The following is a 50,709-nucleotide window of genomic DNA, read 5'->3' on the forward strand; positions in this document are numbered from 1 at the left end:
GGGAAACTAACGAGCTACACGGCAGCGGATTTCATATCTTTATACTTTAATACCCGAGGGGGAAAAATGAAAACTAGAATAATAATCAGTCTTCCCGCTTCTTGTTTATCTACCCTATAACTAAAGTTCGTCGGTCACGGTAGCCGAGCGGTCTAAGGCATGCACTGTCTTCGCTCGCTCGGAAGGCGGGATCGTGGGTTCGAATCCCACTCAGGGCATGGATATTTGTGTGCGTTTTTCTGTGTTTGTGTACAGGTTGAGGCCTTGCGACGAGCTGATCACTCCCCCAAGGACTTCTACCGAATGTGTAAGATCTAGAAAAACTGAAGTGAATGGAGTTCATGGAGGTAGGCCTACGCCCACTGGGGCTGTAGGGTCAAGGAAAAAAAACCTAAAGTTCAGATAGAGATAACAATACAATAGTCCTAATTATAATCTTTTCTTCCGTTGCTTTTGACAACTTCAGAACACAACATGGGAGAAACAGCACTTGGAAACACATTCCAACTGACTTTCCTGAAAATGTTTTAAGATACCTAATATAAAGTTAAGATAAAGTAAAGTAAAATTTGTCCCTGTGTTCAATTAATTAAGCATCGAGCCAAGAAGACGTATGAGGGAGTGGAGATTATAGCTCCATAATTCTTGACCTCGATATTGGATAGGAGTGGTCAGCTTCACGCCCCGAGCCGCTTCACCCACGGAGAAAGAGTCCCCGGTACCCACTCTACAGGAGGCTGGGTGGGCCCCAGAACCGGTCTGGACTCTGCATAAATTTATGATACTAAAATATATATACACAGAGTAAATTAACCGCAGTGGTAACGTTTCTGGATTGTATTCGGGAGATGTCTGGTTCGAACCTTGGTCGGAGCACCAATTATCCTGACACAGTTTTCGTAAATCTATGGAAACAAATTACTTACTTATGGATCTGAGCCCTTCTTGAGGAGAAGCCAAATCTGCAGCTACTCAAGGATTTCCCAGCATTTTATGGAACCCGAAGAGTTATTATCGTGTTCACAAGAGCCCTACAGTGGTCCCTATCCTGAGCCAGATAAATCCAATCCATACCATCCCATCCTATCTCTCTAAGATCAATTTTTAATATTGTCTACCCACCTACGTCTTGGTTTTCCCAGTGGTTTCTTTCCTTCTAGCTTTCCCACCAATATCCTATATGCATTCCTCTTCTCTATCATTCGTACTACATGCCCTGCCCAGCTCATCCTACTTGATTTGATCATTCCTATTATGCTTGGAGAAGAGTACAAGTTATGAAGTTATGAAAACAAACACCGTGATAATATGTCAGTAGGACATGACGGCTTCCTTACACGTTCTTTCAAATTCACTATTTACCAACTGCCGTCACAGAGCCTCAGTTATTGGCTGTATCGCTACATAAACCGTGAAATGTAAGGTGTGCATTTAGCATCAGAGAGCTCTGGTTCCTCTAACGTTTCGAATTGTCACTCAGCTCAATACAGCGACAAGACTAAAGCAATTGGGTAAGATGCCTCCAGTTATCTTGTTCACGTGCTGAAGCCATTTCATACTGTAATGTCGCTTTGCCTTACACTGGGTATACTCTCAATCCATTAGCGATACAAGAATGAAATTAAAGTAAAGTTGTAAGATTCGAGGTTTTCAGGGCAGTGACTATTAAGAATGCCTTCTTGTGGGGTGTGGCGCCGTGTAGATCCTGTGTGTGGCCGTACACTCCAGCAACCTGCCCACGTTGGTTCCTTGCTCGCGGATTTTTATATCTTGAAGATTGAGGCAATACGTTCCTCCGAAACGTCGGTTCACACAAGATCTAAACTACGCCACATCCCAAAAGGCGACATTATTTAAAGTAAAGATGTTCTTGTTCTTAATTATTAAGCACTATACCATGAAGACGTATGAGGGAGTGGATGTATAGATCCACATTTTCTTGACCTCGGCACTAGCTGCAGGTGAGTGGTCAGCTTAACGCCCTTGCCGATCTACTCCCGGGGAAATAGCCTCCATATCATTTATTTAAGATCCATTTCTAATTATCCTTCCATACATGCAAAATATAACGAATCCAAACGCGCAGAATTTGGTGGCCATTCTGTTGATTTGACGAATTCAATTGTAGTGTCATCTGTTACTTATCAAAAACATCTAATATGAAAGCAAAATTGACATTTTTAACATTCAAAATGGAGCAGTTCATTTTTACATTTCCTAGACATCAGTTTTTTTGGCCACCGGGTATATTTAAATCAAGTTATTATCCTATTTGAGACAGCTTAATATTCCGAGTCTCTTGACCCCACCTTGTAGTTCGTGTTTTAGCCAAATGAACCGTTTTTTATTACGAAGAACTCGAACAATTCTTCAGAGACTTTCATTCTTGTCTCTTGGTACTGCTGAGGAAAACCTTATGCTTGTGCATGGAAAGACTTGTTTAGCCTTGGGCAGTTCTAGGTCTTTTTTATATGTATCTGTCCCCTCCCTTGCCACCTCACCGCCAGTACCCCCCACAGATCTTTGGCCACCTTTGAAGAACAACCTGTTGATGACGTCACGACAAACGACGCTGGAAGATTGTTCGAGCGAAGTGGCAGACAGACCGAGTTGGCTACTAAAGTGTGAAGGTGTGTATGTAGCTTCCATTTCAGAGCTGGCGTTTCAATTGATTAGATTAATGTAATTAGTTGTTTGAAGTGTACCGTGGGTGTGGCTATGAGCGCGAAGTGATGGGAACACGAAGTTGGACAGGTGACGGACGGCTCTTCTTCTTCTTCCTCCTTCTTCCCTGCTGAGAAAGGAACATCCCATCCATCTGACCAGCTCCATGGATGAGGTAAGGTTAACCTCACGCAAACTGGTCCATTTAAGAGTAAACGCTTGTTTAAGTAATTTATTTGCTTTAGTTACGTGACGGATGGGTGCAGTAGGATAGCTACATGGGGAAAATTGGAGGCAATTACTTCGCCTCGTCAATATGATATGCCGTTCTTAATCATTTACATAGCTGGAGGGCTAAGAAGAACGGCTATTACGTCGATCCTTCGACGGAAGGGAGATGCTACCTGAATCTCGCTTAAAAATGTAAATTAGTACACATTTACTACTGCATAATGAGGAACTTCATCATTTACACTTTCACTAAATACAATATTAATAGAATGATAATATGAAAGGGGGAAGATGGGTAGGACATAAAGAACGTATGGATGAAATTATAAATACTTTACAATGCTTTGGACAGGCAACTTGAAAGGAAGAAACAACTTGGGAAACTTGGACATAGAGGTAGACAGGAGGGAATATTATTAAAATGTGTCTTAAAGAAGTAGGTTGTGAGATTATAGGCAAGATTCTTCTACCTCGGGCTGGAGCCCACTGGCTGGCTATCTATCTAGGGTTCTACAGCCCTTGTGGGTCTTGGCAGCTTTTTCACTTACTTAAACCCATACATATTCGGTAGGGCTCCTTGGGCGGGGAATCAGTCAATCGCACGGCCGCAATCTATACACAGAACAGCACATACACAGAATAAACGCAGACAGACATCCATGCCTCTAGAGGGATTCGAACCCACAATCTTAGCGGGCGAAGACAGTTCATGTTTTATACCGCGCGGCCGCCAGGATCAGCGGTTCTTGTAGACGTGGGAATGAAATTTTGAGTTCCATAAAAAGTGAGGAATAACTTGTAAAATGAGAGACATACATCTCACAGTGGTTACTATATGTACCACCAGCTTTAATGTAAAAATCTGTAATTTACCCAAAGAGTGTCTTTATGTTTTCGTATGATTCTTATAACACACAGCAAATACTTTCTTAGGCAGCATTTTAATCGACTGGTCTTTATAATGGAAGGCAGTGTGTGTTCTGGGAGGAAAGATTTGGATTAGCGAATGTAATTTAGAATAATATTTGTCTTCTAAGGATGATGAGATGGGAAGGGCATGTAGCAAGAATGGGGGAGAGGAGGAATGCATATAGGATATTGGTGGGAAAGCCGAAAGGAAGGAGACCACTAGGAAGATCAAGACGTAAGTGGGTGGACAATATTAAAATGGATCTTAGAGAGATGGGATGGTATGGATTGGATTAATCTGGTTCAAGATAGGGACCAGAGTAAGGCTCTTGTGAACATGGTGATGAACCTTCGGGTTCCATAAAATACTGGGAAGTTCTTGAGTAGCTGCACAACTGGCGGCTTCTCAGGAAGGGCTCAGCTCCATGAGTGATTATGCTACAAACGGTTGTCGTAACTGGGCGATGTTTTGACGCCCGTAGAACAGACAGGGAAACCAGCTCCATGTAAAGAATTTAGAAACAGGCAGTTACATCGTAAGTCTGATCCTCCATACTAGTTGTTGTTGAAGGTGGCGATCATGATAGAGTACTGTAAGAAGATATGTCCTCTTCATTGCAGTTATCACCAAAACGAATCATTCCGAAGTATTACAATTTCAAAACCATCATTGTGGATATAATATTTTGGTGTCAGAGGCACGTGAAGCAAATATCCGTCCACTTGCAACGTTTTTATCCTTAACTCAATTTGCTTCCAGAATTGTTCCTTTATATGTTCTTTAAACATTCGTCTTTATCACTTAACTATCTTCACTAGTAAAAAAGTAAAAAAATAAAAATAATAAAACAATCCCTGTAACAGGCCGTGGAGGTCTATAGGGATGTGAGACGTCGAGGCTCCCACATTTTCTAGACAATCACCTTACAGATGGTGGTAAGGTTGTCAGCCTTACGCACCGGTCGCCCTTTACTCCGAGAGAAATTCCTGGTACTCATTTCTGTTAGAGGCTCAGTCGACCCCAGGGCCATAGTGCGGCTGGAAGGATTAGGTAAATTGAAAAAAATCCATCTCATCGGGATTCGAACCCGTGACCTTGCGGCTTGTAGCATAGTGCCTCAACCAACTATGCTAAATTCAACAAATTGATAACAGTAAGGGCTGTAAGTACGCACAGACATGAAAATCGTATTTAGTTCCAAATCCCTTTTTCGATGACGTCTGAAGACTTAGAAATTGTCGATTCCAACAACGAAACATGTACGAATTACAGTTTTCTTAATAGCTCGTATTAAGCTCATTCCCCGGGGCTTGTATATCAATAGAAAGAAACTACCCGTGAGTTGTTCCGAAAAAAAAACTCTACCCTTTATTGGAACCAACGAAAGTAACGAATTAGAAGGTTCGATTTATTAATTAATTTAAATAAATTTAAGCACAACAACAAATTTGTTTACCAAGCTATTTCTTAGCAATTGACGTCGCCTCTAAAATTAAAAAATTCGCTTAGTGGGGGGTGGAGACCAACTGGGTCCAGTCGGCACGGCGGCCACTGATTGGCCTATTGTAGCCTGCCCTGGGTGATTATGATGATGGAGAATTTGGTGGAATGAAGATTGGCAGGGGAAACCGAAGTACTCGGAGAAAACCCGCCCCAGCGCCACTTCGTCCACCACAAATCCCACTTGACCAGACCCCTGGGATCGAACCCCGGCCGCCGCGGTGGGAAGCCAGCGACTAACCGCTTGAGCTATCGCGCGGCCCGACGTCTCCTTTAAATCCATTATTCCGGCTTTCATACGTCATGTCACAGTACGAAGTGTACAATTAAGAAACGCGTTCGGCAAAGGAAATACACGTATATCTGAAATAATCAAGTCTATGATGAAGTCTTCCCTTATAACAAACAATAACAAAATTCAAATGCAGTTATTCATTGTTGGATTGTGATACTCTAAGTGTCGAGAATTCAGTACTACAGTGCGGTCGCGCTTAAGGCGAATTTGAAATAATGCCAATCCCAAAAATCCCTTTTACTTTACATATATTCCTATGAGAAATCTTGTCTTGAATTATGCGAGGTCTTCAGGAAAATAACATCGCATAAAACAGGACCGCGCTATGTACAGTCATACAGGATTAATAAACAATTAATATTAAATGTTCAGTGTCTGCAATTATTACCGCATACAACATAAAGAAAATTAAATATATTTTATTTAATATTTGCTACAACCTCCAACTTTAATAGAGCACTACATAAAATGATTGACGTTCTCTAGTTTTTCACTTTCTCCTATATGAGAAAATATGAGTATTTTGAGTGTAATAAAGTTGATATCGATGTTTTGACGGATTTAAGCATGTTAAGCCCCCCAGATTCCATAAATGTCTTTTGGTATGGCGTAAGTATGTGTCCATTTATGTATGTAGCCTAGGTACGAACGTGCGACTCGCGAGTGACTAAAATATTTCATAAATAAATATTTCAAATATATTCTAAACATATTTGGAGAAGAGTACAAGTTATGAAGCTCCTCATTAAGCAGTTTTCTGCACGTCCTGTCACTTCATCCCTCTTCAGTCCAGATATTCTCCTCAGCACCCTGTTCTCAAACACCCTCAACCACGAAGTTGCTATTGCAGACACAAACTTATTGTCGAAGAATGACTGTACAGCAGATGCTGCACTACAGAGTGAGAGACTGCTGTCGCTCTATCTCGTTAAATAAGCATACTCAACGCATCGAAAAACGTTTACAATAAAAGTGAGCTATATGAATATTTACGTCATTTTTAGAAAATTTATAAATTTTGATTTGAGATTCGCGAAAAATAGGAGTTATATTGGTCTGATAAAGACGGAAATTAAATTCATCCAACCAAATATCATTGAACTCTAGTTTGTAGTTTTGGAACACGCAGAAGCTTAGACAAATTATGCGCCTCTTGATAATAACTCATGAGAACTGGATTTGAATCAGTATTTGATTTCTCATCCCCTGTTCAGAAGAACATCTTCGATTTGATAACCATTATTATATTTGGTGAACACTTCCAAAGTCCATATTACATATTTCTTTCATCCTCCTATTTGCACATTCCGGCGCTAAGAGAGACTGTTAAGCTTATAAAGATGATTTTTTTCTCCTTTCGCTCCCACTGTGGAGCATAGGGCTGATTTCTCAGTTTCATGATCATTTTTACAGACGGTAGGACTCCTAGACGGGTGATCAGCTCGTCGCAAGGCCTCTACTTAAACACAGAACACAAACACAGAATAAACGCGTACATACACCAAACATCCATGTCTTGTGTGGGATTCGAACCCATGATCCCGGCTTCCGAGCGAGCGAAGACAATTCATGCCTTAGACTGCTCGGGTACCGTGACCGGTTATAAAGATGATTAGTGTTTGTAAAATGTCCTTCTGTTTCAACAATTTGCTCTTTGAACTTTGTAAGAATTTAAAATAGCATGGATTTCCAGTGTTGACACACATCCAAGCTCTAACAGAAAATAATATTTTGAGGTTATGAAGCTAATCTAGAATTCTTTTTAACTGAAGTTTAAGTGGTATTCGAAGGAACATTTCACAAAAATGTGAGACGCTACCGACTTAAAGGCTGTGTGGAATACAAGGTGTACCATAACTAATGATGCTAAAAGTCGAGACGCTAGGGTATTCAGAAAATAATTTACGTGATAATGGAACGCTTCACTGGAACCAAGATTCTGCCTGTCATACCGGAATGTAAGGTCACTTCAGCCAGCTCCAGAAGATGGCCGACCTGTTCCACTAGACGAATCTCCAGTTCGAATTATCTGAACAATAGAATCTGTCGGGACAGCACATTCTTATCTAAACCGCTGTTTAATATGAGAATGACGCTGAATGGACATATTGTCGAGGTCTAGAGCTACAACAGTAACGATATAGGCCGTATTGTTGCTTCTTAAGTTGCTTTAAAATTATTCTATTGTCTTCAAATGTAATTTTAAATTTTATTGTTACACAAAACGCTTACAAGAATGAATATTACATGTCTGTGTTATTGTAAACTGTAGATAAGTATTCATTCTTCTTCTTCATGGATGTAGGCCATTGGCCTGTTTCCGTCTTTAAGATAATACGTCGACAGATAATACTTTTATACAAAAACTCTTAATTGAAATAGGAAACGATAAAACTTGTAATTCAATTGCATATTCCCCATTAAAACGATGACTAAAGCTAAAGGTAAAGTTGTCCCTGTTGTTAATTAATCAACCACCACGTCATGAAGATGTATGGGGAAGTGGAAGCATAGCGCCACCATTCTTGACCACAGCGCTAGATGGAGGTAAGTGGTCAGCTTCACGCCCCGGCCTTTTTACCCCGGGGAAAGAACCCCGGTACCGTTGTATAGCAGGTTGTGTGGACCCCTGAACCAGTGTGGACCCCTGAACCAATCTGGACGCTGTGGAGTAGAGAAAAATCTCTTGCCCCAGCCGGGAATTGAAACCTGGCCGTCCAGCTCTTGGCTCGTCGTTATACCAACTGAGCTATCCTGACTCCGTACCGATGGTTGTGTGTTTTTAAAACAGAGAAATCTAATTAAACTTGTCAGAATCTACTCTTCAATGTAAGCACAAAAAAAAAGATGTTGGATATGAAGTTTGTACCATATCGACCCATTAAACAATCTACACGTTACTTCGAGCTGCGATCGTTTTTATCAGTTTACACAAATACAAAAAAGTCTCAACTAAAGAAGCACCGACACATGACACAAGACCTATATTTTAATAAGATTCGAAACATACACTTACAGCATTCTTCGGTATCAAGAATATTTAACAAAACACATGTAAAATATTGGGACCAATATCGGGCTCTTGTGAACAAGGTAATGAACCTTCGGGTTCCATAAAATGTACGCAATCTCTTGACTAGCTTCACAAGAATGACTCTGACTGAACGAGGTGGCTTAAACGTTATCAACTAGACTTCAATTCGGGACATGCTCGGTTCGAATCTAGGCTGGGGGGGCCCAGACTATCCCGAATGAGGCTTATCATGGTTTTTCTCAGTCCATTCAGGAAAAAACGGTGTAGTATCTTATAATGCCATGAGCATTTCCTTCCTCATCTTTCCATTTCATTATTCACTGTCATCAAGTCATTCTGTGCTATACGGTCTCAGTTAACTTACAGCAACGTTAAATAAACTACAAAGAAGGTCTCTCCTCCATGGAGTTAGTTAGTCAGTTAGTTACACACGGGAGGGCCGATCACGGTAGACGTGCGGTCTAAGGAATAAACTGTCTTCGTTCGCTCGGACGCTGCGATCGTGGTTCGAATCCCAGTCAAGTCACGGATGTCTGTGTGGGTTTATTCTGTGTTTATGTTGTTCTATAGCGGTCCTGCGACGGGCTGATCCCCCGTTCAAGGAGTTCTACAGACTGTGTATAGGATTAAGAAACTGGAAAACGGCCAAGGTCCAGCAAAGGACTGTAAGTAAGTAACTGTAAGGACAGTTTGTGGCCTTGTATTTGAGCCATAATAGTTCGATCGGGCACAAACTAGACAACAGTGGCTTTGGAGTTCTTTTCCCAGCACTAGCAAAGATTTGTCTCTTCTTCATAACGTCCAGACTGACTCTGGGGCCCGACCAGCCTCCTATACAATTGGAACCGGGAGCTACTTCTCCGGGGGCAAATGGCCAGGTGCGTGAACTGACACTCACCTCATCTAGTGTTGAGGTTAAGAATGGTTGAGATTTACCTAACCTTTCCCATACGCATTCATGGCGTGGTGTTTACTCAATTATGCCCAGGGATAAATTTACTTATATACAGTATCGTACAAGCCGGGATATTAGCCCACCTCCCAGTCTACCAACGAGAACATAGAAAGAAGAAAGAAGTTTCATAAAATTGAATGTGACATTTATTTCTGAGGGTTTTAAGTGAAAAGAAGTAAAAACACATAACATTAAGAAATAATACATTCAGAATTTAACGCCTTAAATATAATTCTAGGTATTTTCACAAATATCATTAGAAGCAGCAATTAGAACTCCTCATAATCATCTTGTTATTTTTTTTCCCCCCTTGGCACTACAGCCCCAGTGGGCCTAGGCCTACCTCCATGAACTCCGTTTCACTTCGGTTTACTAGATCTTACACATACGGTAGGACTCCTTGGGCGAGTGATCAGCTCGTCGCAAGGCCCCTACCTGTAGACAAACACAGAAAAACGCACACACCAAACATCCATACCCTGAGTGGGATTCTAACCCACGATCCCGGCTTCCGAGCGAGCGAAGACAGTGCGTGCCTTAGACCGCTCGGCTACCGTGACCGGCCTTGTTATTTTTAAGAACCCGAAAATAAGGATACTCCTCTTTCCTGAGAAACTGAATTTGAAGAAAAGAAATTCGGCTTTTATTCGGGCTAATATGGTATAACTGTGCGATTAGCTTTGCAAGAATTAATTTTAATTTCCATTATATGAACATCCAATGCAGTTCAGGTATATAAAATCTGTCGCTCCGTGAAGCATCGTAGGGGCTACTGGTAAAATACGCGTATTGCTCTGCAAAACACTCATCCACTTTCGTCATTAATCCAACGCTGAAATTTACAACTTCCAAACACAGGCTTTCAGAAAAACATTTACCGTGAATATTATCTATAAGCTCGCTAACGGGCCCGGTGAAAATGGTACACAGTTCCCGAAGCTCTGCTTCGCAGCATCCAGCAACAGAGGTCGTTAAACGTATAATGAACTGAAAGTAGCTGATGAGGAAGGAGGCAACCCCCTTTCCTTGTTACCTGAGCCAGTGAAATGGCAATTTAGACGTACCGCCGCGGTATTCCCCTCCCATTCTGTGTGTTCCTTCCCCCTCCCTCCCAACTCATAGTCGATGAAGATGTCTGCGGTGTTGGCAGCTCAAGGACGGTAACATTTGGCCCCGCCCCCATTTCTTCCTCGACCAGCTAAAATAATGGGCATAGCTATGGTACAATAAACTTTAGTTACTGCTGAGTCTTCCTTCCAAACTCCAAAGCACGTTTTGTAACACCTCGGTTCTGCCAAGTCGCCTGGAACCAGCAGCCATGTGCATTGTTGCTATTTGGTCCCGGTGCTGCCACGTAGCGTGGAAGAGTCGCTTTAAAGCTAAGCGAATGAGATGTATGCGCGATGTGTATGCACTTACGCTACATGTGGCAAGTTGAAATAGGATGCAGAAGAGAAAAACATGCTTTTGTTCTACCCTGTTTTGTATGAGAGCCGGGAAAGCGACTGGCTACGGGTTGGACGACCAAGGGGTCGGATTTCGAGTCCCGGTGGGGGTAAGAATTTTCACTTCTCCAGGTCGTCCAGACCGGCTCTGAGGGTACCGGGGCTCTTTCCCCGGGGGTAAAAAGGCTAGGGCGTGAAGCTAGTGACAAGGTCAAGAAAACGTAGGTCTCCACATCCATTCCCCCAGCCTTCATGGCGTAGTGTTTCGTTAGTTAAGTACAGGGACAATTTTACCTTTACCTTTACCGTGTTTTGTAAGGTCCAGCTATAAATGTCATGGCAAAGCGAGTTACTTCAAGTCAAAGTGACTGATTAATGGAAGATTTTATCGTTCTTTCACAAAGAGAATGCAGAAATAAATTATTACCTTACATTTGCAGCAGAAGCAAGCAATTCAGTGGCATTTATGGAATCCAAAAGTTCATTACCATGTATATAAAAGTCCGCCACTGGGCCATATCCTGAAACAGTTGAATTTGACCCATCTTTATGAAGCACTTCTTNCAAACATCCATACCCTGAGTGGGATTCTAACCCACGATCCCGGCTTCCGAGCGAGCGAAGACAGTGCGTGCCTTAGACCGCTCGGCTACCGTGACCGGCCTTGTTATTTTTAAGAACCCGAAAATAAGGATACTCCTCTTTCCTGAGAAACTGAATTTGAAGAAAAGAAATTCGGCTTTTATTCGGGCTAATATGGTATAACTGTGCGATTAGCTTTGCAAGAATTAATTTTAATTTCCATTATATGAACATCCAATGCAGTTCAGGTATATAAAATCTGTCGCTCCGTGAAGCATCGTAGGGGCTACTGGTAAAATACGCGTATTGCTCTGCAAAACACTCATCCACTTTCGTCATTAATCCAACGCTGAAATTTACAACTTCCAAACACAGGCTTTCAGAAAAACATTTACCGTGAATATTATCTATAAGCTCGCTAACGGGCCCGGTGAAAATGGTACACAGTTCCCGAAGCTCTGCTTCGCAGCATCCAGCAACAGAGGTCGTTAAACGTATAATGAACTGAAAGTAGCTGATGAGGAAGGAGGCAACCCCCTTTCCTTGTTACCTGAGCCAGTGAAATGGCAATTTAGACGTACCGCCGCGGTATTCCCCTCCCATTCTGTGTGTTCCTTCCCCCTCCCTCCCAACTCATAGTCGATGAAGATGTCTGCGGTGTTGGCAGCTCAAGGACGGTAACATTTGGCCCCGCCCCCATTTCTTCCTCGACCAGCTAAAATAATGGGCATAGCTATGGTACAATAAACTTTAGTTACTGCTGAGTCTTCCTTCCAAACTCCAAAGCACGTTTTGTAACACCTCGGTTCTGCCAAGTCGCCTGGAACCAGCAGCCATGTGCATTGTTGCTATTTGGTCCCGGTGCTGCCACGTAGCGTGGAAGAGTCGCTTTAAAGCTAAGCGAATGAGATGTATGCGCGATGTTATGTATGCACTTACGCTACATGTGGCAAGTTGAAATAGGATGCAGAAGAGAAAAACATGCTTTTGTTCTACCCTGTTTTGTATGAGAGCCGGGAAAGCGACTGGCTACGGGTTGGACGACCAAGGGGTCGGATTTCGAGTCCCGGTGGGGGTAAGAATTTTCACTTCTCCAGGTCGTCCAGACCGGCTCTGAGGGTACCGGGGCTCTTTCCCCGGGGGTAAAAAGGCTAGGGCGTGAAGCTAGTGACAAGGTCAAGAAAACGTAGGTCTCCACATCCATTCCCCCAGCCTTCATGGCGTAGTGTTTCGTTAGTTAAGTACAGGGACAATTTTACCTTTACCTTTACCGTGTTTTGTAAGGTCCAGCTATAAATGTCATGGCAAAGCGAGTTACTTCAAGTCAAAGTGACTGATTAATGGAAGATTTTATCGTTCTTTCACAAAGAGAATGCAGAAATAAATTATTACCTTACATTTGCAGCAGAAGCAAGCAATTCAGTGGCATTTATGGAATCCAAAAGTTCATTACCATGTATATAAAAGTCCGCCACTGGGCCATATCCTGAAACAGTTGAATTTGACCCATCTTTATGAAGCACTTCTTTAATAAAAACTCCGTGGTCCGCAAGCGAACTGTAGCGACCGAGCGACTTCATCGACAAGCCGCCGCTTGTCGATGAAGTTAGTGCAAACTTTAGAGGATAGAGGGTGTCGAATGGTCAGCGCAACGAATCCCTACGGCCGTTAATTTCGGTTTTCTCGACCGGAGCCGCTATTTCCTTGAAATAGCTCCTCAGTTATCCTCAAGAGGCTGAGTGAACCCCGTTCCAGACCCACTACTTCTCAGAAAATCTGGTAGCGCCGGGAATCGAACTCGGACCTCTGGATCTGTAGCCAGGAACTCTGATCACTAGATCACAGAGGTGGTCCGCACTTTCTTAGTATCAATTTTAATTTTATTGTCCCTTCTACACTAGGTTTTCCAACGCGATCTCTGCTTGTTGCTTGCAACATGCTGGTTTCTTGCTTGGGTTTCTCTTGTACCTTGAAGGTGAAGGCGATATTTTCCTCCGTTGGTGACTTTCACTGGACTACATGACGTCATATCCAAAAAGATAGAAATCTACCTCTCTAGAAATTTCCCGACTAACAATTATTCTCGCACCATTCAACTTCCTGCGCGTGCAATATGTGTAGCCCATAGTATCCTATTTCACTGAAAACACCAAAACAACACTTGGCAAAAAATACAAATTATGAAGCTTCTCTTTGTGTAATTATTGACTTTCTTCTGATAATAAAACAGTAACGAACGAGTAAGTGTTGTAAACCGAGAGAACTCAGTAAACCGACTGCACGCTGGCCGATGGCGATTTCCTCCTCCTTCACAGCTTTCATATCGGGTGTTTTCCACCCAAACCCCTAACCAAATAGTACCAGAGTGTTTTTCCGGGAGTAAAGCGGCAAGGGCTTGAAGCTGACCACTGTCCCTTATCTCGTGCAGAAGTAAAGAATAAGTAGAGCCTATATTTACAACACACATTTACTTAGTTAAGGGGATAATATTACCTTTACCAAAAAATACCGCTGAAATAGTTAGCAATCCTGCTTGGTATCCTAAAAAAAAAAAAGGATTTGAATCTAAGGCCTAAGGCCGCTTATTTTGATATGGGTTATATGGCTTCCTATATGTGAATGCTGGTACTGTAGCTCGAAATATGCTACAACCGCTCACTTCAACATCATTTTGAATTCATCATTCACACAAATGTACAATTTATTTATTGGACCGTCACAACACAACAATCAAAGAACTTCAGGGACAACGCCCAGATACAGTTCAATACATGTTTCGGCCACTAGTGGCCATCCTCAGGTGAATACACTTCAACAAACATACACCACTGAACTGCAGCACGTAAAGTCCGATACAATATCGTAAATCATTTAAGACAATTACAATAAGAATATAAAATATAGGTTATTCAAAACCAATAAAAGTCTTATATAGTTGAGGCTACATAAACCATACAGGTCAAACAGTGTCGTTAAATAACCCAAGAATCGTCCCATGAATCACCAATAAATGACAAAGGCAAAGTTATTCTGTACGTCATTAAAAAGACGTTCGAAAACATATTCAATTAATGAGAAAGTAGAGATGAACTGGGCAGAAACTTCTGTATGATACATAGTACGAAATTGCGTTAACTTCAATTCACTGAGCCTCAAGAAGGAGAGGTGATAAGGCTTCCTGTAGATACTGCACCTTCTGGGTTTTCTACTTAATCAATGCATCAGCGCGTTATGATTTATTACCGAAACGTATTGGTGATAACATCCAAGTTCTTGCAGAATGTGTATCGGTAACACAGTGATGATTAGGCAGGTGGAATTGAATTACCATGATACTACATCATCAAATGGAAACTGATGACACACCACGCATGCCAGATGCCATTCAGTGTTGCGGTCTGTTTGACAATGTTTCGCTCAAGGGAATAAGGTTGTAGGATTGTAGTCTAAACTTCTGGAAGTCTTAGAGTGTTTTATAAAAACAGGACACTTTTTTTCGTCATGTCATCTTTGTTTTATTTTGTAACGTTTTGTTAAACTCTTACCATGGAAGTATGGTAACCAAAATTATAATATGTAACAAAATATTAAATAACCCCCTGGAGTAGACTCTTTCTTGAGAAATCGACAGTTGCTCAGTTGAACCAGAAATTCTTTCCCTTTTATGGAATCCGAAGATCGGTACCGTGATCACAAAAACTCACTCTCAACCTAGAGACCGCCTATCCCGAGGTTTTTCCAGATTTTACTTACACTCACTGGGCAAATGTCAGGTTGTGTCTTAAACTATCCACGGCTGCTTCCTGATGAGGTCATTTTATTTCTCAATTGCCCTAATTATTCGAGCCGCACTATGGGCCTGTGATCGACTTAATCTTCCTGGGGGTAAAGGGCAGGAGGCACATAAGGCTGACAACCTCACCGCCCTCTGTGAACCAGATGTCTAGAAAATGTGGGAACCTCAGCATCTCACAACCCTATGGGCCTTTATTGTCTGTTACGGGAATAGTTAGTTAGTTAGTTATTGGAGAGGGTGGATTTCCCCATGCACTGAGACCTGTATTGGTCCATTGTGCTTCCCTCTATGATTTCTACCAGTCTCTATATCCTACCGGTACTGGTGCTTACCATCAGTCCCGTCCAGCCAGCGAGACCGGCTCTACTAGCTGAGAGGTATCTATAATGCTTCCCCCATCTACCAGAGGTACTTGAGACTGCTGTTTGGCGGGAAACGTCCGTTAATTTGGCTCAGTGACCTCCTTTGGAGATATGAGGTTCTTTTACGTGTCGTAAAGCTACGACACAGGACCCACGGCTTAAAGTCCCTCCCGGAGGACTTGTTCCCTGAATTTTTCCGCCCTTAAAAATTCGACGACCTCCGCCGGGTATTTGAACCCGCGTACCACGAGTCATGAGGTGGGAACGTTACCTCTAGACTACGGACGCCGCTGTTACAGGAATAACTTCTCACTTGATTACCAGCTATGCTATCTTAGGATTTCTGTGATTTCCTTAGCCTCTCTTGGAAACTGCTCGATATATACATAGGTCCAGACCGCCTCTGTGGTCTGGTGGTCAGAGTGCCTGGCTACAGATCCAGAGGTCCGGGTTCGATTGCCAGCGCTACCAGATTTTCTGAGAAGCAGTGGGTATGGAAAGGGGTCCACTCAGCCTCTTGAGGAGAAATGAGGAGCCATTTCAAGGAAATAGCGGCTCCGGTATTGAAAACCGAAATTAACGGCTGTAGGGATTCGTTCTGCTGACCACGTGACACCCTCTATCCGCTAAAGTTGGCACTAAACTTCGCCGAAAAGCGGCGGTCGGTATAGTTCGCTTAGGGACTAAAACCACGGAGTTTGTTTTGCTTTTTTATACATAGGTCCTATATACATATGTGTATGTACACACAACTCATGCAGTATACACTCTATGAGCTTTTAGTTCTGATGGCAGTGACTGAGTTTGATATCTATGTACCGACATTTTGGAAGAGCGTGTTGCCTCCATCTCCAGTGTACCTGATTGTTTACCATACTGCATGATGCTCCCCCGCCCCAAAAAAGCAATAATCAGAATGAGTATAGAGAATAGCAAGAATACTGGCCTATCTTGCTCTGATTATGTGGAAGTAACAGCAAAAAGAAGTACCTAATCTGATTTCTTGACGGATAAACGTAATACTTTTATATTTTTGACAACAGGCTTTATAACTTAATCATCGAAACCTTCAGACAAATAGGAGAGAGAGATTGTTTGAGATCAAGGTGCTGACGAGAATATTTGAACCTTAGAGAGGGGAAGTCCATCTACCAGGAGGGCATACAAAACTGCATATTGAGGAAATTCATAACTTGTACTCTTCACTAGACTCTGCTAGAAACAAAAGCAAGAAGGATAATGATGGACAGGACATGTAGCAGATATAAAAAGATGTGAACCATGGAGTTTGGTCAGACTGCAGGGATGACAACTGGAGAACTGTGTTTTGAATCTAGGAGGGGGTAAGGCACTCATGGATTGCAGCTAACCACTCACTTCCATCTAATGCTGAATAGAATAGTCTTATCTTCCTATTTTCAGGTGGTGGTGTTCCCGATGCTGGTAGCTTTGGCAGCAGCAGGAGGGTCAGGACCACTTAATTACACCACTGACTGGTGGGCAGGTGCAGTGGAAGAAGATGCAATTCGATCGCTACCTCTTGACGGGGAAGGAGGTCTCTGGACTAGCTCCTTCATACCACCTCCACCAAGACCTGACTTCTTGGATGATCATGCCACTCCAGATGGATTGACTACTTGTGATTTGTGCACATGGGCATGGCATGAGAGGGGACTCTTCTCATTGGACCCAAAACAAGGTATTTTTCCTTTATTCCCTTCATTCTTAACTTCACTAATACAACACCTAATATATATTAGTTATTAGCCATCACCTATTGAATTACCTGAGCTATGGCAATCATCACCTATTTATGTACTGTTTGTTTGTTTATTTGTTATGTAGTGATGCTGTCAGTAGTGAGACTATGTAGGATAATTAATAAATATAGATACATTGGTGAAATGATAATCGGTAGGGGAAACTGATGTACTTGGAGAAAACCTGCTTCAGTGCTACTTTTTCCAACACAAATCCCACATAATATCTGACCTAGGATCAAACCTGGGCTGCCACTGCAGGAAGTTGGCAACTAACTCCCTGAGCTATGATTTGCTTACTTACTCATGGAACTGAGCCCTTCTGGAGGAGCCGCCAATTCTGCAGCTACTCAAGAATTTCCCAGCATTTTATGGAACCTGAAGGTTCATTACCGCGTTCACAAGAGCCCTCCACTGGTCCCTATTCTGAGCCAGATCAATCCAATCAATACCATCCCATCCTCTCTCTTTAAGATCCATTTTAATATTGTCCCCCCACCTATGCCTTTGTCTTCCCAGTGGTCTCTTTCCTTCTGGCTTTCCCACCAATATCCTATACGCATTCCTCGTGGGCATGCCCTGCCCACCTCATCCTCATTAATTTGATCATTCTAATTATACTTGGAAAAGAGTACAAGTATGAAGATGACATGGCCCTGTAATAGGATTTTAATTAGATAATGGGTGAGTGATGGATATTGTGCTGAAAGAGACAGTGCTAGAAGATTAAGATGTTGCTAAATCGACGGCATGATCTTAACTGTCCTAAGTCTGGCACCACATCAGTTTGCAATGGTCTATACACTTTTATCTCCTTCTTGCATAAAGTTAAACAGGTTATGTCTCCAACTTCTCTCCAAGATCTGATGCTTAGATCTGTGGGTATTTATTTTTTTATAAACATAATAATATATCACTAAAACAAAATAACCACATCATTCTATTTTCATAAAATTATATTAAGTTTGTAAGCTGCGAAAGTGATAGATAGTATGAATACTGAAGACATGTTGACAATGGCTGATTAAACTCTCACCAGATGACAGAGGACCTATGATAGAAAATGTCAGGATGTCACTTCAGATTTCAAATTCAGTATTCTTTTCAGCATCTCATTAACTATTAAATAAAACATAACTAACATCTGTATTTCAGATACTCCCACCCATATTTTCTTTTGCCTCCCGATCACCCTGGTCTTTTCAGCATTCTAATGCTGCAATCCTCTAATCCTACCTTGACAGTATTATGATTGAGATGTTTATGGGTATAGATGATGGCAACTGAAGTTTTTCAATTTAGGAATGAAATGTCTGAATGCACTTAACGGTGTATTTAAATACTGATAGCTATAAATTATGTTTAAATTGTGACATCTGTAGCCTTATCTTAAGATATTAGGGCTGTAGCCTTTATTTAGAGGACGCACAGCTGTCTTGTGGTTGGTGCATCACTTTCCAAATCAGGATGATTGATATTTGAAAGTCATGTTTTTCTTTGTGGAAATTTTGAGTAGAAAACAGCATCTACAAACTGATGTTGAGAAATGTCAACAGATTTTGCATGATAATTCAAGAAAAGAAATTTAACTTCCTTACACTGCATCACATCAAGTTGAAGTCCTCCTTACCCATCTTGAAGACTGTGGACATAGTAAAAATTAATTTCTTTTTTTAACTTGCTTAGTGAGGGTTGGAGTCCAACTGGGTCTACTTGGCACGGCGGCCACTGATTGGCCTATTGTAGCCTGCCCTGGGTGATTATGATGATGAAGAATTTGGTGGAATGAAGATTGGCGGGGGAAACTGAAGTACTTAGAGAAAACCTGCCCCAGCACCATTTTGTCCACCACAAATCCCACTTGACAAGACCCAGGATCAAACCCGGGCCGCCGCCCAGTTAGTCAGCGACTAACTGCTTGAGCTATGGTGCAGCTTGAGGACATAGTATGTTGCTACTACTGAATGCTTCAGTAAATATGTACTTTCAAGGTTTGAAAATAAATGGCTCCAGATAAGACACATGATTCCTCACTAAATTAAATAATAAAATATGTCAAATTTGGATTCTAATCCTTATTTCCTTTTCATTACACATTAATTCCATTGAACTGAATAAGAAGACAATTTCCCATGTTTCCACTCGCATTCCTATGTTGTCTGCCAATAAAGAGTTTCCATGGTGTGATGCTGTATCAGCAAGAACAGAAAACGGTAAATCTTTGTCTGACAAATATTTATCCATCATGGATTTGCTTATGCACACAAATCAAATGCAAACAATTATTTCCTGAATGCAAAAAATTTGCGTATATGCACCCTTCTCTTGGGCACGACCCTAAAATATTGCAGTTCAGTCACCTTAATGTCAAGGTTATGTTTTTACCTTCCAAGGCCACGATATACTTGAAATGTCTACTGGAGAGCAATCCAAGCTATAGATTATTGCTTTTGATAACTTAAAGTAGTATGTATACATCTGGAAATTTCACTTGTGTATTTGTGTAAAAAATCTGTGTATCTAGGTACGCCTGGAAGAATTTATGCAGCCATATTCATCAATCCATGTTCAACCCATAGAGTATTAACATTTGTCCAATATGAGCTTATTTAATTTGTTGTTCTTAAGGGATCTAACTCCTGCATTGAATAATGGTGTACTGTACCATCCATATTACACACAATGGCATTTTTATTTATTATTTATTTAATGATGCTGGAAGTAACTCAGACTATACAGCATCAAATGGTAGGATGACTGGTGAACAATGAACTACAAACAATGCAGGAGGAAGTAATTGTGGCTTACTTTGAGGTACTATCCCAATGCCCCTACTCACTACACCACTTTATTTGGGCCCACCACAAGTATACAAGCATCACAAGTGCTACATATTTTATTTATTTTTGATTTGCATAATGACACTTTTAGCAGCTGAACCCATCTAGCACCAAGGCAGTGATCATTACAGTATTGTATAGTGGTCATATGTGATATACTACCCAGAAAATTGAAACCACTCTAACAATACATGAAGAAGGCACTGGGTTTGTGTTATATTTAATTTCAGAAACTTCAGGAGAACTGGGCTGGGTGCTCACCCTTGCCATTGTATCAATACTGTCAGCAGCAGTCGGTGCAGTGGTCATGGTTACTGTGCTCCAGTGTCGGAAGTGAGTTTTGTATTTACACTTAACTGTGCAAAATTTTAATGTAAAACATAAAGATACATTGCATACTTTTAAGTTTTGCAACGGTAAAGAGGTCACTGTTAATATGAAATTACAGTTTTTAAAATATGTGCAGAAAATCTTTGTTTGGTAAAGTAAAGACTGGAACTTTGCCTAAATTATATAAGGTTATGGATATAGCAAATGAATCAGACTTTCAGACCTTGGCAAAAAGCACAATAGAAGCAAAGTAAATGCACTTTTTTGAGAGCAGCGCATAGATACAAAATACATGCACATAAGAATAGTGAAGATATACAAATTAAACTAAAGAATTTCGAGAATAAGTAGTTGGAATATTCAGGAAGGATGTGAAATTCCACTATTACAAGGAGAGGACCTGAATGTCAGTAAGAACAGGAAGACATAAGACATTCAAGTATGCAACAGAGAGACCAGTTTCAAGACCTTCATAGTCATATTTTACAAATCTTAAAATAAAAAAAGTTTCTAACTCTCCTTATAGTTAGATTCTAAATACTTTACCATATGATATTACATTTCCATCCCTAGTACACAAGAGCCTAATTCAAGAAGACCAGTTTTGAATATGTTGAAATGTTTCCAAAATATTCAGAACTAGGAACAGAGGCTTTGGCTAGTAATACTGCAAGGGAAATTGTAAGGTTCATTTTCCTGGTGGGCATCTCCACAAGCTAAAAAATTAACAGTCTTATAATATCATTCTTTATTCAAAGCATCTGAAATGTTGGATGCAGCTGACTAGTATAGAGTTTTATATAATGAGTAGGGTTTGAGGAATTCATTAAGTTGTAAGGAGTTTGAGTCTAATTGGTGGTGTTATCATTCAATAACGTGCTTTGGCCTTTTTTTTTTTTTCGTGACATTGTTACTTCATCTGCATTAAAATCAATTTACTCATAGTGGCAGAAAACAACTGTAGTCTGTGTCCCATGAAGCACTCTGTCAGCATCAACCATTATATTGCTTTATTATGTTCTTCAAAGTTTGTGTTTGATGACATGAATAGTTAATTAGATATTTTGAAACATAATTTAGGTGCAGTAATTTTATCAGTTTTTATGAAGAAACTTCAGTCTGCAATTTCACACAAAAATATTCTCACCCAAGAGTGTACCTGATATTTGAATACATTCAGAAAAAGAAACAGTAAAACTTCAGGAACAATGATTTTGTGTACTTGCACCAAATGTTCACATCTTTCCATTGCTTGATGCCTAATGTTTCCACAGAAGTTAAACCAATAAGAACAGTTTCATGGCTGACAAACTTTGAAATTTATGCATACAGTTTAAATGACATTACAGAGTTCACTAAATACTTTTAAACATATATACTCATTACTCACTGTTGGTGTAATCATATGGTAGCAGCATATCAACACACATATTGACATTCACCAAAAATTAGTAATTTTTTTTTTATTTTCTTTCTACAGCAGGTATAAGAACGAAGAAATATCAGGTGAGTAATCATCATATTAGAGGTTGAATATGAGACATTGTATCTGACAAAACGAACTCTACAAGGGCAAGTGATCATGTTTGGGCTACTAGAGTAGTATAAATAGGGGCTTCTGTAGACTATCCTGTAAAATAATTATTTGATTTTATTATTTTTATTGCAAAAAGTACTGCCTTCTGGGATAAAACACTGTGTAGTCTATTGAAAGTCATCTGATGTTTCGGAGGAACATGTATGTTACATCCATCTTCAGGGTCAAAGAATATGCTTAGCAAGAAACCAGCATGAGAGCAGGTGGCAAGCAGAGCTTTCTTGCTGGTTTCTTGCTTATTTTATTTTTTTACCCTGAATATGGAAGTGACATGTACCTCTGTAGCACTGGTTGACTTTCAATGAGCTACAAGGCATTATATACCATAAGACAGAACTCTTCATAACCACCACTATGAAAGCCTCATATCCTACATACAATTGTTATTGTATTTACTGGCAGACAATAAGCAGTATTACAAAGAATACAGTAAGGGATAAATGGCTGCACTGTAAACCCACAGCTTGGGCCGCACCATAGCTCAAGCAGTTAGTCGCTGGCATCCCACCGCGGCGGCCCGGGTTCGATCCTGGGTCTGGTCAAGTGGGATTTGTGGTGGACAAAGTGGCGCTGGGGCAGGTTTTCTCTGAGTACTTCGGTTTCGCCTGCCACTCTTCATTCCACCAACTGTTCCACAATCACCCTCACCTATCATCTGGGGCCGGTACAATAGGCCAGAAGTGGCCGCAGTACAAGGGACTTAGTCCCACCCCACTAGCAATAATAATAATAATGAAAATAACTACACAGCCCAGAACGATGTCTACAGTTAACTTCATCCAGAACAGGGTGTCGAAAAATATTTTTACTAGTGGGTCAAATGTGGTTATACCAAAGTTGGCATAGGTCAAAGAGCCTCTGAAGGAAACTCTACTTAAAGAAAATGTGAAAAACATTTGAAGTGAGCCTACCTGACTATTTACAGTAAATGTGTGTGCTGGGAACCCCAAAACTTGTATTTCTGTCAGAGCTCCACATTTATTTTCTTATCATGATTACAATACTTTCTGATTGCCATGTACAAGAAGTGAAAATTAATAAAGAGCCATATTTCCCATATCAAAATACTGCCATGGACCATATTTTTCCCATATCTGGTTTAGTGGAACATCTGCCAATACCTATAACAGTTGCAAATAACAGAAAATATCTGGCATCAAATTTAACTACAAAGCACCAAGAAAATTAAGTACTTAATAATTTGAATAATTTGTAACCAAGTAATGCCACTTACCCTTTCTGAATACCTACACATATTATGTAAGTGGATTGCAACTGAATAGTAACAAAACATAACAGTATTGTTGTATTTCATATTTTCATTGCTGACCAGTTATGATTTTCAAACATCAGATATGTCAGCTCAATGCTTAACTGTAAATACAAATATTCCCTATTTTCAACTTTTTTTTTTGGCAGAAAAATCACACATTATTCCAAACATAATCTTAGCATTATTTATTACCCTAAACTATTTCTATTATCACTGACACATCTTGGCAAGCATTCCATTTTCCACTTTTGAATGAAAGTTGTACTGCGAGTATTACTTCTAAAAGTAAAAATCAATTGATATTAGGTGATTATTTGTAATTAAACAGGAACACACTTTAATAAAAATGGTCTCTCTCTCTCACAAGTTATGATCAAAAAGTACACAATAGTAGAGCACTAGCTCTATTAATTGGGCCCAACTGAGTAGGTTTTACCTGAGAATTCAGTCTCTGAAACACTGTATTTTGAAAAATAAAACAGGACGGTTTTTAGATAAAGACAGGACAATGGATGATGTCCAAAAACATAATATTTGTACTAATGTACCATCATCACAAACGTTTGGATCTTATTTACTTCTGTAACTGATGTTTTCGACTATTTGGAGCTCTTCTCTTTTGTAAATAACACTGTAGGATATATCAACCAACATAAATTATCCGTGTCTGTTATGAAAACTTCCTGTTAGCATTGTGTTGCATTTTATATACAATGTTCTCTTTTATAAAGAAAGGTGTTGCTACTCATATGACAGCAGAGGAGGCTGATGAAACGTTTAAGTTTTTAAAAAAACATCTGAAATATTGCACATAGCATTTATTAAAAAATGAAAAAGAAGTCAGTATATCAAAAACTTAGTAGCATGTATAAACACATCAAACACACAAAATGAATTTCATTTTATCCGGGCTTAACAATTTCAAAGTTCACCCAGCAGAACACACTTGCAGTCTTAGCCTTATAGCCTTGCAGTATGAATTTCTGCCAGATAATAAGAACAAAAATTTTCTTTCTGTCTATAATGGGGGCATGCAGTAGTGTAGTTGGTTGAGGCACCCTGCTACAAGCTGGAAGGTAAAGGGTTCAAGTCCTTATGAGGTGGATCTCTTTCAATTTACCTAATCGTTCCAGCCCCACTATGGCCCTGGGATTGACTCAGCCTGTAACAAATGAGTACAAGAAATCTTCCTGGGGAGTAAAGGGTGGCCAGTGTATAAGGCTGACAACCTTACCACCATCTGTAAACCAATTGTCTAGAGAAAATGTGGGAGCCTCAACGTCTCACAACCCTGTGGGCCTTCATGGCCTGTTACAGGGATAGCTTTATCTCTTTCACTGTCTATAATAGCAGTTCCAGTAATTTCAGAAGCTCCATTTGGAGATGAAGCTTGAACATATTCTGGACGATTAAGTACAAAAATGAATATGAACTAGAAATCACAAGGGGCATTCACCTCTGCTGCCCATGTAACAACTGTAGTTGTTGACGGACAACTTAAAAGTCAGACTGCATTGGTTGTAGAAGTGTGTAACTATCAACCCATCAAACAGTCAATTAAATATATCTTGTACACTAAATTAAAATATAATAATATAACCTAGATTCTGGACAGTGGCATTTCTTCCACTCCAGATGTAATGGCTGTACTACTGTCAGTCTGTTATAAGAGTCCCATTTGTAAAAAAAGAATGCAGCACAATTTGACACTGGCAGTAAGGTACATACATGTACAGTTTTTGGAAACTGCAGTTTGCCTCTGCATATTTTAAACTCAGCTTCTAATGATCCTTGTAATGTTTTAAACATTGAAAAAAGTCAAATACTGTATTTCAGAACTCATTATTTATCTATAAAAACATTCCAATTCAACTGAAGTTTGTAAGCAGCCCTTCTACTTTCAAAATAAAACTCATAAAACAATTGTGTTCTTGGAATTAATATGGTCATCAAGTTGTGGAAAGTAGAATATAATTACCATCTTAGACATATAAATTAGGCAATCCAGAGTGATGACAGCATACATGACATACATGTATACAGTCCTTTCAGAAAATTGAATTTGTTAATTTTATACAACAAATGATCACAGTGGCATACTATAGGTAATACCAGCCATTTCTGGTGAGGTGATGACTCATCTACCTCTACAGGTCTGTGCTCCCTCTGCACCACCAGGTCCCCAAATACAGCAGCTCCAGCATTACCCAGCTTGCCAGACAGAGACCAAAACCCTGAAGATAACAAACACATAACAACAACAAACTTCAGCAGTGGAGGTGGTAGGGGAGGAGGTGGTCGCGTATGGACCTGGCTGACTACACGTCGCACCACTACTGGACCTGCACAACTCTGCACCACAGCACAAACCACACCTGCTGAAAACCACTACACACTGGATGAAGCATATACAGCTGTAGGAGAAGCACTGTATGCAGAGCTAGACCGGGAACTAAGTGACAGTCCTGCATATCAGAACACAGCCTACAATGGTTCAGACACAGAACCTGATGCACCAGCTTCTTCCTCTGCCCCCAGCAGTGCTTATTATTCTGATCTGTCATGTGCAACGGGACCAGACCGAACCTATGAAGCAGTGGGACTTACTCTAGGTACAGCAAACCCATCCAATAACACCTGGGACGCAGGAGACATTGCACTGCGACGGCATCCCATGTCTCGCCTTGCTGCTATCACAGAAACCATTACTGTGCCTTCGGACTATGTATAGCCTGCTTCCTTGCAGACACTAGTACTGCAGTACATTTTAACCGTAAGCCAGTATGGTGCTACTAATGAACTGCATGGGGTCTCCATGCTTGGCAGAAGCCTATTTACTAGTCAAGCTTTAAATGTTTAGGAAGAATAGTGCAAATTCAGACTATTCCTGATTTTGAGCTCCAGCTATCAAAGCCTCCAAATGAAAACATGTGACATTTTCTTTTAACTGTATTTCACAAACCAGTAAACTCTTATGGTTGTCTGCAAGACATAAACAAAAATATATTCCTTAGCCAACTGTGCTGAAAACTGTAACAGTGATTATTAAATTTATGAGTAATGGTAAAAAAGTAGCAGCATGTATATTCTTTCTGAACTTTTAAAAGTAAATCACTTTTGTAAATTATTAAAATTAATAACTTGTGTTATACTGTGTATTATTAGTCTGTGACATTGATATGACTGTGGGACACTAGAGGAGGCCTGTTTATGTGATACATGAGTATAACTGTGAAAACATGTTGACATTTGCAAGAAACATGAAATGTGGGACATGATACATGATATAGTACTCCTGGTGTAGATGCTTCTTTAGAATATTTGCAATTATGGTGGAAGGAAGATTCATTTCTGGTTCATAATTGTAACCAGTGATGTAGACTGATTGATGAATAGGAGTCTCTGAAACTGAACTGTACAATAAAGCCTGATCAAAAGTCAGACATGTAACCTTTCAAATCATCTTAACTCTCTCTCTCACTGATCTTCGGTTCAAAGCAAATGCTTTTTGTACAGTGCCAGTAAATAGTCTGCAAATTGCTATCCTTTAGATAAGATTTTCTACATTCTGAAACCCACCTATTAATTTCATCATGCTATCACAAAATTGAACAATTTCAACCAAATTCTATGCATGACCTCCCCTACACTTTGTCATGTACTTTTGATTTTTGTTAAGTTTGGAGCATCTTAAAATTAATTTTACTTAAGGTTGTAAATAAACTCATCCACCTTGATATAATCACCATGACACTCACTCACTCATGGAGCTGAGCCCTTATTGAGAAGCTGCCGATTGTGCAGCTACTCAAGAACTCCCCAGCATTTCATAGAACCCAAAGGTTCTATACCACATTCACAAGAGACCTCTACTGGTCCCTAACATGAGCCAGATAAATCCAATCTATCCCATCCTGTCTCTCTAACATACATTTTAATATTGTCCACCCACCTACAGCTTGGTCTTCCTAGTGGTCTCTTTCCTTCTGGCTTTCCCACCACTATCCTATATGTATTCCTCCTCTCCCCTATTCATGCTACATGCCCTACCCATCTCATCATCCTTGATCATCCTAATTATATTTGGAGAATGGTACAAGTTTTGAAGCTCCTCATTATGCAGTTTCTCCAACCTCCTGTCACTTCATCCTTCTTCGGCCCAAATATTCTCTTCAACACCCTGTTCTCAAACACCCTCAGTCTCTGTTCCTCCCTTAACGTCAGAGATCAAGTTTCACACCCATACAGAACCACAGGTAAAATTACATACGTTTGTATATTCTAATTTCTATGTTTTTGGATAGCAGATGAGAAGATAAAAGGTTCTTGAATGAATGGTAGCAAGCACTACCCAAGTTCAATCCCCTCTTAATTTCCTCCTGAATCAGGTTTTCATTTGTTATAGTCGTCCCCAAATATTCGAACTGTGCAACATTTTCAGAACATCTGTTACCTATCTTTATGTCAAGATTTTGCCCTGCATTTTGGTGATGAGACAGCAACATATACTTAGTTCTCTCTGTGTTTACTTCTAGACCAACCTCTTTACTTGCGACAATTGAAGTTTGTCTTTTTCTTTATGGTATATATTGTCGCGTATTGGGCGTATATCGCGACAAATAACTTCACGCCGTATTTTATATAGCGAATTTTATTTCACATTCGCACTTACAATCACCCAAATTACAGATTTACGATTACTGCTATCTGCAGTATCACAAATAGTACACTCCAAATGCCACAATACAACTGACTGGTTGCTGGCTAACTCAGAACTAACTCGGAGGTAGCTCCAGGACTGACTGTGAATAGCCTTTGCTGCTCCTCATGTAGCCTCGATCGGACAATTGTCGTCTGGTGCCGTGTTGCTAGCCACGCTGTCCGGAGTTGTTGACTGATGCCTAGCAACCGCGATATCCCTCGGTGATGTCACCGCTGTTGACTCGCTTTGCATAGCTTCAAGGTTACGGGGACTCGGCTAATGTCGGCTCCGCTCGGCTCACTTCGGCTCCACTCGTGACGTCACCGCGGGGAGAGTTGCGGGGTGATTACTCGCCTATTACGCGAGCGCTACGTTACCGCTAAGTGCAGCTGGGGAGGTAGGGGTCAACATGTCACAATATATTATCACCCAGTGGATTCACATCATCAGCATACAACAAGAGCTGATGTGTCCCATTTAATTTCAGTCCCACCTGCTTTTCCTAGACCTTCATAATGGCATATTCTAAAGTGAAATTGAAAAGGAGTGGTGATAAAGCATCTCCTTGTTTTAGACCATTCTAATCACCTTAACATCATCTCTGAAAAGCACAAATTATGCAGTTTTCTTGAGCCTCCTGTTTCTTCTTCAGGTCCATATATTCTCCTCAGCACCCTGCTTTCAAACATCCTCAATTTGCCCCACCCACCGCCTAGGGGAGGGGATATGATGATGATGATGATGATGCTGTACATATACACACATATCCCATTCAGTTCTTATCATCAGGGCTTAATAAATCCTGCGTGACAGAACCTTCCAGCACTTAGAAATTACATCACAATACTTTTCCAATAATATTCCACTGGGTGGAATATACATGTCAAATCATGAACACTTGTAACCTCTCCTGTTTACAGTCACAGGTAACTCCTAGCTTTCAAGAAATATAAGAAACTCAGTAAATGAATCATTTCGCTTTTGCATTCTGTACTTCCTGTGTCTATATCTGTTCCATTATAAAGTACACATAATAAAATAATATAAGAACGATTCTGATTTAAGTGAGTAAACTCATAGTGGGGCCCTCTGGATTATGACATCGTGGTCTCATAGCTGCAGGCAGTATGATCCTTTGAGAAGTAGATCCCCAGTTAGTAGACAATACAGTGTTACAACCCAGAAGACCAAAATACGAATGGTAAAAATTGTTTTTAATTGCCAACCAGCCACTAAAATTCTGCTTATGGGGGGTAGTATATGCTTGTGAATATTCTGAGTTGATTCAAGCAACTATGGATATTTCACATATGTAAATACTGTCTCTTGTACAGTATTCTTCAAATCAAGTGCAGAAATATATTAAATACTTTTTACTGCAGAAAGGAGTCAGAAACAGTGATTATATAGCTCCTATACAAAGACTGCAGTTATCCAATTTTCCAATAAATCGTGCATTTGTTACAAGGCTACATTATTTTTGAAAATGTTGCCAAAAATTCAAGTGTTCTGTGATGAATGCAGTAGTCAAGGCTTTCAAGCATATTATAACAATGCATACTGAATAACTGCCATATATCAGTAAGGAACACAATCTCAGCACCTTGCATACAGTCAGAATACTTTCTTTAATGCTGCTTTACATCATACACTAGTTTACTCATATGCAAGCAGAGATATAAATTCCAAAGACCTAGCAGTTTGTCTTTTTAGGTTAACTGGTTAATGAAGTCAATGTCCATTTAACTTCATTGGTTATGTCAAGATATTGTGATGGGTTGCTCAAAGCATTAAGTTATGGAACCAGAAAAACTTGTGTAATGTGGTCAATAACAGAATTTCGGTTACTTAGTAGCCAAGGTCTTGATAATCAGGATAACAGAGGAACTATCAAAGACGTCCCCTAGGCAACAGATACAGAAATGGGCAGTTACATCAAAGACACATGAGGTGAACCCTTCAAGGAGGTGAGCTCCATATGGTTCGACTAGAACGTACCTCAGGGACAGAACTGACCAAAAGAAGGCAGAATACAGAAGGATAATGAAGAGAAGACTAGAGGCTAGTGCAAGATCCAGACAACAGTGAGCGATTCGTTATCCAGAAATGTGTCAAATGTGTGAACTGTTGTAATCAAGCGAAACTGTAATACAGACACCCAATAAATCCAATCAATCAAATGTAGAACTCACAAATATTAGTAAAGCGTGCCCCCTACACATGACAGTTGGTGTCAGAAAGTGGCTACTTACTTACTCATGGAGTTAGCGGCCTCCATTGTCACGACTCAAGTTACACAGGTTCAAACCCGGCGGAGGTCGTGGAATTTTTAAGGGCGGAAAAATTCAGGGAACAAGTCCTCCGGGAGGGACTTTTAAGCCGTGGGTCCCGTGTCGTAGGTTTATGGCACGTAAAAGATCCTCATGTCTCTAGGAGACCTCTGAGCAAAATTAGGCTAGTTTTCAATGCCTCCGGTAGATGGGGAAGTTATCGGGTACCAATGCCAGTAGAGGGCCGACCTCGCTGGCAGAAAGGGGAGATAGTGGGTACCAGTATCGGCAGGGTATGGTGACAGTAGAAATTAAAGGGGGACGTACAATAGACTATTAGCCGCGGTGCATGGGGAAACCCACCCCCTCCATATTGAATACTCACGGAGCTGAGCCCTTCTTGAGGAGCCGCCAATTCTGCAGCTACTCAAGAATTTCCCAGAATTTTACGGAACCTGAAGGTTCATTACCGTGTTCACAAGAGCCCTCCACTGGTCCCTATCCTGAGCCAGATCAATCCAATCCATCCCATCCCCCCCCTCTCTCTCTCTCAAGGATCCATTTCAATATTGTCCACCCACCTACACCTTCGTCTTCCCAGTGGCTCTTTCCTTCTGGCTTTCCCACCAATATCCTACATGCATTCCTCTTCGCCCCCATTCGTGCTACATGCCCTGCCCACCTCATCCTCCTTGACTTGATCATTCTAATTATACTTGGAGAAGAGTACAAGTTACGAAGCTCCTCATTATGCAGTTTTCTCCAACATCCTGTCACTTCATCAAAGTGTCAGAAAGTGGTTACAACAGTAAATTCATGACAATATTATAAAACAAAATTTAAAACTTAAGTATTATACCAGGGTTGGAACTTTAATAGTGGCAACACTGCTGTAGAGACGCCATGTAATGGAACCAAATAATGTCACTTATACCACATGTTAGTTACATACCTACCGTACCTAAGAGCAAATGGACTCTCCCTTCCCACATCAAGCACATGTGCAGTGACGAGAAGAAGAGAGCCTCATGTTAGCTGGCGGTCTAATGTAGTGTTGTCACGATGTTTTCGAAACAGGAACAACGGAGTTGGATAAAGATTGAATGTGCCAGTGGCCATAGTGTATGACAGTGTCATCAAGGTCTTCAAGAGGCTTGCGGGGAATCTGCATTGCATTACAGAACAGTGGCAAGGTGGGTAAAAGCCTTCAACGAGGGACGCCAAAATGTGGCAGACACATGTCGGCCAGGTCGTCCTAGTGTCAGTGAAGAAGTGTATGCTCTTTCCGTGTTACTGGAGCGTGATTGACGCCATACGATTCGTGAGCTGGCCCGAGAGACGGGATTAGCTCATATGACTGTTCTTCACAATCTGAAGGAACACCTGGGCTTGAGAAAAACTGCATCACAATGGGTTCCACATGATTTGACAGAAATGCAGAAATGGCTATCATATGATGCTGCTCGTAACCACTTGGAAGCGCTATGAGCACGATGGAGAGGCTTTCTTACACTGGATGAGACATGGGTCAAATCGTATGAGCCACAAATGAAATGCCAATTGAACGAATGGTGTCATTACTGGTCACCATGAAAATCAAAAGTTCATCAGAACCCCAGCAATGTGAAAGTTATGGTGATTCTTGTGTACGATTGTGAAGGTGTTATCCTAATGCATACCATTCCCTGACAAAAGACCGTCAATATGCAGTATTACTGTTCATTTTTGGAACACAACATGCGACCAGCTTTGAGAAAGAAACAGCGACACTTTCTGCAGAACCCACCCATCATTTTGCAGGACAATGCTCGGCCGCATGCAGCACAAGCTATGGCTGATTTGTTCGATTGATGGGGCTGGGAAGTGCTGTACCATCCACCATACTCCCCGGACTTAAGCCCTTGTAACTTCAACTTGACTCCTAAGATGAAGGAGCCACTTCGTGGCATTCGCTTCAGAAGTGTTCCAGAGATTCTTCAGGCAGTAGACCGCTCCATTCGAACTATCAACACAACAGGCGCTGCTAAAGGTATCCTACGACTTCCACAGCGCTGGCAACGGGTTGTACACAATGCTGGTGACTACACTGAAGGACAGTAAAACTTCGAAACATGCATCTATTCTGAATCAGTTGTAAATAAATAGTTGCCACTATTAAAGTTCCAACCCTTATAATTAGAGCCAATATTACTTTTGGTACAATAAAATACTTTGTACATCTACTTCATCTTCTGCAGTGTGAAAGCAATCTATGTCCACCACTGCTTCAATCCTTGGGAACTATTTAATTCATAATATGATCACTCTGAAGTGTCATGGTTAAGTCCAATGAACACTGTCCTCGCTAAACTATACATTCATTCACCTATTCATGAAATTTCCAGCATTATATGAAACTCAAAAGATTCATTAGTATGTTTACAGAAACCTCCCACTTAAATTGGATGTAATGTTATATTGGATTTTTGGACTTTATCCATTGTCCTGGTTTTTAAGATAACTAATAAAACACGACGTTTCGGAAACAGATCCAGTTTCCGAAACGTCGTGTTTTATTAGTTATCTTAAAAACCAGGACGATGGATAAAGTCCAAAAACCCAATATATCAGTGTGTTATACACTATCGTCAGAATCCTTTAGTAACTACTTGGATGTAATGTGTCATGGTGGTAAATAACAGGAAACTGATACTGTGGTCTTCTGGGAATTGATAGTGTATACTAGCAACAAAAGGCCTCCATATTGCAACTGCATGTTTATAACCCAAAAGGCCACAATATGAGTCTTCACCACCATGAAAACCTCAAACAATAGAACACTGGGAAAGTAGAAAAAGATCTGTGGTAGCCTAGCACAACGCACCTCCAGGCCAACTACCAACTTCTGGTTGACAGGCAGAGTGAAGCAAGTGCTAGCCAATCAGTGTGCACCACAGCAGTGCCAATGCCCATTGGGCCGGGAACAGATAATGAAACAGATATGGGGGAATTATTCCCATTTTTTTAGACTGTAGAGAAATATTGTAAATATACCTAGTAATATAGTGATTACACTCTGTAATGGTCTTCCTGAAGAAAGATATGCCATTTCTTCCACAAAAGAAAGTAAAAGCTGTCCTTGTGCTTAACTAATTAAGCATTACACCATGAAAATGTATGGGGGAGTGGATGCATAGATCCACATTTTCTTGACCTTTGCACTAGTTGGAGATGAGTGGTCATCTTCACACCTCCGCCACTTTACCCCCGGTACCCATTGTGTACCCATTGTATAGGAAGCTGAGTAGCCCGCAGAGTCAATCTGGACAACATGGAGAACAGAAAATTCTTGATCCTGCCAGGACTCAAATTCTGATCCTTTGGTTACCAGGGTCTTGTTTATAAAAAAGAATTACATCAAATGTGGGTTATGTTGGTAGAGCAGGCATTAATCCACACATCATACATGTCCCACATAATTCCCATCGTAAATTGTTATTAATTTTTGCAGCAAGTTTAAAATGAAAAAGGTAGAGTCCCTGTGCTTATTTAGTTAAGCACTATGCCATGAAGTCATGCAAGTATAGCGTCACCCTTCTTGACCACAGAACTAGATGGAGGTTCTGCTAGTGGGGTGGGACTAGGTCCCTCCTACTGTGGCCACTTTTTACCTACTGTACCAGTAGATGTTGGTAAGTGGTCAGCTTCATGCCCTTGCCACTTTACCACCTGGGAAAGAGTTCCTGGTACCCACTGGATAGGAGGCTGGGTGAGCACCTGGACACTGTGGAGACACGAAACATCTCACACCGCCAAGAATCTTACCCAGGCTATCCAGTCAGTAGCCTGTCACTACACTGACTGAGCTATCCCAACTCCCTAGTTTAAAAGGAAACTCAAGATAAATGTAACCACACTATAGCCGGCAACTCAAAATCCTTGTTGGTTTAGAGAATTTAAAAAATAATGGTTCCTTATAGGGAAGTCATCCAAAACCCTATACTCATGCATCAAACAGTACATGGTAAAGCACAGCAGCAGTTTCACTGCACCTGGAGATAATAAAAATCAACACAAGTCATTTCACTGATTTCCACACTTACCAGTAATAACAACAAAACATGAATTGTAAATAACTGTTTTAATGCAATTTTTATAAGCACATTTAATGGAAAACTTTTATAATTTTTTATGACTGTGGCTCTAAATAATGCTGGACACATTAAGTCCTGAACAGTTTCAAATGAGAACTGAATTTCAGATTTGCATTTATGCCAAGAGATTGTTGGTTATAACTGAAGTTTAGCTCTTATATAGAGAATTCAGAATATGCTATCCCAATCTGGAATAGCTTATTCTAAGACTGATAAGCAGGGCCCGGATTTTGATGACATGTCATCTTTTTTTCCTTGTATCCTATGCGATGCTCTTAAATATACAAATCTCGGATACGAGCTGCTGTTTACAGAAATGTAAATTTTATAGGTAATTTTTTGTCATTTTTAGGTTTAAGGTCATTTTTTAATTTTTTGGACTTTTAAGGGCATTTCTTGTCATATTTGGCCATTTTAGGGATTTTTTCTTCATATGTTTTCTGAAATGTGAATAACATGGAAGCGAAGTGTTCTTTCTTTTCTCCTTTAGGTCATTTTTCTGGATTTTTTTAAAAATATTTTCAGGTCATCAAAATCCAGGCCCTGCATATTACATTTTTCGGTCATATTTCAGGTAATTTTTCTTGATTTTTTAAATATTTCCAGGTCATCAAAATCTGGGCCCTGCTGATAAGTAATAAAATATTGTTCTCAACTATGTAGCTTTCACTTAGACAACTTGAGTGCATAATTCTCTAGTAAAAGAACTTCTCTCCTTTCAAACAAATCAAAACATATTTAAACATTTTTTCTCTTATACGAGTAATATTAGTAAGCATGATGTTCTTATTTAGAATAGGTTTGAGGAACTGTGGTATCCAATTCCAAACACATCTGGCTCCTGACATTAAAATAACTTACACGTGTAATCCATATACGAAATGAGCATGTTTCCTTTATTATTCACAATAAATATCCTGACAACACAAGCTCAACCTTCCTGCAAAGACAGTTTAGTGACGACAAGCCATGCAGTCGTATCTGATATGTGATCACTAACATACAAAATTGTGTGACCCTTGCAGGGTAAGACAAACAGGATGAAAAACTGGTGAGCAGAAGCAACTTGTAAAAGACAATGATTATAGATTTCTTACAATGCTCAAATTCAAGCACCCTTTCTTTTGAGATGCAGCATGGTTGAAAAATTAAGGCAATTTACACAGAGAAAGGCATTTATTGGGGGCATATCTTTTTAGTCAGACAAATACAAATTACCAATTATCCTGATGTATAAACCATGCTTATAACTCCATATTTCAGTCACTTAATTCACGTATTAATATATTCTATAAATTGACTGTATCCTAAACAGATCGTAAATGTGAAATACAAATTATAATTACCATAATTGTATGCAGTATTCCATTTTACTCAAGAGATATTTCTTACATGCTTGAGTCATACACTGCATGGCTGCAATCTAACTCCACCAGAACACATGAACAAAGGAGTCATGTTGCAGCTAAGTTTTAATATAAAGATAAATCATAAAAATGTGCCCCAATATATATTTCATTGGCTACTGAAATCAGATTATGGATACAGTCTCTAAAGAAGTAAAACTGGACAACACAAGATGTGCATATAGCAAAAACCCTTTACACAATCTGAAAGTTGCTATTTGCAATACCCTATGTATCTGAAGCCATTTTGCTAGAAAACCATTAACTTCAGACTGTATGTATCTGCCAATCAGAATAAAACCAAAAGCAAATAGTTAGAGTGTCAGTGCTACACAACATTAACACGGCATGTTACATAATAAATAAAGTGATACGAGCGTCATAGAGACTGTAGCACAAGGTCTGAATCCAAAAAGAATGCCACCTCGCCAATAGTTAAGGTTATACATCGCAAATTTTTATTAGCACATAAATGTACTGGTGACTGCTGATATACTATCACCATACCACAAATTTGTAATATTTAATTATGCAGTGTCAGCTTAAAATTATGGTATTACACAAACTTTCATTTCACATACAAGTCAATCACTTCAAATTACAAAACACATTTCAGTCAACTTCCGCATCATCATTTCTTCTGTGAGACATATCTAAATATATTTTTAGAGTACGCTCTTTACGAGTAGATGCAATGATACCAAGTCTGTTCACACGTGAACCTTCTCTGTTAGCAATTTCTTTCCTCTCTTCACTTGAAAGTTGTTTCAGTTCTTCTCTTGAATCTCTGAAAAGAAATATTGAAACATATGCTAATATCATGAACCTAATTATAATAATTAATTAAAGATTTCTGTAATTATTACCATTAAAAGTTTATACCCACACAGACTCCTCTGTCTGCACATGCAACTAGTCGAGATAAGAAACTTTTAAAATATGCCAAGATCAAAATTAAGTCTGCAAGCCAGTACCATAACTGCTATAACCCACCCTGAAATTTGTAATAAAACTGCAGGAAATTTCACAATGTTCCACACTGATAAATAAAAAGAAATACTCATCTTTCTGTACTGTCATGATTCAGGCGGTGCTAAAGACTGGTCAGAGTATCACTGCTCATCTGACCACCGGCATTTTGGTCATCTTTCTTTCCCTGAGGTCTGCATCAGTGCTCCCTTAGGCAGTTTATTTTCCCCTAGTCTTTCCATTGTCTGCTATATTTCTCAACATTCTTTATTTTATTATCTATTTTTTATTATTTTTTAATGCTAGTGGGGACTAAGTCCTGCGGCCACTTCTGGCCTATTATACCAGCTCCAGATGATAGGTGAGGGTGATTGTGGAGCAACTGGTGGAATGAAGATTGGCAGGGGAAACTGAAGTACTTGGAGAAAACCTGCCCCAGCGCCACTTTGTCCACCACAAATCCCACTTGACTACACCTGGGCTGCTGCAGTGGGAAGGCAGCGACTAACCGCTTGAGCTATGGCGTGGCCCAATGTCGTTATCTACATCAACTTGCTAACTGGTTAATGGCACATATGGTCTCTTAGTGTATATCCACCAGTTCATCAGAGGAAACTCACCTGCTGTGACTACTGTCTCTACAGTACCATGTGCCCTAAACATCATTCAGAGTCTTCCATTGCTATTATCACTGACACAATAAGGATTACTGGGGATACTCTGGTAACATACTATGACCCACTCGTACCAGATTCCTCATTACTATCAGAAACTTCTCAGGAATGTCATAAATAATCCACAGCTTCCAAGAACCAGTGAGATTGCTTAGGAAAACCTGGTTTCCATAATTTTATTTTCTGATTTTCAAGAAAGATAATACTGCAAATCAGATATCATAAGTTTTGAATGATAAGTAAACAGTGCATAATTCAACATGTCCTGAAATGCTATTCAACGGTGCAGTCTGTACATTGCATATAAAATCTATGCGTGGCTTAGAGTCTGGGATCTGCAACACACTTGCCCTATGAAGAGCAACAATCTTGTCCTACCTGTACAAGATAACATGTCCATCTTCGAAGATGCCAGGTGGCCAATTGTCAAGTGTTGCTGTTTCAGTATTCCAGCCAAGCTCTGTGTGTATACCAAGAACTGACATTTCACAGGGGAATGAACCTTGCCCCTTTGCAAATTCCACATATTCAGCTGGGATGCCACTAAGATTTGACAACTGAAACATACAGTACTTTCATCATGGAGCGTACAGTTATATAAAACGTAATTCTGTAAAACTGAGGGACACCAATGCTGTGGACTCTTGGCTAAAAGTCAATGGCACTGATAATTGTACAAAAGACTAGCTTAATATCTGTTCTTTTCCCAGGTTTTCTTCTACATAAATTGTACTGAAATAATCAATAAAAGTGTTTATTTATTAAAATGGCAACAAGCAGTTCCTGCAAAATGCTGGTAACCTTCTTATCTGCCCTTATGGCATCACATCCTAGCCCAGTGGTTCTGAACCTTTGTGAGACTGAGGCCTGGTAAATTCTTTTTTATAAGACGAGGGCCTGGTACAATTGATGTCAGGACCCGCTACCGGGCCGTGGCCCAGCGGTTGAGAAACACTGTCCTAGATGACAGCAATCTTCTAAGCCACCACTGCAGGAACCTCAACTCTAACAAGCAAAATCAATTCCTGACTTACACAGTGTCCAGGATCCGTCAGGACTCATTTTTTTTTTAAATTTGTCCTGCAATGTCATCTGCTGGCAAGTCATGGCATTAAGATTCTTGAAGTTTCAGCTGTGGCTGTCTATAATTTCAAAGAGCAAGCATCACTGCATCATGTGTTCTTACCTTGAATGTAACAGTACTGCTGTGACGCTCGTAGGAAAATGATGGTTGAACATAGAGCCAACATCAAATTTTGTTTGAAGTTAGGCAAAACAGCCAGAGAAGTGTATGAAATGATGAAAAGTGTGTATGGTAGTGATTGTTTGAGTTGCTCGAATATTTTTTGATGGTATGCTGTATTTCATGAAGGCAGGGAGGATACTGAAGATGCTCCATGTGCATCAAAGCCGAGAACAAGTTGCACTGAAGAAAATGTGAAAAAAAGTGACTGAAATCCTTGCAGCAGACAGATATGTTTCTGCAAGACTCATCGAGGAGCTTTTGGGAATACCAAAAAGTACTGTGCATCAAATTTTGATCGAGGACTTGGGCAAATGGAAGGTCTGTGCACAGTTTGTACCGCAAGCGCTGTCAGGCGATGAAAAACATGCCTGAGTGGAACACTGTAAAGACCGGTCGGCCCAAAGTGATACAAAATTTACAAAATTGATTGTTACTGGTGATGAGACATGGTGTTTTCAATATGAGCCTCTCACAATGCCGCAGAGTGCAGCGTGGCTGAGCCCAACGAAGCCAAAACCAAAGAAAGTGCGCATACAAAGAGTCGAGTAAAGACACTGCTAACCGTTTTCTTCGATTCCAAAGGAATCATTCACAAGGAACTTCTGTCAGAAGGTCAAACAGTGAATTCTGATTATTATCTCAGAGTCCTCAATTGGTTGTAGTGAGAATTCTTTGAATTCGACCTGAATATTGAGAGCAACATTCCTGGTTGCTCCTCCACGACAATGTGCCACTGCTAACAGTTTTCTTCGATTCCAAAGGAACCATTCATGAGGAATTTCTGCCAGAAGGTCAAACAGTGAATTCTGATTATTATCTCGGAGTCCTCAGCCATTTGTGGGCGAGAATCCTTAGAATTCGACCTGAATATCGAGAGCAAGGTTCCTGGTCGCTCCTCCACGACAATGCCCCACTCCAGAAATCGAAGATCGTGCGCGATTTTTTGGCCAGAAAAGGGATCACAGTCCTTGATCATCCTCTGTATTCGCCAGATTTGGCTCAAGCAGATTTCTGGTTGTTTCCAAAAGTTAAGTTGGTGATGAATGGAGACCGTCACGACACCATCCAGGACAACCAAAGGGAATGTACCGCAGTTTTAAATGCAATTCCACAAAAGGAGTACAGTGACTGTTTTCGAAAACTTTTCAATCGACTCCAGCTATGTATTGATTCAGGAGACTATTTTGAAGAAAAAGAGTGAAATTTTGAAAATAATTCACGTTTTGTATTTTTATTGAACACAGTCCTAACAGAACCTGGACACAATGTGTGTGCAGTGTGATATCTGTCTGCAATTGAGTCTGTAATACGGGATACATAGTTGAGACAAAAATGAACATTTAAACCAATGGTATAATAATAATGAAATGTGTATTCCATAAATGCACATATAAGTAGTGTATTTCTTTCCACTGTTATTTGACATTGAATGGGTAAGTTTGTGCACTTGAGAATGAAATGTTTTTTCTCTGACCTAGATTAATTCTGACAGTTTATACTCTGATTTCTCAACAGCAGTTTTAACCTCTAATAACATACCACCAAGCTCTTTTGGCTTGGGAGTATGCAAGTCAATCCACCAAACTTTGTTACGCTTTCATACACTAATAATAAAATAATCTCCCTATAAAACTGCGACTGCGATGAGGGCCACAGAAAACTTTCACTGCGATCATATTGATGAATCTGATTAGAGCTGAAACAAAAATGCATTAAGTTTATGGTTAATGTGATGAGATACTAGATAGGTACCAATATTTGGAGAACCTCCTGTCTCCATCTTCAAGGTGGAGATGGAGGGAGCACATTTCTCCAAATTGCTGCATATGTCTACTAACCTGTAACACAAAAACCCAAATTCTGAAGGCCCAAAAGCTGCTTATTAGAGAATGTTACTGAAACAGTACAACCAACCTTGGTCTTTAATTCCATTACTGTTGACTCATCAAGCAACACTTCCTCAAAGGCCTTCAATTCCAGGTTGGCAGGACACCAGCGCCGTACAAAAAGCACTAGTTGATTACTAGATGTGATTTTCTCTGGCTCGGGTAGTTCTTGCAAGAACATCTCCCAATTTGGGAACAGGCTGATGTCCTGTTCGAATCGTTGATCATTAAGATAAATTTCTGCTGGGTTCTTCCAACTTTTCTTTCGAAGGCGACACCTATATTAAATGATGTCTTATATCAGATTACTTACTATAAGATTATGAAACAGTATGTAATGGTGTGTCCCCAATATACTATACTGGTGTATATGATAGTTTTCCTCAAAAAATAGACCAAAAAATCACAGTACACCTTATACACTGGGAAATATGGTAATCAAAATCAACTTGTTAGCTCCCCACTGCATCTGCTCAGTAATGAATGCAAACCAATCCTGTTCATAGCTTTAGGTCATCCGTGGAGCACTCTCCTTCACTATCTGTCCATTGTGATACCTGAATACTGACTCGACTCAATGTTGAACATGTCAATGCTGCATCAAGGAGTGTGTAAAGCTACAACTTTCATAATTCATATTTCTGTTCACTCTTACAGAAAGATATCAGTTCAGGCAGCAATACTGACCTTTCATATGGGATATCTATTGAATATTTTCTTTTAATTTCTTCCAAGATTTCTTTCTTCACTTCACCAACAGTCATCCCTTTGCTAAGAATCCAGTCACACAAGAACTTAATAGGCTAAAACAAAATAACAAAGACTGTCACAAATAATGCATGAACCATAAACATACTTTTATAAACTGGACATTTAGTTTTCTAGCACTTTATCATAAAAATACTGAAAGATAAATATGCTGTGAAAAATGGATATTGGAAAACGTCACTGTAGCACTCTTTCCAGACAAGAGCACAGGACAATTAGAATATGTGACAATATTCATGTCTTTAAATTATATCTCTACAGGTGACAAAATTTTGAAATGTAATTACAAACCACAGTCTTTTATTCATGCAACAGAATAATAAAAAAAGAAATGTGAACTAGCTGTGTGCATAACATTTTAAGACACAAAAACATCAGAAGTTCATCCTAGTCCAAATTATACAAAATGCAAACTCACAGGCTGGATGTGATTTTTTTTTCAAAACATGAAAAAGAAGATACATGACAGCTCAAGCAGGGGTGCCACCCAACAAATCCAAAGAACTGTGACATGTTACCTCTAATATGCTGGTTGACTTCTTTAATAAATACGTTACGCAGGCATTTTCCAAAACAGCCACGCGGACATACACAGATATACAGGATGTCCCAGGAGTGTGGTGTCATACTTCAGGAGCATGCTGAGGGTTCCCTATTGAATAACTTTGAAATAGGAACCCATGTCCACAAATGTAAAATAGCAGCGCTAGGGCGGCATTTAAAATCATTTTGTTTATACGTGGTGCCTCAATGTCGAACTGCATTGCATAGAGGAACAGCCATCCACCAACACTTGCGCCATTGCCAAGGTTGTGGGGACATCAAAGGCAAGTGCTTGGAGGATCCTGCATGACCAACAACTTTATCCGTATCATCCAACGTGAGTACATGACGTGGGTCCAGCTGACTTTGTCCCATGAGTTCAATTTTGTCAGTGGATACTGAACCAGTGTTTACATCAGCCCAACTTCCTGAATCACTTGCTCTTCACAGACGAAGCGCAGTTTACAAGGGATGGCTGGTTCAACTGTTGAAAACAGCCACGTTTGGGCTGATGAAAACCCCAACGTTACTGTAGTTGGTTACCAACAGGCACAATTTTCTGTCAATGTCTGGGCAAGCATCATTGGCAATCACTTGATTGGTCCTTTCCTCCTACCACCATGACTCAATGGGCCCTTTTACAAGGTGTTCCTGGAACATGTGCCACTGACTGTGCGGAGGCAAATGTGGATACAGCATGATGGAGCACCGGCACACTTCAGCATTGTATCATGAGACTACCTGGATGCTGTTTTTCATGGTTGTTGGATAGGAAGAGGAAGCCCAGTGCCTCGGCCACCCTGATCCCCAGACTTGACACCTCTGGACTATTTTGTCTGGGGCCATGTGAAAAGCCTGATCTATCACATGCTTGTGGATAATGAATTCGAGCTGTTGGTCAGAATACTTGTTGCATGTGACGCGATCTGTGAGACACCTGGAATATTTGAACGGGTGTGCCAATTCCAACATCTACTCTAGCAGGTGAGTCTTAAAAGTTTGGAGGGGGTAATATGTCTGTGCATGCTCTTCAACATTGAGGCACCAAGTTTAAACAAAATGATATTAGCCTTTAGCCTTTAAGAGCCTAGCGACACCATATGGAGACCTTTAAAGTGCAGCCGAGTGGTCGTGCGACACTGTATGGGTACGCGCAGTCCACGTGTGTACAGTGTTTTAAAATCTAATTTTAAGATAGAAATTCTTGTTCTACTTATATTATTTTTGGGCACCAGCTTTATAAGTAGACAGTTTTCCCTCCTGCGTCATCTAACTGAATGTTGCCTTCGTGTGGTACTGTTGGAAACATCCGGAAATGCAGAGTCCAACATTGCACTTCATGCACTTTGTCCGGATGTAACTCCATTTCCCACGCGAAGAGCACACACGACACCTCAGTCTCGTACTAGAGGAAGTCGGCCAGTAATGTCGAGTGGCCTCCTCTAATAGAGATATCGTTGATGACACAGCAGGAGGTTGACCCATCAACCGTTGAGGGAGAGGTAGACCCCTTGCAGCATGTTCCAGCATGTTGTGCACAAAGGCGAGACAAAATTCTCTGCGTGACAATTTCACGCCACAGGATGACAACAGGATGAAACTGTTCAGAATCGTCAGATCCAGGAGATGGAAAAATAGTTTATTTGTCCATTTCCAGGTCCGACAACTGATGCTATAACTGTTTGCCATTCTGTCCGCTTTGTCGACATAACCCATGTGCGTGTTGTAGTCAACAACAATGGCATTTCCATGCTCATCACAGAGACGGCCTTCTGCTGGAGGACAGTGCATGTTTGTTAGTATGTCAACGTCATGTTTGTCCTTCCAAACTAGTGCTGTCAAGTTCCATCTCATCCTAACATGAATATCACCTTTCTTCAGTTGAAATTGTCTTCGTCGAAAATTGTCAGGCAAGCCCTTCCGATTAGGTCTGACTGTCCCTTAGCATGTTATGTCCTTTGTCAACAGTTTGTCAAACAAATCGTGACGAAAAGAAATTGTCCCTGTACAGTTTGTGACCTATGCCCTCAATACGTCTGCATAGGTCCCTAACTGTAGCATGTGTCGCTGTCACATCTTGGTCGGCATGTGTCCTTTCTTTTCCTAGGTAAACCTTCATGTCATAAGTATACCCAGTGGCGTCACAAATTTTGAAGATTTTGATTCCAACATGTTTGTGTTTCTTAGGTATGTACTGCCTAAAAACCACCCTCCCTCTGAATTTAACAATTATCTCGTCTATGGCCAAATGTTTCGAAGTGTTTCATGTGTGTCATTGAGTGTGTCGAAGATTGTCCGAATTTTCCATAGTCGGTCATAACTGTTGACATTTCTGTCAGTTTCTGTATTGTTGTCTGCAAAATGAAGAAAACAAAGAATGTGTAGAAAACGGTCGCGTTTCATCGTGTTAGAGTAGAAAGGCATGGCAAATTGTTCTACAGTCGACCAGTGGTTCTTTAGTCTGTCTCTAATGTCATGTCCCATTTGAATGATTATTCCTAGAAACAGAAACATCTCGGAATCGGTCATGTCAGGCTGCGGAGAAGGTCCGTCTTGAAGCCTGTCTAGGTACTGGAGGTAGTACCTGTTCGTCTCTTCCACCAGCAGATGGATAATCCCTGCGAAGCAGAGCATGAAAACGCAGAAAGGGGTGGAATCCTTATTTACCTGTGGAGTTTCACTGATATTTAACCCCAGAGCTCCACTGGAATAATTATTCACACCCCTCCTGCCATGCTGGTCTGGTGGTCACCAGGTTGCTGACGAAGATGATGAGTCTTCGTCGACTTCGGTTTCTGAGCCCCTTGCTTCCTCACCACTCTCAGAGTCGTTCGTACTGCAGTCTGAATCGGTGTCATTTATCAGCTGCCTCTCAATTTTGGAGTCTTCCATGCAAAATGAGGCCATGGTGAATAGTTAAAATTGCGATGTTTTATACACAACACAACGCGCTAGGCTTGAACGTTCTGGCAGTGTGGGGCTATTCCTAGAACAGTACCTCTGTGTGGCTAGTCCGAGATATACGATGGGGTACCCAAAAGAAACCGAACTAATTTTTTTGTGGGCAGAGCTTTTGTAGTACCATGTTTTGCCGCTATGAGTGCATAGAGCTAACATTCCTGAGTTGATAAGCAGACTACCGCTGCTTCAGAAGGTAAGGACTAGTTTCGGCAGAGTTTATAGTCACAACTGTTTTGTGTGATCGTCGTTTTCGCAATGGCTGATTATTGTGAACAGTGTGTGGTGGTGAAATTCTGCTTTTTGCTTGGGAAAAGTGCAACAGAAACTCTTGAAATGTTAAAAACGGCGTACAAAGATGATGCTATGGGGAAAACTCAAGTGTTTGAGTGGTTTTCCCGTTTCAAAAATGGTGAAATGTCAATTGATGACAAACCTCATTCTGGTTGTCCTTCCACGGCCCGAACACATGAAAATGTTGAAAAAATTCGTGAAATTATCAAGGAAGATTGAAGACGGACCATTGAAGAAATTGTAGAGCTGTCGGGAGTGACTTGGAGCTCAGTTCAGCGAATTTTGACAGAAGATTTGGGAATGAAAAGGGTGGCTGCGAAATTCGTGCCATGACTGCTGACTGCTGAACAAAAACAAGGTAGTGTGGAAACATGCTGTGCTTTGAAAGAAGAGTTCCGAAATGATCAAAACTTTTTTTAAAAAATTATCACCGGTGATGAAACCTGGTGCTGTGCTTATGATCCTGAATCAAAGCAACAATCAAGCCAGTGGAAGACTTCAAGTTCGCCTCGCCCCAAGAAAGCTCGTCAGGTGAAATCAAACATGAGAACAATGCTGATTTGTTTTTTCAATGTGAGACGAGTCGTCCATTCAGAGTTTGTTCCGCAGGGTCAGACAGTTAACCANGTGTGGAAACATGCTGTGCTTTGAAAGAAGAGTTCCGAAATGATCAAAACTTTTTTTAAAAAATTATCACCGGTGATGAAACCTGGTGCTGTGCTTATGATCCTGAATCAAAGCAACAATCAAGCCAGTGGAAGACTTCAAGTTCGCCTCGCCCCAAGAAAGCTCGTCAGGTGAAATCAAACATGAGAACAATGCTGATTTGTTTTTTCAATGTGAGACGAGTCGTCCATTCAGAGTTTGTTCCGCAGGGTCAGACAGTTAACCAGGCTTTCTACTTGGAAGTTTTGAAAAGATTGCGCAACAGTTTGCGGCGGAAGCGGCCAGATTTGTGGCAGTCGGGTGACTGGTTTTTCCATCATGACCATGCCCCTGCTGATACAGCCCTGTCTGTACGACAATTCTTGACCAAAAATGGTATGACCCCTGTTCCTCACCCTCCATACTAACCTGACCTTGTCCCATGTGACTTTTTTTTTGTTTCCTCGAATGAAAAGAGACATGAAAGGGAAGCGTTTTGCTGATGTTGCTGAGGTGAAGGAAAAAATGACGGAGGCGCTGTCAAGCATCTCAAAAGATGTTTTTAGACAATGTTTTGAAAAATGGAATAAAAGACTAGACAAGTGTATTAGTGTAAGTGGAGAGTACTTTGAAGGGGATTGAAGGTTTGTGCTTAAAATTTGAATAAATAAGTTAAAAAAAATAAGTTCGGTTTCTTTTCTTGTACATAGTCAGAGTCTCTGAAGGACAAAATATGATTGCAATACAAACATAAACTTCCACTCCTTTTGCCAGATAAGACACAGCAAGACAGGATATCAGCAGCAAGCATTTATACTGCAGAAACGTTTTGTGTAGGAACTGTATGCAAATTTGTGGGGCAGCCGCTCGAAATTGGGAAAAAATTACTTTTTGGAATCAGTGCAACAATTTTTATACAGATTTTAAAATCGGTATTTTACAATATCTGATTCTGTATTCTTTCTAGATAAAAGCAGCTTTTATTTCGATCGTTTATCACAAAAATTGTAGAAATCACATCATTTTCAGTAACATGCTTACAATTTTTAATACCCTACAATGGCGGGCATTTAAATTAACTCCGGCCTGCTGCCATTACTGGAATTTAAATGGGCCATCTCTTAAAGGTTAAACGCTGCCCCAGCACTGCTATTTTACGTTTGCGGACATGGGTTCCTATTTCAAAGTTGTTCTATAGGGAACCCTCAGTACACTCCTGAAGTATGGCACCAAACACCTGGGAAAACCTGTATACACAATTCTTATGATTCTTACCATATGCTATACCATTTCAGTTCCAAAGGTTCCATTTCAGCAGTCTTGCATGACATGACCAAAAAGACTTCTGCTGATGAAGATCAAGATTTCCCAATATGAACTTGAATTTTCCTATTTTTTAATATACCAAAGAATGTCTCATATGGTAACAATTTTTGTTTCTACCTCATGCTGTTTACAAGAATCTGTGGAAAGCATCCACCTCTCCACCAGTGTGCACATCTATCCAACCATTAGTTTGCATAAATGGGTTATGAGCATCAACAAAATGAGCTTGAAAAAATATCCTGCACTTTACAGAACTACTTGGATCATTATTCATTTTGGTGGCTATACCGAATACTTATACAATAGTGAATTAAGTTCTTTAATTTCAAATTTGTGAAAACTTCAAATGTTTTCCTTATTCCTATTCAAATAATGATTTTCTCATTATAATATAATTTTCATCGGATTTAAATTTCTTACAGTGATGACTATAAAGAGTACGGTCATCCATGTTTAACACTGCATAGTGCATACACAAGACAACATACTGCTTCCATTTTAAGGGTCAAAGAGCAAGCAAAGCAAGAAAGAAACAAGCACTAAGCAGTGTTATTCTTCATTCACTTCTTTAGCCAGGCAGATAGAAAGACAGACTGATTAACAGACAGATCCCAGAAAGCAGATTTCAATAAGTTAGAATACAATATTTTCAGACGAGTTTACAAACCTGTGAAATCACCAACAATTTTCTAACAATTACACATTGCAAAGCAAGCCTTGCTGTAACAACATTGATCTGTTATGTCAATATTTGTTACCTCCTGGAAGTACACTGCCAATATTACCTCTGGAGAGTTAGGCAAGAGTTGAAACACTTTCCCTCGGTGTTCATCTTTCTTTAATACTCTGTCAAGTCTGACTATAAGTTTTTCATCATCACGATATGAACCTAAATTCTCAGTGAGTCGAGCACACTCGAATTCTTGCTGCCCACTTTTAAGGCGGTATATCTTGAAGTATTCCACTGGAACTCCAATGTAAGGTTCCAAATCCTTCTTCAAGGTCCCTAGGAACATCCTCTTGTCCACGAGCACCTTCAACACTGAAACAGTAGCAATATACGAGTAAGCTAAACTGGACCTATTAAAGCCCTGCAATCCTGAAGGTTTACACACACACACACACATACACACACACATATATATATATATATAAACAAAGCAACAAGCTGAAAAATGGTAAGTACTTTTCTGATTGTCATTGTCTGTATATGGAACAGCTTTGAAGTAGTAGTTGGTAGACCTGGTTGTGGCACTTGCAGTGTCGTTTTCTTCGTCATCCCAGTTTTCTGTCTGTTCCTGAAAAGAGACCAGGTCAACAGAAAATACATTTCCAATGTATGAACTGACATCCTTGGCACAACATGCAACACGAACTCTTGGAGTATGCACTTACTCTGGGGTATGAATTATATGCAACTGTATTGGCCTCTTCAGGTGAAGATATATTATGTCGATCTGAACCTGGAGATGATCTGCTGGAACTGGAAAGTGGTGGCAGACCATCATCTGGAGCGTCACCTACAAGTGTCCTGTCACTATCTGTAAGACTGCTGTCCTCACTGGCACTTTGATCACTGTGTCCAGTGGCACCAATCCCTTCTTCTTCTGTATCACCTGGTGGCTGTGGAGAACTGTCACGCAAAGGATTGCCAGAACAGGCAGGAGACATTATACAAAGCGCTGAAGCACCATCACCACCACCACCACCACCACTGGCTAGTTCTTCATTTGTACTGCTCTCCTCTGTCAATTTGGCGTTTCTGCTGCTATTGCGGTTTACATCGAAGTTCAGCACAGAAATTCTTAATTTCTCCAGCAATTCTGAGAAGATTCAAAGATATATAATTGCAAAGTTCTATCACCTACAAATACAGAAACTGCTTCAAGAGACATGATGAAAAACAGAGGGATAAATGAAGATGGAAAACAAAGAAAGGAGGAAGAATGAAATCAGTCAAAATTGCTCATTACTCTGTCTCCATTTCTGCATTGTTCAGAATAGCACTGCTCTGCTAAATATAGATTTATTTTTAATGACTTGGATCTGAATGTGTTATGATCTGGTTATTCCCTTAGACCCTGTAATGCATTAATGAGGTTTTACTCAAGTAAAAGAAGTGTCTACCTTACCTTTCCTTGAATATGGCAGCACAACTTGAAGAGATATTATATGTTCAAACCTACTGATAATTTTGTGCAGTTTTGAAATGACAAATGGTTTTTCTGGATCGTCATCACAAGAAGAAGCCACAAAAACCTGCAGGCAAAAGAAACAGACACAAAGATATATTCAGGATTATTTTAGTCTCCTGAAACATAACACATTAACTTATAAAATTACCTTGTTAGATCCATAAAACCCTTCAAATTTCAGAGTTTTATCATCATTGTCCAGCAGCTTTGGCTCACTGCTGTACTTCTCAAGAACTACTTTCATGGTTTTTGGATCTAAATGGAGTGCTTTGGCTAATGTGACTTTGAATTCTGCCACTGTCTGAGAGAGGTTCCCTCGCACAGTTGTAGGACCATCTACTTCTTCAGTCTCAAGATCAACTACAAACACTTTTGTTGCCACGCCTATAAATAAAAAAATCTTAGTAACCAATAATAGCAAGTTTATTTCAATATATTTTAAACATCATGTTAATATACATATGAATAAGAAGATCAAGCAAGTAATTACTATTACATTTTTTTGTCAATTAATATCTTTAATCTTTTTATGTATCTACACATTCACACATTTGTAATAGTCATTTCTGTTCATCTACACAGCTGTAAAAGAAATTAAAAGATGTATCTGGATACAAAATTTTTAATTTTAAACCATTCCAGCTGTAGAGGGTTGAAATTGAAGTTCATGAAATTCTTAAATTCAGTAAAACTTCCACTCAAAAGATTAAGGACACACAACATTTTCAGACTTTATGTAGGACTAGGTTCAGCTGGTTTCGGAGACAGTCCAGTGGAAGGCCCTTGTGAATATGGTACTTAACCCGTTGGCGTGGTTTGACGTGTATGTTTCGTCAGGTATTTAAATCGTCTGGGGGGGTTCGACATGTATGTTTCGTCCAGCTGCACACCTATGTTATAACGCCCATAATAATTGATGGTTTTGCTGTAGATTGTTAGATTTTTCGCTGGCCTGTTGTCAGTAGTACAGAGTATAATATGACACGTCTTTATCTGCGCTAAGTCATCGTTACATATGCCTGTCTTGCAGCAAAGTTCCTGTGGCTCTTGCTAGCGGTTTCACCGTTATGAATGTCGTGTTTTCTTTGCTACGAAGTTATAAACAGCAGAGACGTGATAT

At 40.2% G+C, this 50,709-nt stretch overlaps 2 protein-coding genes across 7 annotated transcripts in view; one reads left to right on the top strand and one right to left on the bottom strand.

Moving 5' to 3' along the window:
* Window positions 1–2,579: 2,579 nt before the first annotated feature.
* On the top strand, window positions 2,580–27,382 carry LOC111873936. 2 transcript variants are annotated; one of them, XM_023869045.2, is made up of 5 exons: window positions 2,580–2,839; window positions 17,197–17,473; window positions 20,605–20,707; window positions 22,185–22,210; window positions 25,728–27,381. In XM_023869045.2, exons 1-5 carry the CDS (start codon window positions 2,831–2,833, stop codon window positions 26,303–26,305), a joined length of 993 nt encoding a protein of 330 aa, XP_023724813.1. In that variant the 5' UTR covers window positions 2,580–2,830; the 3' UTR covers window positions 26,306–27,381. The 2 variants fall into 2 exon arrangements, with proteins under 2 accessions (XP_023724813.1, XP_023724814.1); XM_023869046.2 differs by lacking the exon at window positions 22,185–22,210 and having other exon boundaries at window positions 25,753–27,382.
* An 8,166-nt stretch (window positions 27,383–35,548) lies between these two features.
* LOC111873922 (ubiquitin carboxyl-terminal hydrolase 47) overlaps window positions 35,549–50,709 on the bottom strand; it is a 67,008-nt gene continuing 51,847 nt past the window's right edge. For all 5 annotated transcript variants that reach the window (XM_023869017.2, XM_023869019.2, XM_023869018.2 and 2 more), the window contains 9 exons: window positions 49,738–49,973; window positions 49,527–49,653; window positions 48,790–49,217; window positions 48,581–48,692; window positions 48,180–48,436; window positions 41,548–41,663; window positions 40,889–41,138; window positions 38,107–38,285; window positions 35,549–36,872 (listed from right to left, as the gene is read on the bottom strand). In XM_023869017.2, the coding sequence (XP_023724785.1) occupies window positions 36,698–36,872; window positions 38,107–38,285; window positions 40,889–41,138; window positions 41,548–41,663; window positions 48,180–48,436; window positions 48,581–48,692; window positions 48,790–49,217; window positions 49,527–49,653; window positions 49,738–49,973 (1,880 nt within the window). In that variant the 3' untranslated portion in view covers window positions 35,549–36,697. The remainder of the gene's footprint in view (window positions 36,873–38,106; window positions 38,286–40,888; window positions 41,139–41,547; window positions 41,664–48,179; window positions 48,437–48,580; window positions 48,693–48,789; window positions 49,218–49,526; window positions 49,654–49,737; window positions 49,974–50,709) is intronic.

The sequence above is a fragment of the Cryptotermes secundus genome, unplaced genomic scaffold, assembly GCF_002891405.2.
Source record: "Cryptotermes secundus unplaced genomic scaffold, Csec_1.0 scaffold639, whole genome shotgun sequence".
Classification (NCBI taxonomy): Eukaryota; Metazoa; Arthropoda; class Insecta; order Blattodea; family Kalotermitidae; genus Cryptotermes; species Cryptotermes secundus.

Bases quoted from the DNA above. Each gene is read 5' to 3' on its own strand.
- LOC111873936 (XM_023869045.2), top strand. The intron at 17,474-20,604 runs GTATTTTTCCTT...ATTTAATTTCAG, and splicing joins CTCATTGGACCCAAAACAAG to AAACTTCAGGAGAACTGGGC. The intron at 22,211-25,727 runs GTGAGTAATCAT...CTACCTCTACAG, and splicing joins TAAGAACGAAGAAATATCAG to GTCTGTGCTCCCTCTGCACC.